This window comes from Melanostigma gelatinosum (assembly GCF_949748355.1).
Source record: "Melanostigma gelatinosum genome assembly, chromosome: 6".
In the NCBI taxonomy this organism is placed as follows: Eukaryota; Metazoa; Chordata; class Actinopteri; order Perciformes; family Zoarcidae; genus Melanostigma; species Melanostigma gelatinosum.
The window spans coordinates 29,372,185-29,444,273 of record NC_136639.1 but is presented as its reverse complement, the minus strand read 5'-3'; the positions used below and the strand labels follow the sequence as shown (position 1 = coordinate 29,444,273).

Sequence of the window (72,089 nt, the reverse complement as noted above, 5' to 3'; positions counted from 1 at the left end):
AAGGCAACAAAATCCACCTCCAAGCCCCTCTGAAGATCACAAATGAACACGTCACATCTTGTTTACAGGAACCCTCGGCATGAACAGCACATCTTCAGACTCACTATTTGAAGCAATCGTCCCACCTAATTGGAAAGAATGAAAAGTTTTGTACCAAACTATTTCCTTTCACAAATTTGGGAAAATATCATAAAAGCAGCAAAAGGTGAGTGCAGCAAATGAGCCAATAGCTCAGGGTTTATTTTCTGTTTGATGCACCTCCTGTGACCCCATCTGCAGACCGATGACCCCCAGAAGGGCCCGGACCCTCAAGGTGAGGATATCTGCTCCAGCCCCATGGTCCCATGGCGCGTGTGCGTGTGCGTGCGCGTGCGTGTTCGTGTTCCCAGCAGATTTCATCAGTTCCTGATTCGGAAATTTTGGAAGTTGTCTGGTCTTGCACCTCATCGTAGCTCCAAACATGGAGGTATTCCATGGCCTGTTGCGCTGCAGCACCTGATGGGCGGTAGCTTGGCTGCGGTTGGAAGTCTAGACGGTGTGTCACAACATCAGCAGTATGTCCAGAGGAATGCCGCATTGGTTCTCTTGTCTTAGGAAGCGTTTATTAGACGGTATAGAGTCTCCAGTGTAACGACAGCAGTGAGGGCTCATTACTTGGCAGATTTCCTTTCTAATCACATGTTGCAAAAGCATTAGGTCCAAAAAGCTCCATTATCACTGATGCAGGGTGAAACTCAGTGAAAGGTATCGAACATATATTCAGATGGAGACAAATCATTCATTATCTTGAAACGGATGGAAGCTACATGGTGCCTTTAAGTCCTCAGAACATGTTATTTATAAAACAATATATCATATGACATTAAATCATGTGTTTTACTTTATGCCTCAGGAGCAGACTCAAATGAAGAGGCTAGGACAGGCTTTAGTTATTAATCGGCCGCTGGGCCGAGTGGAGGTAACAGTATCCAGTGACTCACCTGAGGGCTTGAGCGAGGCATTGAGCACGAGGACCCACAACAGGAGTGTTCCCGTCATTGTCTGGAGTGCAGACGGTCTCACTGTAACGGAGCAGGTCGGTGCTCTGATCAGGACTTTCTGCTGCGTCTACCTGCATGCTGTGAGGCCACACCTTCTCCTGAGCCTGTCACAGCGACTTCCTTATTGACGACAGATTCACAACCGGCCCGAACACGCCCCGGTGCTTCTCTGAAAGAATGCAGGAAGGATACCGGCCGAGAGTACCGCGTCAGCGCTGAGCTTGCAGGTCTCCCACGTTTGGTTGCATGACAGAGTTTCACATGCAGTCTCACGCATGAATACAAACTGGTTTTTAAACACTCCTACCTTTTTGCTGGATCTAAATTTCAGCCGCTTCTTCTTTTTCCAGCAGTGCGTGTCATCCTGTGCTGTGGCTGCTGAGTCACATGGTGATTTCCACAGGCACGTCAGTTGTCACTCTGCCGTCACCACATTGTAAAGTTTCACAACCTTTTTCATTTTGGACAAATAAAGGCATGAAGATTGAGCTCCGCCTGCGTCTCATCTCCTGCTCCTCTGCTGTGACCCACCGGACGCAGGCCCGGCGGTCACAGCAGAGACAAAGTGTCAGAAGACAATAAGGCCAATGTGCTCCCTCAGCGGCAGGCTGGGGACATTTGAGGACACAGAGAAGTGCGTCGGTGTTAAAGTAACATACACGTGCAGCGTTATATCTTCAGTGGAACTACAGAGATTCAGTGTCAGGCGCTTGCTGTGTGGAAGCAGGTTTCATGTTGGCAGTGTGACGGAATGATCAGAATAATATTCACACTACAAACAAAGAAACCCACATGGGTCAATTACAAAGACCACAGCAACACACAGAGTTCTGAGGGGAAACTCGAGGCTCACTGCAATAACAGATGATCTCGTTACAGAAGGACTGCCTGGTGAGGGTGGATCTGGGGCGCATGGGGTGAACATATGGTTGTTCGTGTGACCCCGGTCGTACTCTTGTTCATGCGGATGCTCATTCCTCTCGTGGTGCACGCCTCGTTGAGGACATGAGCTAAACACCGAGCATCTGAACCTCAACATCTGAACAGTTGCCTCACTGTGAGTCCACACTGCACTCAACCCAGGAGTCACAATCCCTCTTTGGTTTCCACAGCACAGATATACAGTGCAAATCATCATCGACGCGACGCTGCTCTGAAAGCTTCTTGGAGCAACAGTGACATGCGTCTGTGTGACCTGACGGAGGTATTGGCTGCTGTACTCCGTTCTGCTCTCCACACTGGCTGTAAACATCTACCGTCCTCCTCCTGTGCAATTATGCCTTCCAAAGTTGTTTTTATGTCATACTATATATGACATTTCTTTACATTTCTATGGCCTACTGTCCTTTTGATATGTTATATTACAATACCAGTGTTTCCCTACCTTGTTTTCTTGGGATCAACTTTTTGGAAATGACAAACAATATCTATCGATCGATCTATAAATTGCGTGAAGAGAGAATTTGTGAACATTTTTACTGCTGTTCCTCATATTATCTTGAATAGGTAAAACCAGCCACTATAAAGGAAGTTCATTGTCATATACATGAAATTTGGCCCATCCCTGTATAGGGAGCAGTGGCTGCCAATGATCGGCGCCCGGGGAGGCGGGGCTTCAGTGTAGTGCTCAGGTACACTTCGACACGTGACACGTCCCAGTCGGGGATCGAACTGTTGACCTTCCGGTTCCCAGACGACCTCTTAACCCAGTGAGCCACGGTCACCCCAAACACATTTTATGCATTTGTATATATATAAATACTTTATGAATCCGAATGTTCGCCACCCTTTCACATTGGATTCAATGTTATAAGTAGAACAGGACACACGTCCAGGCTCCTCGTGTGGCTCAAAGGGGAACTGCAGATATACATGTTCAGGGGAGACACTGCAGGTGAAAACCTTTTAACCAAATAATCACCATGAATCTTCTCCAGTTGATTACTTACATTAAGACAATTCGTTTTTGAAATATGGTTAAATATGCAACAACTGAAAACAAAAAACTGAAAATCTGAAAAAATAAAAAAAGTCACCACTCGAAAGACTCATAGCACTCATTTTTAACTTAGCATTCACACGTGCATACGGTGGTGCTTTCACAACTTGAAACAGTAAACGCTGTGAATTTAATTAAGAACTTTAATTTTTCTGAAATATGTTTCAATATGCAGGTGAGGCATACTCACAGAAATCTGAACACTGGATCATTCTTGTTTCATTCTATTGACATGTTCGAGGCAAAAGGTTTTTACAAAGGGAATCTCTTTGTAAATCAAAGATATTATGTCAAATCAGAAAAATCTTGATTACTTTTTTTTGTTAGAGACTGCAGGCAAAACTACAGCATTACCAATCCCAAGGACATCAAACAGCTGAAAACATCTGTAATAACTCCAGACACTGGGTCGGGAGCACATGCTCACTACGCTGAATAGGAGCGAGGTTGGTTTTAAGAATGACATTTCTCTGAAGGGTGGAGCTCAGCAGGTATTGGTTGAAGACGATCAGCCAGTTTATCAACTGTACGAAACAGAAAGTTCAACTTCTGTTGATATAAAAAAGCTCATTAACACTTCACATTGATGTGAATCATAGAACGAGGTCCACCAGCACACATCTCATGAGAACCTGAGAGACCTCTGGGACACACCAACACTCTGAGGTCTTCTTTATCCGTGGCTTCATTTCATGTTAGATCATTAGATGATATAAGTGATTTAATTACCTCTCATACAGTGGATTGCTTCTTACTAAGGGAAACTTGGCTCGATCTAACTGGGTTTAAGGAAATGATTGAGGCCTCACCCCCTAACTACAGCTTCCTAGGTCCACTGGAACATGTCAAAAAATAGGATATTATGTCAAAAAAGTTATAGAATACTAAGTTGCAAAAGTCATAAAAAAAGTCATACTACAGTGTCGAGAAAAGCAATATAGTCCTGAAGGTCATAAATGCAGTTGTCAATTATAACTTGTTAAAAAAAGGCATAGAATAGAATGAATATATATATATATATATATATATATATATATATATATATAATCTCAAGACGGTCATGAGAAAGTCACAGTACAGTATAGATCAGGGGTCACCAACCTTTTTGAACCTGAGAGCTACTTCAAGGGCCCCGAGTGGTACGAAGGGTGACTTGTTTGATACAAACTTCATGAACAACAAGGTTGCACAGATCACCTTTTAATAATAATAATTATAATAATAATAAATGTGAAGACACTGTCTGATCACATGTTCATGTTAATTATTCCTCACAATAATTATTAACAATGATGGCAGGAAACACAGACATATATAAACATGCAACGTTTATTTCTGTAAATCTTTTTCAACATTTGAAAGTCAGAGGACTGTAACAAGTCTGAACGAATCCTATCACATTAGTACTAATCACGCAACAAATCATAACATCTTTGAACAAATTATTTTTCACATTTTTGTGCAATATTTGAGTTGTCACGGTGTTTTCAATGAAAACATTGTGTTATCTCTTTCTTTGTCTGTAAATGTCTGTTCGTGCATACTGTTCACCAACGCACTGTAATCTGGTGTATAAGTTGACACTGCAACTCTGAGTGAGTCTTGTAGATCATCAGTAAGTTCTGTGTTTGTTCTTGATGAAGTTCATGTCAGAAAAGGCTGATTCACAGAGATTGAACCAAAAAGGCAGGCGACTTGAGTCATTTTACAATTAGTTGCTTGTATCACTTTGTAACTTTTTTGTGTACCACGGCTCAGAAATGGTTAAAAAACACTGGCCTAAACTACAGTGTTGTTGCCTAAACCACCTGTTTGTGACTGTTTTCCTAAACCTAATTACGTGTTCTTGTTGCCTTAATCTAACTTTACGTAGCTATTTTAAGCCCAACCATTATGTGTAACCAAAAAATGTCATAATATAGTAAATCATAAGTCAGATATGTAGTAGTAGTATGTCAAAATAAAATGAAGAAAAATAAGTCATACATTTTATTTTTAAAAAGGTCATTAAAAGTCATCGTAATGTATGTAAAAGAAATACATGGTACGGTTAGTCTTTAAAAATTAATAAAATAAAAAAATGAGTGCTGGGCAACGATTAACATTTTTAATCGCAATTAATCGCATTGTTATGCGCAAAGTTCAATAATGAATTCAAAAGTAGTGTATTGAGCACTTTTATTTTGAAAGTACTGCTATATGAACAAAAGGGCAATTCAATTTGGTTTGTAAACACTTTAAACACATCAGGTTCTTGTTAACAGCAGTATTCCCTTTACACAGCAGCAGTTATAATACGACTTAGGGCGACTTTTTTAAGCCCGACTTCGTTAAGCTAAGACCCCTCGAACGCGTTTTTATTTGTCAAACCATGTGTTTGCATCCGATTTCGGGCCGCTCCTCGGCTCGGTGGTCACGTAGACGTTGGGCCCCTCCCAGGTGCCGTGACCCAAACAACCTCATTTATCCCACTCTCTCAGCTCATGGTGAGCGAGTGGTGGCGGGGGGGCTCTGGAATTGCCAGTCGGCAGTGCCGAAAGCTGAGTTCATCTCAGGCTACGCTTCCTTGCTCTCTCTCAGCTTTCTTGCTCTAACTGAGACCTGGATCACACCAGGAAACACCATCACACCCACAGCTCTGTCAGAAGTGTACTCTGTCTCTCACACTGCAGAGCTGTGAGGCGGGTGGTGGTGCTGGCCTTCTACTCTCCCCAAAATGGAAATAGACTCTTGTCTCGGTTCCTCAGTTCTCCTCGTCCTCTTTCATGCGGTTACTGTCACTCATCCGGTCAAGCTCACCATTGCTGTTGTGTATCGCCCACCGGGGCCTCTTGGTGAGTTCTTGGAAGAGCTCGACACATTAGTCTCGCACTTCCATGACGATGGCTCCGCACTCATCCTGCTCGGAGACTTCAACATCCAGACTGATAAATTAGAACCTCTTCTTTCCTCCCTCTCCTCCTTTGACCTTTTCCACTCCTCTTCTCCTCCGACCCACAAGGCAACCAGCTGGATATTGTCTTCACTAGACTCTGTTCTACTGCTAACCTCTCCGTCACTCCCCTCCAGCTCTCTGACCACTATTTCATGTCCTACTCCCTCTCCTCTCCCCCCGTACTTCCTCCACCTACCCACATGGTTTCTACTCGTCGTCATCTCCGCTCCCTCTCCCGGCTGATCTTTCCTCTGCTGTTACCTCTGCTCTCCCTGACCCTGAATTCTTCTCCCTCCTATCCCCTGATACTGCTACTGATCTTCTCCTCTCCACCCTTTCCTCTTCTCTGGACAACCTCTGTCCCGTCACCTCCAGGCCTACACGACCAACCCCACCTGCCCCATGGCTGTCGGACTCAGTGCGTACTGACAGACGAAGCCTAAGAGAGGCTGAGCGTAAATGAAGGAAAGGCAAACTCCCGGGAGACCTTAACTTCCAATCTCTTCTTTCCACTTTTTCCTCCTCTCTATCTACTGCTAAAGCTGCGTTCTTCCGCTCCAAAATCCTAACCTCTGCTTCCAATCCTAAAAAAACTCTTCGAAACTTTCTCTTCACTCCTCCAACCTCCCCCCCCCTCCTCCTACTTCTTCCCTTCTCCCTGACGATTTCGCCAACTTCTTTGACAAGAAGGTAAACGATATCAGATCCTCCTTCTCTCAGCCCCCCGGCCCCTGTCCACCCTCTCCAGCTCTTCCCCCACAGCTCTCCCTCCCCTCTCCATGCCCCATCTGACTGTCAGAGTCACCCCCCTTCTGAAAAAAACATCACTTGACCCCTCTGATGTCAAGAACTTCAGACCGGTTTCTCTTCTACCCTTTCTTTCCAAAACACTTGAACGTGCTGTCTTTAACCAACTGTCTTCCTATCTCCACCAGAACAGCCTCTTGGACCCCCACCAGTCCGGGTTCAAAGTGGGTCACTGGACAGAGACAGCCCTCCTTGCGTTGACAGAGTCCCTCTCTCCTCTGTCCTGATTCTCCTGGACCTGTCTGCGGCGTTTGACACGGTGAACCACCAGATCCTCCTCTCCACCCTCGAGGGGATGGCATCTCAGGCTCTGCACTCTCCCTGTTTGCATCCTACCTGACAGGTCGATCCTACCAGGTGACATGGAGGGGGGCCGTGTCGGAACCACGCATGCTGACTACGGGGGTTCCACAAGGCTCAGTCCTGGGCCCCCTTCTCTTCTCGCTCTACACAACATCTCTGGGTTCTGTTATTCGCTCGCATGGCTTCTCTTACCATTGTGATGCCGATGACACCCAGCTGGTCTTGTCATTTCCTCCGGGGACACTCAAGTGGAGGCATCGCTGCATGCTTGGCTGACATCTCGAAGTGGATGATGACTCACCACCTCAAGCTCAACCTGGACAAAACCGAGCTACTGCTCCTCCCGGGGAAGGGTTGCCCCCACCGAGACCGGTCCGTCACCATTGATGATACCGTGGTGACGCCAACTCGGACTGCAAGGAACCTGGGTGTGACCCTGGAAGACCAACTGTTGTTCTCAGCAAACATTGCATCGGTTACACGCTGCTGCAGGTTCCTGCTCTACAACATCAGGAGGATTCACTTCCTCACTGAGGAGACGGTGCAGGTGCTCGTCCAGGCTCTTGTCATCTCCCGCCTGTACTACTGCAACTCACTACTTGCCGGAGCCCCGGCGTCGGCCATCAGACCTCTGGAGCTTGTCCAGAAAGCTGCAGCTCGTCTGGTGTTCAATCGCCCCAACTTCTCCCACAACTTGCCTTCTCCGTTCTCTCCACTGGCTCCTGTAAGAGCATCCAGTGTGAGACTCTGGTGCTAGCCTACAGGGCAGTGAAAGGAACAGCTCCTTCCTATCTCCAGGCCGTGGTCAAGCCCTACACCCACGCCCGACCTCTTCGCTCTGCTGCCTCGGGGCGACTGGCCGCCCCGTCGCTCAGAGGTCCCTGCGGCCGATCGACCCGGTCGAGGCTGTTTCCTGTCCTGACCCCTCAGTGGTGGAATGAACTCCCCACTGACCTCAGGACAGCAGAGTCGCTGCCCATCTTTCATCAGGCTGAAGACTCACCTCTTCAAGAAGTACTACCCTGAGCCTTCCACTTAGCACTTACTTAGCATCTATTGTATTCATACTATCTTATTGCACTTATTGTATTCATATTAGTTTGTGGCACTTATTGCATTCATTTGTTTCTGCACTGTACGTTGGCTCTGGTTTATGCTCTTAGATGCTTGTATGAAGAAAGGAGATGCACTTATGACTTCTGGTGACTAGTTGTTCTCTCGAAAACCGATGTTGAATACACTTAATGTAAGTTGCTTTGGATAAAAGCGTCTGCTAAATGACTGTAATGTAATGTAATACAGTTATAATGATTCTGATCATAGATATTCAGCCGGTGTTCACAACTTTATCTTCATGTGTAAGAGATAATATTTAAATATACTTCTTGAAAACTGCAAACCTATCTACGTCATGTTGTTATGTTTGTTAAATTATCAGTGGTGATTACTAAATGATGCTTAGTATACATATTACAAACAAAACACTTTAAAAACTCAAACAATAATTTCAGTTAATCATTTCTTTTTTGGTATTGTGGTCAGACATAATAACGCTGATTACCGTAATATGTGTGGTATTTGTTATAAATGTACGTTGGTACATAGAGGGTGATAAGAAGCTGTACATGGAGGGACTTAGGACCCAGGGGAATGTAGGTGAAGGAAACAGGAAGAGACGCCATACAAACAGCTGTTCACCGCTCGCTGCCCGGTTCTTGTGTTAAAAATATCCGCTTAATAATAATTAAAAAAACTGCGTTAATGCACGATAAAATAATTGTCGGCATTATTTAATTAATACGTGAACGCGATAATAACTCGTTAACTTGCCCAGCACTAAAAAATATATATTATCACAAAAAGTCACAGTACAGTATGTCATAAAAAAGGCAAAAAAGACATGTAAAATCAAAGTATATACTGTAATCCAATAGAAAGTTACTTGTATTCATAGTGTAGTATGCTATACAAATGTCATTAAGAAAGTCATAGTCTTCACCGATTTACTGACCACAATTGTCTTCTTTAGTGCTGAAAAAGAAAACAGAATTTGAAAGAAATGTTTTTGTAGCTTTGAAACATGAGAATTCCCTTCAATGTACAGCCATACCATCCCCATCGGCCGACTACTGTTGAGCTAAACCACTTCATCAGAGTGCTGTGTGATGTCAGAGCTCAATGGAAGGGCATAATCTACACGAATATAACTCAAAAACAGCATAAAAATCCCCATGAACGAGTTCATGCAGGGCTCAATGAGAATCAGTGGTCCAAGCCAAAGTCCTTCTGCAAGTCGTTTATTGTTGTAAATACTGTTACAAACATTCTGGTTCTGGCACAGGAATGTAGCTCCAATAGCTAGAACATCACTGAAAAAAAAGCTAGCAAATAAATAAACATTGCTGCTGCTTTACAGAAAAGGTATTTTCATGTTTTTTCTTTTAATCTTTAGACACAATAAGAGTTAACATTTCAGTTACATTCAAAATGAGTGCACTTATAAATACTTGTTAGCCAACCGCGCTGCTGCCGCCAGCTTCAAGTGCTTGTTTCCTTGGTTCGCTTCATTGTGTCGCACTAGCCTACAATCCCTGACACACTATGGAGGGCAAATATTACACACACACACACACACACTTTAAATGATCTTGTGCTCTAGCTGTATATATATATATATATATATCATGTATATACATATACATATATATGTATATACATGAATGCCATTTCACACAACCAGCTTCCTACGTTCCACATTAAAAGAGCCTTCAGGTTGCTTTCTATCGACTGCCTATAGGCTGAACAAACACACGAAACCATTAGAAGCATATACCTTCACATAGTTTTCTATATATTTCATCTATATGTGTATTTTATATATCCAGCTGGTTTTCGTTTGAACACGGAGTACATTGGTTGTAATTGCACACCACGCACACACCACACTAGCAGTAAGAACAGCAGAGCGTAAAGCACGTGACTTCAGAGAAAGCCACGTTGAAAGTCCCCAAAAAATGGCTGCCGTTGCCCCTATTCCTCTTCAGTATCAGTTTAAACATCACAACAAGTTTCATTAATGAGGTCAGACGTATGGAATAAGCTGTGGCTTTTTCAATCTGGGTATACAGTGGGATACATGTTACTGTTTAACACAAGTCCTGTTCACACGGTCCAACAGAGACAGCAGAACTTGTCGGGGTTGGTGTAAGTAGATACATTCACAGAGATGCAGAGGATTTGGTGTTGGGTTCAAACCATTGAGTAAATTGGAGAAGAGGCTCCAGAAACAAAGTCCAAATGAAGTGGCCTTTAAAACGTGTTTAACTCCATTGAATTGTTTTGCACGACATCAGGTTTAACCTTAATCGTGAATGACTTGTTTTATATTGCAAGGGAAACCAGTAACCAGACGTCATGTCAAGTTAATACCTGATGATATTGGGTTTGATTTACTCAGGACATGCAGTCACCATCTGTAACAGCCCCGTGAATAAACAGGAGAACGTGAAACGACCTGCTGTTGACGGTGCTAACTACATGCAAACAGCCCTGTTGATGCGCTGCATTGTGAAGGACGCTGTACTACAGCCTGTGGGATTAGTTCTGTTGAAATGATCAATCTGAGCCTTCTATTCAATAGGATTCAGAAGTTTGATTTGCATGTTACATATAAAACAACTAGTTTTCCAACATATATTTTGAGTCAACATTAATTGTTCAGATATTTCTTATATCCTACAAGTTCACATTGAATTTTTAATTCAACCAATCAACTCTCCTACATTTTACAGGGAGCACTATGTGGATGCAATAGCATACGGGCCACGTATTTAAATTAAAGGTAAAGAAACTACATTTTTAATCTTATTTTTAAATTATTTTAAATATCTTCAGCTAATCAATTCATCCCTAAATGTGCTGTGATTATAATACATATGCAGAGCCTGAACCACATGAACACTCTTAGCCGAGGACAATCAACCTGTAGTGGCACGAAAGACAATATTTTACAACTTTTAATCAAATATTTGTATTATCTACTTCGTGTGTGGCATTTTACCCATTAGGGACAACTGGGCTCCACACTGACCTAAGGAGGCTGCATGTTTAAGGTTTATAATTGACCTTCAGTCATAGCTTATCTATTTAGTTTGAATTGAAACTTACTGTACATCTTCAAGAGTGCACAATAAAAACACATTCACTTCAATTCACATCCACTCTTGTCCAAAGAGGACGGACTTTTCCCTTTTTGAGTTCTGTTGATTTGTCTGATACGGAAGCCCTGAGAGGCCCGTGGGAAGAGAATCATTGTTGTGATCCACCTTAGTCTGATCGAAATGTTTTTTTGGAAATAATCTTTCTAAATTCACCTCCTAGACTTTTTAATCTGCGATTTTTTTTGTCTTTGTCAGAAAACGTTTTCGAAGTTGGTGTATTACTCAAAACTCCTTTTCACCCGGCATATTATGAAAAAATACAATGGAATACATTTTTTTCCAACTTGCCTTTCTCTGTGGTCTAATGCAGAGGTCCCCAACCTTTTTTGCACCACGGACCGGTTTCATGTAAGACAATATTTTCACGGACCGGCCTTCAAGGTGTGGCGGAAAAACACGACGAAATAAAATGATACGATCGGCATGAAAACAAATATAAACTGCATGAATAAATACAACTCACAATAACGCTGAATCAGTGGAGCCCTGAGCTTGTTTCTCTGCAACGAGACCCATCTGGGGGTAACGGGAGACAATGACACCCGAAGTCTGTTCCTGATGTCCCGTCTACTCCGTGATTTTGTTTTGATTGCCGTCACTGCAGAACATCCCGCTTCACAAAGAGGAAGTGTGAAATGGAAGCAGGGTTTTCAGTGCTTTAGTGGCGATCTCAGGATATTCAGCCTTGATAACACCAGCAGAGTTGTTGTCTCAAACATACTTTTAAGGCCGGCGTCATTTACAATCTCCAGCAGCTGATCTTCCTGTCGCCACATATTCTGCAGAGCGGCCTTGGCACATCAGAATTACTCCTGATATTTAATTAGACTCCTGATATTGTCTGTAAAATTAAGCTTCCATTTTCATGGAAGTTGTCGGCTCTTCTTCTGTCTCCTCAGTGGCCTTTTCCCTTTGCAAAGAAGCTCTCCAAAAGTTATTTACTCATTTTCGCTAGTTTGCGGGTTTAATTTTTGAGGTAACGTATCACCGTATCACCGAGACAAGCGTTTTGACATGTGTCAGGAGCCACAGGCGGATGAAATTGTGAGAGAATCCGGTCATTTTTCAAAATAAAACTTTCAGACTCTGATAATCAATAAAACGGAAATAATGTAATATTTATTCTTTCTGTGCGGCCCGGTACCAAATGATCCACGGCCCGGTACCGGTCCGCGGCCCGGTGGTTGGGGACCACTGGTCTAATGTGATCGCAGCACTTTTACTATTAAATGTACCTTCCATTCAAAACAGTATATCAAGAATATCCACAACATTTTGAAGAGTCCATGCCAGTGTTTCCACATGTTTTAGCCCATCGCCTTCTGTTCACATGCACGTCGACCATTTTCTACAGTCGAACCTTGATCTTTAGATCTTAGTTTTTAGAGGCAGCCACTGATTTCTACTTGTAGAAACTGGATACCGTGAGAACGATAAAGCTCACTGTGATGGATGCTCCAACCCAAATTTCAAGTTTTTGCCAGCTGATTTTGCAGAAGATGGGAAGAAATGTACATTTTTGAAAAAGGCCAGCAACCATGCAAAGGATATGTATTTTGTGTTGTAGTAATGGGATAAATCATGCAACACCAGTACAGTCATTAGAGGACAGCCACAATGCCATTGTTTCTCCAGTGTTATTATAAGCTCCATTCAAATGTAATGTTGTGCATTATGTTATACACAATAAAAATATCAAATTACCCTAAAAGATTAAAATAAGAAAATAAATCTTCCTTTTGATGAAGTGTTGAACCCGTGAACAGAAAAGTGATCTAAAGACACGGTGACCTTCCATGAATCCGTCCCGCTCTTTCTTATTGATAATGACTGAATTATTATGATTCATCACATTTAATGGACCATCAAACATTCCAAAAATGTCACATTAAACTCACAATAAAACAACTGTCACGCATTCACAGATTTGGTTACCAAATGATGCTGCATGTAAAAAGGTGTGTGGAGGATGTCTTTGGTGATCACTGTACAGTAAACGTCTAGCTGGCGTTTGAACTCATTTAATTAAAGTAAAAGTGTTAACAACATCATTTGACTGTTTCCAAATGTTGTGCAAGGCTGCACCTGGGCTAAGTGTTGTTGGTTGGTTACCGGGTACGCTATGTTTGGGCAAGCTGGTTGAACACGGTGGTGTAAGTGACTGCTGCTGCTATGCACAGAAGATACGGAAACAACAGCCACCGCGGCGGTTGACCGCGGTCGCGTCGGAAAGCTTTCCTGTCGGAAACGTGAAGCGCAAAAAAGGAGCTGCGGCATCAACTTCTACAAAGCAGCGAAACGCGTGGAATGTGACATTTGTCAGCAAGACTCACACACACACACCCTCCTGTGGAGAGCGTGAGCTGTGCCAAGAGCACCGACGTACAGTCCTTGCAATGGGTTACAGGAGCAAGAAGTGAAACCGAGCTCGGCCCCATGAAATGTAGCTCCAACATGAAAACTGAAACACAAAAAATAAAGATTTTTCCTCACATAAATGATTTGGTGGAGGAAATCTAACAAGACACAGGCAGTGACCTGCCAGTGAGATAGCAGCATGGCCCAAAGCACAGTCAGGGTTCAGGGTCGGATGTGCAGATCAAGTCCACGATCGGGGTTCAGTTCCCGCTCATTAAGGTTTCTAGTGTGTGAGAAGTTCTCATTTTCCTAATTTAACAATGACCAAAATTGTCTCCAAACTGTCTTAGTGGCCGTAAAATGTAAGATACCCTAAAGAATTATGATAGTCCTCCCATGTCTGAAGGTTTTCTTTAGGACTCTGCACTGAAATGCATCAGGTGTGAACGCCCTTTCACCATCCCTACATGTAGCCAAAGTAAGAAGAACAAAGCTGGATAGTTTGGGTGTCTACGTTCTTGTCAGTTGAAGACGCGGCTGAGCAACCGTCCTACTAACAACTCACTACAGTCCATCGGCTGGGAACAGAAGGGGGGCGGGGGCTCTGTGGCGTGCTTGAGGTCGGGGCTTTGTCTTGTTAAATGTAAACGGGCTGCTCCTGGGCGGTCAGCAGGCGGTACATGGCTGCGGGCATCGTCTTCATGTGGATCTGAGGGAGTCGCACACAGAACAAAGCATTCAAGTCATGGAATTATTAAAAGTTAATGCCTTTGGAGATCAAATGCCAACCCAGACATCCCGTTGGACACTGGTAATTGTCACGATGGCAAGGACCAATATTGAGGATGACTGAGTTTGTGATATATGATGCTGGGACCAGCTCATCCACAACAGTACCTCCGGTCACAGAGGAGACGCAGACACAGAGGTCAGTTCACAATATCTAGGACTGATGGATGGCAGCAATACAGATCAATCCTCACCGCATGCATGAATAATGAATGTCCATGGAATGATGAACATAACGGTCAATGTTTGTTTTTTTTCTATTGTATTCTTCCGTTCTATTATTTAATGAAACTCTGGCACAAGAATTTCTTTTTGGATTTTACTAATGGAAAACCCCAAAAAAGAACAGTTCCAAGCAGGTCGAGTTGAGTCGGACCATGCAGTGGAAACGAGGCGAGTGTTGGACAGAACACACGAGCTGTGATGTAATGTTGCTGGACGGAGGCTCAGGAACGTTTTGAGTCTGGGCACATTCATGTAAAGCAGTGGTTCTCAACTGGTCTGGCTGCGGGACCCACCATCACCCCTTAATGACAAGCCGGGACCCATGACCCAAATATATATATATATATATATATATATATATATATATATATATATAATTTGTGTATATCTATATTCAAGATGTCTAGTAGTAGTAACGTCTCTGTGTAGTAAACAACTGTCAAATCAAATAAAGAAAGTACACATAAATTATATTTTAACAATTATTATTCTCATTTTTCAAATTTAACTGGATGGATTAGAAATAATACATAGCAACACATAACTAAATGTTCTTCTCATTTCAAGTAAAATAACGGCTGGATTAAAAAATAAATTGCGTAATGAAATTCAATTTACAAAAAATATTTTCACTGAATTGTCCTGCAGCTTTAAATTCAGTTCATTCAGGGTGAAGTGAAAAATCCACAATATTATATTTTTCTCATCTTCTGAAAAGAGAAATTAGTGTTTGAAGAATTCACCTCTATGAGTCTGTCCAGTCAGAGTCGAATGACTCTGGTCTCTCTGGACATTTCTCTCTTTTGGAGATCGTCCTATGATTTGACTTCCACAGCTCAACAGTCCTGCTCTGCCTCTGTGTCCTCGTCTCGCCCCGTGTGTCACGGTGTGTGTACGTCTCACTGAGTCAGGAAACTTGTCAGAATACTCATATTTGATTGGCTGAGCTGCGTCACGTGATGTGATTCACAACGCATTGGTCGGTGTTTTTCCTGCACCGCTGAACAAGTGCCGTAAATGCTGGAATAATTCCTCTGCATAAAAAATGCCCTTCAAAATAAAAATAAAAACACAATTTATATTTTTTTGTCAGGTAAAGGCAGTTTACGCGACCCACTGAAAACGGGTGGATTCTCAACCCACCGGTTGAGAATCACTGATGTAAAGGATGTAGTGTTACTTATTTCTTATTGTCACTAAATCCCACGAAAAGACAAATAAACAAATATATTTACATGGGATGTTTAGATGCACTAAGAAAAAAAAGGAATGAACCCTGATATTTGACATTTGATATATAGTTAACAAATATGATGAAAAGACCGAAACCAACATGTGTTAGTCTTTCAATACCTTCTGGCTATCCTACCCTGTCTGTCTCTCAGTTCACTGGTTTCTACTGAAGACGTGTTTAAAAACAGCTCGCAAATATATTGTTTCATTATTTTAAAGAAGGTCCACTCCTTTCCTCAAACAGTTGGGCACCGTGTTGATCGAATGGACACGAAGATATATTTGATGACTATTAACCTGCACTTCGGTTTCTATACATTTAGCTTGGCAGTGAATGACTCACCTCTCCCACGGCATTGGACAGGATGTGGACAATTTTTTCATGGGGCGTGGCCACCACGCTCTGGCTGTTGATCTCGATGATGCGGTGACCCACTCGGACTCCGCCCCGCTCAGCGATGCCCCCGCGCATAAGGCTACAGATCTGATAGGGACGGATGAATTCTTTAATGACAAACCAAATTGTGTGTGAGAATCGTTTCGCATAAAAACAGCGCAGGATCATAATGCTACCCACAATGCCATTCTGGACGCTGAAGCCCAGCTGGTAGCGGAGGTCTGGCCTTCTGATGAGTACAGTGGTCACTGGGGGACATCTGACGATGTTTAGCTTGATCCCAGACTGGTTTTTCAGACCCTACATAAAGGAAAGCATATGGTATCAGCTTAGTGTTGGGCCATGTTGGAATTCACCTACTGACGATATTGCTTTAAGAAAAGCAACGATATGCAAAATGATTGTCCCAAAAGAAAAGTTGAGTAGATTAATGTATGCAAGATACTGTATCAGCATCTTCATTCATGACGTCCGTTATTAAAAACAATAGTGTGCACATACCTTGATGATGCTCTGGCAGGTGGACAGTGGCAGTCCCACCAGACTGGTCCCATTGATGGACATGATCTGGTCTCCTATGGTCAGTCTGCCGGACCTCTCAGCCGGCCCAGCGTGCATCATGTTGGCGATGATGACAGTGGGCAGGATGGAACCCCACCCACTCTCCACAATGACCACACCCAGAATCTCCCCCTTAGCTTTTTCTATGGACACCTGAGTTCGCAGCAGGCAGAAGCATCGCAAAACAACGTTTTAAAGTCAGTAAAATCACATATATAACAAATCACCGTTGGAGGCACCGGGTACAAACGTGTTGAGCGACTGATTCACAGCCCTACTTACGTCTTTGCAGTTCTCCGACTTGGAGAAGTGGATGAGGTCATCATTGTACATGTCCTGAGTGTTGAGCAAGTCGCTGTACTCCTTCTGGCTCAGGTCCTCGGGGTTAATGCCATTGGCCCGTAAGAATTCTTGGTAAGCCACACTGAAGGCCTGCCCGATGGACTGGGCAATCAACTGGGCCTAGAGGACAGGATGGGTGAACTTGTAATTATTATTTATATCATCGTATGGGTAACTCAAGCTCTTTTTAACTAACTGTGGTCGATTTAACAGCTGCTTAAACTGTCAAAAATGACACTAAAAAACATTGCACGTTGTCCCTTTTGACGAGCAAAGGCACCATCTAACTTTGCTGTTGGACTCACATCCTCAGACTCAAACACGTGGCATATCATCTTGTACTGGCGCTTGCTCTCTTGACCTGGGTCTGAGGCCTCCACGTTCTCCTGAGAGTCGGGTTGAGGCATTCTGCGCCTGGCCATCAGGACCACGATATTGCCAATGTCGGCAATGTAGGAGATGGTCCGCAAAGGGTGGTCCATCATGGTCTCCTGGAAGTGAGAGAGCCATAACAGTCTTTATATCATCCAAATGTGGGGTGAGTCACTAACGAACTGACGAACTAAGCAACCGAGGTGGATAAAGTAACACCTTAGACCACATAGGTCCATATAGGAAGTTACATTGTTCCCCTGAATATATCTTGACTGAGCACTCCAAAGTCTTTTTCCCTGTTCAGCTAATAAGCTGTTTATTATGTAGCAATCCATTCACAGTTTTGTGAATCAATGTTTTTACACCACAGATACCTTCTTCTGCCCTGTTCACTGAAGTAAACGTAAGACTTCTCGAGACCTTTTTAAAACCACATAGAATATAATTGAATACCTGTTTCATGGCTTAAGTGCAGTTCATTAGCATTTTATTATTATTAGGGTTTTTTGTCACTCCTTTCCAGCTGACAATAACAATAACATACTATCATTTAACATGACCTGGATAAGCAGCAGCACATTGTCAGATGAATGAATGGGTGGAAAGGTAACCTATATATTTAAGGTTCACATTTGAATTGTACCATCAGAGGTCATTCCAGACAGCTTTTGCTAAAATCACAAACAAAAACAATGTAGACCTTTAAAAATGAGGTGCAATACATTGTAATACCTTCACAGCTTTAATATGCAACGATTTCCTAAAAAGAAAACAATGTGAAGACTCTCAATCGTCTCACGTCCCACGAGAAGTGTGTGGCCGTCTGTCTGTATTTCCTCTGGTCTTCTTATGTGTTCGGGGCTCTTCTGGGCGTGCAGGTGTGACTCCAGCTCATAAGCCCCGTCCTCACGCTGCTCGTCTGCTCGTATGTGTAGATAACAAACTTCAGATTCAGAGTCTTTGCTCCATCGAGCAGTGGTTCCCAAACCTTTTCTGTCAAGCCCCCCTTTGATGATACAGGAACATTGTAAGCCCCCCACCACCCGACCCCACTCACCACAACTGGGTCGTACCTTCTTTGTTTTGAATGAATTGCATTATAACATCTAAACTCTATGAAATATATATTTTTCTTTCTAAAATAAGTTCATCTCACTTCACTTTTCCACTTCAGTTTATTTTACTGAAAAGAAATAGCAATAATAAAATCTATTTCCAAATCTTTCACACATGAATGCACACACTTGCGTTACATTCTTGAATATATTTTAAAGTAAAATGAACTTCAAATGTTAAAATTGAAGTTAACAAAGCAACAACTTACATTTCCTCATTTAACAGGTTCTTCAAACTGAATTAGTGTGAAAGGAAATAAAAACTCCTCCATGTAGAATAATGATCAAAGCCCAGATGTGCAAGTTACTCAGTGCTCTCTCTGCAAAGATCACATTCTTATTCCTTCATGCAAATTGCTTTCTGACATATTCATTTGTAAATAAAATGAACTTCATTTATTTTCAGTGCAAACAACGTATATCTCCCCACATTGAACAGCAGCTTCTCTCAAACAAGAAAATAACACATCCAGCAACGATTAATGTGGATTCACTTTGTTCTGATTGCTTTCAATAAATGCTTTTTGTGACATACAACTTGTGCCATAATTTAGTTTACCAACTCTTAGGTTCTTTAAAACTGAATTATAAACAACATGTGCAAGCTACTCAAGCTGTTTCTGCATCAGCGTCGGAAATACACGAGGGCAAAACTGCCCCGAAGAAATATCATTTTGCCCCTGATATCACTAGGAGAGGGGCAAAAAATGCCCCCGGAAAAAATGGAGCGCTTCTTAATCAGACCTGTGACTGTGGTCAACTCACAGACACTCACATGTTAGTGCAGCTACATGCTGACATCCACCGTAAACACATTCAAACGCACAGATCGGGAGCGAAGGACTTTGAAAGTTAGCGGAAACATTAACGTGAGACAACATCCGGTTTCTTCAGACCAACATCCGGTTTTCAGAATAAGATGCCAACAAAGTATGAATTATATTCACATTAAGTATAAAACATGCTGCCTGCATCTCGTGAGTTAAATGGAAAATACACCTAAAGTGTCTTTATTCTTTGATATGAGGGTTGCTGGAAATGAATAATACCTGACTGACAGTCAATTAAGATGTTTTACTGAGTAAAAACTCTGAACTGGATTTGTACCTTCAAATGGCACATTTTTTTTAATTTTTAAGGTGCTATAAAAATGTTTTTCTCAAAAATTCCACACAATGACTAATGCATAAGTTCAGCACAGAAATGTGTAATATCACAATATTTGAGGTGCTACAAAAATGTTTTTCTCAATAATTCCATACAATGACTGATATATATGTAATCAAGGCATCATTGACTTAATAATTGTTAATAGTTGTTTAAAACATTTAATAATAACAATAAATAGCCACAAAGAAATAAGAATGAAATTGAATGATTGTCTGATTTGTTTGTTTTTTGTTAAATAAATCTAAGAAAACACTTTGAATCTGTAGACTACTGCCTAGTCTTATTATTGCCATTTGATGACAATTGCTCATATACTGTAAGCCTAAATAAGTATATGTATTATTTTGAACAAATGTTAAATGTTATTTCACAAGTTTCAAAAAATGCCCCAAATGTTTTGAAAATGCCCTGGATCTCAGTCAGTGGGGGCAAAAATTGCCCCCAAAAAAAGATGTGAATTTCCTACCCTGTTGCATGGATGATATTCTTTCTTTAATCATACTCGTACTCACAGGTACATTCCTGTTCCTACATATCAATCAGTGACTGGTGTGTTTTACAAATGTTGTCAAAGCGGGGTTGCTGGTTGGAGATGCTCTCTCAGTTCATCTTCAAGGTTCAGCGCTGATCTGTATCTGCTCTTTATTTCGTGGCTTCATACAGTCTGCCGCCAGTATGTTCAGACACACAACACACTGGGTCTCTCTTCTTGGCCGACCAGCGTGCTCGTAAAGCCCAGGGACAGATCCTGATATGTTCGTGGTTGGAACACAGTGCACGTCACGTCGCTTCCGCTTGATTTATTCTTATTTTATTTCTTAGGTGCAACCATATGATATACTGCCCTATCTTTACAACTTGTTTGCAATTGTATTTGTTATAATTGTATTTGATATTGTTTTACCGGTGTGTGTGTGGGTTGGTGATGAAGCCCCCCCCGTAGTTCCCCCGGTTTGGGAAGCACTGGCCTAATGGAACCACACAGAGACTGCAGATACCCATCCGACCTAAACCCCGATCAAACTGTGGAGTTTACCGGTCGGCAGCCCAACTGTGTAGCATCAAACGTCTACGGTGCACTTGGCGCCACTTGAACCTCGTTATCTTTGAATTGCTGGTGATGTGAGGATCCGTTCTATGCGAGGTGACAGGAAAAGACCCTAAAGCTGTGTGTCGGTCAGAGTCAGTACCTGGGAGTCTGCATTGAGCACTTTGATCCTCTGGGTGGAGATGAAGAGATCCACCTCCGTCATGGGCTGAGGCTCTCCATCAGGGGCCTACACACACACACACACACACACACACACACACACACACACACACACACACGGCAATATTAGACACACATCCATAAAACCTACCGACAGACATAAAAGGTCCAAAACGTCCACGAGCAGATGTTGCTGATGAACAGACATTAGAGGGTGGAGCAGTGAAACAGCTGAGAGATGAATTTGTTTCTGATCTATGAACCTGCGTTTACTGAGCTGCAAATAGTGAATTCAGAATACTGCTGATGATTTCCAAAGAATGCCACCGTGTAGCTTTTTGACACTGAAAACACATATTTCCCAAAATGTTGAACGATCCTTGAAGCCAGTTTGATATTGACAGCACACTAATGAGAATGGAAAGCAATAGCTCCCAGGGGCCCATGTCTCCATTCGGTTAAACCTCTTTTCTGTCCTCACAAACCTGATACCAGGACAGTATGCTGATTTGAGGGACAACTACCATCATTTGATGGAATATCTTTGCGTGAGCTCCAATGGCAATTTGAAAGTAATCTGAGCAACATTTCACTCCCATCTGGTGGAATACAGACGCTTGGTCAGCGGTCCTACGCTTGAAACGATGACCCTCTGGGTCCTGGCGTCGGTTATTCAACGAGGCAGGGACGGCGTGTCAGTCTCTGCTCGTTACATGCAAAGCAAACTTCCACCGTAGGTTTGGTAGCTTATAGGTCTATTTGGTGATGTTCAGGCAACAAAAGACTTGGTTAGGGTTAGAATAACTATGTTTTAACACATAACCTGCAAAGCAAGTTACGCAACAAAACTAAAGTAAAATAAGTCCACATTGAAGTGGTTTCACATGGGGCACAAACAGCATGTCCTCCATTCACCCTGGAGAGAGATGTGATAATTCCAGTGAAAGTTGAGATATGTTACCGAAATGACTTAAAGTTCCGACAGGTGGATTTCCAGACTGTGCTGAAAGCAGCAAAAACACTGGAATGAGACTTTGAGGTGTTCAAAGGACTTATTTCCAAAGCAAAACCTTCCATCTGTTTTATTCATCAATTCAATTTCAGCCCAGTCGACAGAAAACAAAGTTGGTATTGTACGAGGTATGATAATGAAAGACCTGCTCAGCAGTCACCATAGGACAGTATGTGCATGTGCTAACTGCAAAGGAAGAGTAGTGCGTGAATAGTGTGTCAGCAGGTAATAAACGCCACTTGTGTTTCACAACTGACCATTTCAGAGTACAGAATACTACAGGATGCCATCTTAACAGGAACAGGTCAACATCATCATCAGGTCAAACTGTTGCTCACTCTTTGGTTCATGGTCAGCTGCATCCCCATCAGCCTCAGCTGTACTTAGCATGTTAGCATGCTAACATGCTAACATGTTATACCAAGATGGCTAGCGTGGTACAACGCACCTCAACATGATCAAGTTGTTATCGTTGTCATCGTAAGCATGCTGACATTAGCATTTAGCTTCAAGCCTAATTACAGCCACTAGCATGGCCGGAGGCTCTTATTTTGACATCCCAGACTTCTGTTTGTCATCTGACTGGGTAGCTTAGCAAACAAGGGAATGGATGGTGTTATGATGGCATAGCGCTGGCATCCAGCAGCACCGTCAAGAATCTTGGAGTTACCTTTGATCAGGATTTGTTTTTCAACTCTCAGATAAAACTTATTTCTAGGACTGCCTTTTTTCACAGACGTAATATTTCAAAAATCAGGCACATCCTATCTCAAAGCGATGCAGAGAAATGAGTTCATGCATTTGTTACCTCTAGACTAGATTATTGCAATTCCTTATTTTCAGGCTGCTCTAATAAATCCCTTAAATCTCTCCAGCTGATCCAGAATGCTGCAGCTCGTGTACTAACAAGAACTAAGAGGAGAGATCATAATACTCCTGTATTAGCTTCTCTGCACTGGCTCCCTGTAAAATCTAGAATATAATTTAAAATCCTTTTACTGACCTACAAAGCCCGAACTGGTCAGGCTCCATCATATGTTAAAGAGCTTATAGTACCATACTGCCCTACTAGAGAGCTGCGATCCAGTGATTCAGGGTTACTTGTGGTTCCTAGAGTCTTAAAAAGTAGGACGGGAGCCAGAGCCTTCAGTTATCAAGCTCCTCTTCTGTGGAACCAGCTTCCCGTTTCAGTCCGGGGGGCAGACACACTCACCACATGTAAGAGTAGGCTTAAGACTTTCCTCTTTGATAGTGCTTATAGTTAGGGCTGGCTCTGGCTTGCCTTGGACCGGCCCATGGACAAACTGGTACAAGCAAAAACTACAGGGGGACTTCCTACACTGAGCACCTCTCTCCTCCTCTTCTTCACCTCCGTCTGTATGCATTGATGTCCCATTAATGCTCATTACTAACTTTACTTCTTCCCCGGAGTATTTGTGCTTTCTCGCCTCACAGGATGACCGCAGTTTTATCTGGACACTGGTTCTTCAACCAGCCACGGCCCTGCTGACACCTACTACGATCTTCATTGTTAACATTATTAATCCTATTACCGACACCATTAATGCACAGTACTGATTTTGTCTCTTCCCCGGAGTCCTTGTCTCTCCTCACAGGTTTCCATGGAGCATGGTTTCATCTGGACCCTGGTCCTTCCTCCTACCATGGCCCTGCTGACTCCAACTGCTGATATCACTTTTATTATTACTCACATTACTATTTCATACTACCGATACCATTAATGCACATTATTGACCTGCTTCTTCACCAGAGTCTCTGTGCTTTCTCGCCTCACAGGTTCCTGTGTATCCGGGTTAAACCTGGACCAGGTCTTGCCTCCTGTCGTGGTTGTGTCATACATTGAATGTGCTGTAATTACATTGAATGTGTTGTAATTCACTATCCTGTTCTACACATGACATCATTGCACGTCTGTCCATCCTGGGAGAGGGATCCCTCCTCTATTGCTCTCCCACAGGTTTCTTCCTCTTTCCTCCCCGTTAAAGGGGTTTTTGGGGAGACTTTCTTGTTCTGATGTGAGGGTCCCGGGACAAGAAGATGTCACACGTGTACATATTGTAAAGCCCTCTGAGGCAAATTTGTAATTTGTGATTTTGGGCTATACAAAAATAAATTGAATTGAATTGAATCATACATACTATCACAAACACAGAAGAGACAGCAGCGAGAGAAAGCACACTGAATACAGACACAAACCCGGCAAAACCTCACAGTGTCACAGAGAGATTACAGCAGTTTCCTGCATCCAGCAAACTGCAACCCATCCACGACAAGCAGTTACTGGCTCAAAACACAAACGACGGTGTTCCACATGATGTGGGGTCACAACATGTCTGATATGGAATGAAAACAACGGTGAAGGGACTGGAGACCAAAGGGAGGGGTCGTAACAAATGAATATCACCCCCGACAACACAATAACGCTGGACTCAGGAAAATGGCAGCACGCTGAAGAGGACACAGAGGACAGGACAGTGAGACACACAGACAGAGACAAAGAGCCAAGCAGAGGACAGAGGACAGAGAGACACTGTGCTCTGCGGCGTGGAACACAGACGGACACGGAGCTACTGCACCTTCTTCCTGTTCTGGGCTGATTTCTGGGCCGTCTGGCAGGCATGGAAGGAAGCAGACAGGAGAGATGGTTAGAGCAGCGCACAGGAGACACCGGCACGGCAGACAGTGTTTCTGTCACATTGAAGAGGCATTTGTGTGGTTGTTGTGTATTTGTGTGATGGACATCACAGCTGGCTACACCCCAGCAGCACATCTATGTAGTATTCAAAGTCAGAAGACTTTGCGAGCCCCGCATCCCAAACTGAACCCGAGGCTGCGGAACTACGTTGTGCTGCCCTCTTCATTGGCCTCTGAAAAGTACAGCGTGTGTAGGGGCAGATAGGTAGAAAAACTAATTGCGGTGCCGTAGGAGGGGGGTAATAATCAGAGAACTAAGATTAAAGTTGTGAATTTACAGGAAAAAAATCAATAAATGTGTAATTCGTTTGCCACAAAAAGAGACAAAACACAACAGCGTTAAAACTGAATTTGATTGATAGAATTGTTACAGTAGTATTCTATTCAAATGTTTTCTAGATATACTGTATATATATATATATATACATATATACATATATACATATATGTATATATGTGTATATATATATATATACACATATATATATATATATATATATATATGTGTATTCCTTAAAGAAAGAAGGAAATGTAATATAAGTAGTGTAATGTTATTACTATTTTGTACTGTGTGTATATACATATATATATATATATATATATATATATATACGTATATACATATATATGTATATATGTATATATATATATATACATATATATGTATATATGTATATATATATATATATATACATATATACATGTATATATATGTATATATATGTATATATATATATATATATATATGTGTATGTATGTATGTATGTATGTATGTATGTATATGTGTATATATATACACATATATACACACATATATATATATATGTGTATATATATATGTGTATATATATATACGTATATACATATATATACATATATATACATATATACATATATATACATATATATACACATATATATATATATATATATATATATGTGTATATATATATGTGTATATATATACACATATACATACATACATACATACATACATACATACATACATACATACATACATACATACATACATACACATATATATATATATATACACATATATATACATATATATACATGTATATATATATATATATATACATATATACATATATATGTATATACATATATATATATATATATACATATATACATATATATGTATATACGTATATATATATATATATATATATATATATGTATATACACACAGTACAAAATAGTAATAACATTACACTACTTATATTACATTTCCTTCTTTCTTTAAGGCGCTGACTTCTGTGGTGATTATCACTCTGAGATTTGAGCTATTTATCAGTTTTGGCATCATATTAATAATATAGTCGATATACTAGAACAGGTTACCAAGTTACCTGTATGATATCAAGTCTATCAACATGAATCCTATTCTAATGGTTCAATCAGAAACAGCCACATCCCCCTCTGTCCAGAGAGAGTGATTGGCTGCAGGGCCTCTGCCCGTCCCACAGGTGAGACCAGACCAGTGCATGTGTCCTGACCACCATCTGGCTGCAGAATACTTCCTGCCAACACGCAGCTCCGCCTCAGCCGGCACACTGCTGTCAGTGTTCACTCTCTGTTCACACTAAAACGCTCTCACGGTACAGCGGGAGCCTCTGGATATGTCACCATTGGAGGCGGGATGAAGACATTCTCTACCAGCAGGCGTCTCTGTTGCATTTGGCTCCAGGACAGACGGAGAAGCTGACTCTCAGCACATGTCTGTACAGAACCACATCAGCTCCACCAGCTCTTCTGTTCCCCGAGTGTGAAACGCTTCAGACTCGTGGGACTGGCTGCACAGAGACGTCTCTCAGCCGATCAGACTCCACACGGGTGTTGAAGCTCATACGTTGCAAAGGAGCGGTCTAGTTGCTGGACGTCTCAGGGAGGAATCCTTCACTGCGTGTGCTGTGTATATTAATATTCTCTTTGAGCACACTCCAAGCTGCTCAACTCTGCTCACTCAAGCAGAACACCTGTGCCTTTGGGAAGAATTTCAGAATGTATTTGAGTTATCAGTGTTCAAAGATCATTTGAAAGAAAGCAGTGTTTTAGTTTGATAGATGAAGACGTGTGAAGGACGTGTTTCATGGTCTTGGACTGTTTAACTACTTAGAAATGTGCTTCCCACCTTCTAGCTATAAAACAAAACCTGGGCCCTTATCATCAAGCAAGACCTGATGGTGATCAAATTGTGGTTTTCTGACAGTTGCAGTTTCAGGAATTAGGCAGTGACAGAATCCAAACTGCAGAAAGCAGCAACATTTGGTGGTCTTCATGTTTCTAGCAACATTATATAGGTTACCAAGTTCTCACAGCTATAGATGAAAAGATATGAAGCCAGAATCAATAAAAATCTAAAATACAATATTTGCACCGACTCATTTGCATAATAGACGAGTCTAAGTGTGACATAACTATTACAAATAAATAGACTCACACAATACAGAATACCATAACATAGAACTGACCACGCCTGTCTTCAATCTCGACTTGTTTGCTTTGATGTAACTACATGTCTGGTTCTTGACTGCATCTTGCACGGTTGCGATGCTCTCGCAGTCACGAAAATCTGTCCAAAGACACACACTCCTTTGGCGGGAGTAGAGCGTGAGGCACCTCCAGGAGACCGACCTTCAGTTAGCGGCTAGCTGTAGCAACTCGAAATTCAGACAGGACAAACCCCAGCGCTGGGGGTCTGATCCTGGGTGACTGGCCCGACTCCATGCCGGACCTTTGGCTGGACTAGACACAGAGACAGCCCACTGGGACGATTGGCTTTACGCTGGCTGAAGGTGAGTTACTACAGCTAGCCGCTACTGGCCGCTACTGGCCGTGGCTAGCTGGGTTAGGGAGAGTAGCTTCTTCCCTCACAAAATACCTCGAACGAGCACAAACTCACCTTTCTGCTTGCAAGCAGAAAAACTACCAAAGTACCACTAAAGTACTACTAAACTACCCAAGTACTACTAAACTACCCAAGTTCTACTAAACTACCCAAGTACTACTAAACTACCCAAGTACTAATAAACTACCAAAGTACTACTAAAGTACTACTAAACTACTAAAGTTCTACTAAACTACCCAAGTACTACTAAACTACTAAAGTTCTACTAAACTACTAAAGTACTACTAAACTACCCAAGTACTACTAAACTACCCAAGTTCTACTAAACTACCCAAGTACTACTAAACTACCCAAGTACTAATAAACTACCAAAGTACTACTAAAGTACTACTAAACTACTAAAGTTCTACTAAACTACCCAAGTACTACTAAACTACTAAAGTTCTACTAAACTACTAAAGTACTACTAAACTACCCAAGTACTACTAAACTACCCAAGTACTACTAAACTACCCAAGTTCTACTAAACTACCCAAGTACTACTAAACTACCCAAGTACTACTAAACTACCAAAGTACTACTAAAGTACTACTAAACTACTAAAGTTCTACTAAACTACCCAAGTGCTACTAAACTACTAAAGTACTACTAAACTACTAAAGTTCTGCTGAACTACCCAAGTACTACTAAACTACTAAAGTACTACTAAACTACTAAAGTTCTACTAAACTACTACTAAACTACTAACGTTATACTAAACTACCCAAGTACTACTAAACTACTAAAGTACTACTAAACTACTAAAGTTCTACTAAACTACCCAAGTGCTACTAAACTACTAAAGTACTACTAAACTACCCAAGTACTACTAAACTACTAAAGTACTACTAAACTACTAAAGTTCTACTAAACTACCCAAGTACTACTAAACTACTAACGTTATACTAAACTACTAAAGTTATACTAAACTACCCAAGTGCTACTAAACTACTAAAGTACTACTAAACTACTAAAGTTCTACTAAACTACCCAAGTACTACTAAACTACTAAAGTACTACTAAACTACCCAAGTACTACTAAACTACCCAAGTACTACTAAACTACTAAAGTACTACTAAACTACTAAAGTTCTACTAAACTACCCAAGTACTACTAAACTACCAAAGTACTACTAAACTATCCAAGTACTACTAAACTACCAAAGTACTACTAAAGTACTACTAAACTACTAAAGTTCTACTAAACTACCCAAGTACTACTAAACTACTAAAGTACTACTAAACTACCCAAGTACTACTAAACTACTACTAAACTACCCAAGTACTACTAAACTACCAAAGTACTACTAAAGTACTACTAAACTACCAAAGTTCAATATCGGACAAGTGTTGCTGCAGTTTGACGTCTGCTGAGATCAAGTTATGAACAAACAGTAAAATATCTGCTGATCATCTCAAAGCTGAAAGACATGAAATTGTTTGCCAGAATGAGCCTGATCATCACAGATACTAGTGTACAGTAGGTGGAACAGTCACATAACAAGACTTCGGTCATCATTAAGTCAGATAGCAAATAAGAAAATAATGGAGGTCTGAGAAAACAAGGACTGTGGAAAACACTCGATACAGTACGATGTACTGTGCCTGCATAATGTATTGTTTCTATATTTGGTACCAAAACCAAAATGCAGCGGTCTGGCTGAGGTTGAATCATAAGAGAATGACTACGGCTTGTAACAATGCAAACCAGGGAGTGTTGACGGTGCTCTTTGTCTCCACCTTGATGCGGCTGACGGCCTCCTGCGCCTGCATCATGCGGATGTTCTTGGACGGCGTCTTATCCGACAGCAGCTGGGTGGAGCCCAGGTAGTTGGCTGCAAAGATGATCCCGTCGATCAGGTCCTCTGGGTCACATGGGCCTGGGACTGGAGGGGGAGAGCGCTTCAGTCTCACTAGATGACACAATGTTTACCCTCCCACTCTGAGATTAATATAGTAAGTAGAAGAAGAACTTCATTAATCCCTCAATTGACATTGTTGTTGCTGGTATTCATGACACACACATGCACACTGGGGACCAATAGACATGCATCAGTGGAGACGTCAGAGCTGCCACGTAGTACACGGACAGATATAGCACATACATGTTCAATCATCTCATTATATTGGAGAATTTTCTGGAAAATCCATCTACGTTTTGAAATAAAACAAAGCAAAACATTTTAATGAGGTTAATAATTTGGTTAAGATAGAAGATACAAATGAATAAATAATAAATGATCCAATAAAAGCAGAGCAATGCACACGGGTTTAGTCCTGATACGTGTTACAGTATCAGGCAGTTGCTAATAGCCTACAGTGGTGTCACTTCAGGTAAAGCCCACAGAGTCCTGCTTGAGCGTGTTATTGAGACGTTAAGACATTATTGCATGTCAGAACCTGAAAGACAGAATGTAGTATGTCCCGTCTTGGTACATTAGAGTTCTCTGGTAGTCATAATGTCTCCTTTCAAACACTGTTGTCACTTCGGCATGGAGATAGACAGCATTATGAATGCTGAACTCATCATACATCATGTCGTCCACCCCTTATAATATTTCATAAACCCTGTTCTAAGTTATCATACATGTTTATTATCAAAGAGTTTAATAAAGCCTAATAAATACATAATGTCTTATGAATGTGCTCATAATGCATTATAGACATGACCTTCATATAAAGTGTTGCCATGATTTGTTACAATATGGCTAATGTTCTTATTACTGGTTTATTACTGATCTATAAAGCATTGACAGATGATTTACTGACGCATTAGTTACATCTTTTAAACCCTAAAGGGGAGGCACGACCGGTTACTAGGGGAAAGGATGTAACAAGAAGATATATCTACAAACATACAAATGTATGTTATATTATTTACATATATGTTTAAACACAACATTTCAGTAAACGTGTGACACAATAAATCATGGTGTTGATGTGAGTGATGAAGTGGTGAAGTTTCATGGTGATATCTGTGAGTTCATGTGTGACTGTTCAGCTGTAGAGTCTCTAAATGTGAGTAATGTAACTAAACGTCTCTTTAAAGGACGTTTCCTCATCAACTCACTTCAGCAGCTCTTACATGCAGCAGACTTTACTCTCACTGCTCTCCATGTGCTGAAGGTTCACACATTTTATTTAAAGATAAACCCTCATTTTCACATTTCAACGTACCTTTTCAGGAAACTGGTAATACAAAAAACTATTGTCCTATATAGTGTAAGTAATCAACTGGGGAAGTTGGTGGCTTTGGAAGCACTCACCTTCTACATATGTGGGGAAGGACGCGAGGCTTCTCCTGGACTATTCATGAAAAAAAGAGAGCAGAGGGATTTCCTTTCAAACATGACTTCAACTTGATGTGCAAAAGTGAGAATGGGACTAGAATATGGACTGAAGAGTGAAGAACACACACCTCTTTACTGGAGGGGGGAGATTCAAAGCTGTCGTCCTGCAGCAGATGTCTGCTGCAGGACTCTGCTCCTGGAGGGGAGGGCGAGCCGGAGCTGGGCGACTGCAGGGAGAGAAGAAGCAGAACACAAAAATAAAAGTGAAAAAGCTATCGGCGGAAGCGACCGGATTTATAAACAGGTCGTCTTACACGTAGATATGGAATGAAGGACATTCGGCATGACTAGAAAGCTTAAGGTCTCGTGTTGCAATTCAAATTTTGCAAGTTTTTAGTGAGCACCCAGAAACACACGTTGGGTTCACGCATGTCAGAATGATCTGAACTCGGCACAAAGGTGCACCAAACTGTGTGGAGGTGTGAAGGACACCTTTTCTAAGCCAGAACACGTGTATCGTTGCAGACGCCTCGCACGGGAAACGGCGACAGCGCTAGCGACACATCTCATCCCGCTCAGAGTCAGACGGATCGCCGCTTAGAGGCAAAACATCCTGACGCATCACCTGTGTGTGGAACGGAGGGGTCATTGTCATCACACAGAAAGATACAGACCAGCAGGAAGCGAGCCGCAGGAAGCGAGCCGCAGGCGACGGCTCAGATGAACGGGCTGCTGTCGTCGGTGGGGACAGGACTTCCTCTCGCCGGGTCGTTCCATGGAGACAGTCGTGCTTTTGTTCGTGCGGCTTTTGAGATATCCGTCTCTGAAATTTCTGCCTCAACCCCGAAACAACTAAGGTGAAGACATTTTATTTAAATCTGGATTCTTTTAGAATTTTATTTATAGTTTATTTATTTTTTAACAGTGTAGTTGTGATCGTTTTATATGATGAATAAAATGTTTAGTGATCTAAATATTATTTTCTTTTCTTATTTGATTGTCTTTTCAAAATAAACTTCCGTGATCACAGGAAACGTACAGGAAGTACTCTTAACACGTAGCATGTACACAGCGTTCTGTTTGCTTGACCCAACGATCCACCACGACATCCTCCCCCAGCCCATCGTCTTCCTCTTTACACGTCAGTTGCTCTGCCGTCTGTAATAATGAAGCAAATGCTTTTACATTGAAGTTATTTGAAAGCCGTGTGCGTCTCATGCACACGCTAAGGGAGCCTCTGTGCGTTGGGAGTGACAGCGGCCTGCATTTTAATATGCATGTATTTCAATTATTAAGTCAACTAAAAAATGCATTCACCTCAAAAAACATCACACATCAACAACCCAACAGTATATAAAGTGGTACTGTTGATACTAAATAGTGTTGATTTGTACTTTAACTGAGTTATTCCTTCATCGTGTGGTATTATTTGACTGAACTAAAGGATCTGAATCGTTCTTCCGCCGCTGTCATTATCGCAGGATGACGAATAGACATGACTTAATAATAATAAACTATCAGCTGTGAGAGAAAGAGCCATAAGAGAAGAATAGAGACAAATAATACCGAGTTGGAAGAGCAGTAAGCGTAGTATTTTGGTGACGATCGGCATATCTTACGTTGCCGTACGGAGATAAGCTTCTGAATGAATCCTCAAAAGAGCTTTCAAATGAGAAGTTCGGTCCTACAAACATGTCATCTTGTGTCATTAAGAACTCTCAACTAACTCACGAGACAATTGATTCCACCACTACTACAAGTACAAGCCATCACGTCACCGCGCTAATAGAAGACCCAAAGCCCTCGACCCGTCCACACCTCATCGCCACCACGCTGCTCGGGCTGCTGCTCGGCTTGTTCCTCCTCCAGCTTCTCTACTTGATAGATCCAGAAGTTTTCCATGGCTTTCGACCAATGCACAAAACCCAGCTGAAGCAAACAACAAGACGCCACAGACGGACTGGTGTCGAGGGCGGTTTAAAATGCAACACCGCTCGTCTACGCACGGGGAGTCAGCTGCTCGGGTGACACGCTCGGTAACAGCTTGATCGGGGAATCAACAGGCCGGGTCTGAGCCTCTGTCTGTGTATCGGCCTGGATTTGCTCTGACAGCATGACGTTGTGTCTTTATTCGTCAAATTCATTTACACTTTATGTTGAGGACGCATTCATCACAAGATGAAGTTTAAAGCAGAAGTGCTGGTACGTTCCGATCACGGTGATACAAACAGAAAAACAGCCGATGTGCTTCTGTTATTGGACACTCAGTGAATTATTGAACTGGTGTTGCCCTTTACCTTCTTCTCTCTCTCACCCTCACTGAATAAATCATTGGGAGGAGGGGGGAGACAACAGGAGGGGGTGAACACCAAATGGTTCTGTATTCAGGCTGAGAACAATGATGGATAAGAAAGAAGGCCATCCTAGTGACAGGGAGGTCGACAGAGTATGGAAAGCTTTCTGAGCAGAGGCGGATCTACGGATGGGCCTCCATGTGTGCAGGCCCGCCCAGATTGACAGCTTGCAGATATATGAAAAAAATGTCGAAAATAATAATATTGGCTTTAATGTTTGTTTTGTCTTTCTGATGAATAATGTGTCATTCATCAGCATGGATAATGCCATAATGATGAGGCCTGGCTCACGCATGCGCAGGCGAGCGACTCGTCGGTTCAAGTCCAGACGAGTCCGAAATGATAAACGCCGTCCCAATTTACTTCAATTCATAAAGACGTTTCTGCGTTTTTTGATTCTCCGTTCATTGTGGAGGTATGAGAGAAGTTTACTTCAAGAATTCAAGGTCACACGGGGTGAGTCATTGATATATAATGGTCATTTCTGGAGGGTGTAGTATTCCTTTAAATCCGTAAAAGGACGGTTTAGGTCGATGATTGAAAAACGCGGCGGAAACACTTCTTGCGTGGACAGTGGACACCGTCACTGACATTATTTGAGCTGTAGCTTGCCAGAATTGTACTTGTTATGACAATGTGCCGCCATCTGTTGCACACGGAGGTGATGTCTCGTGATGTTTTGCCTCTAAGCTGTCCGACACACTCAGTCTCTGAGCGAGATGAGTTGTGGGACCAACACTGCTGATGGTATACATCAGGGATTCCCAAAGTGTGGTGCGCGCACCCCAGGGGGTGCGCGAGAGGAAAAATGTAATGGCGGTGCAGTCCCGTCTCCTAAAAATTACGTTCCCCCAAAACTAAAATGCATTCTCAATTACGTTTTACCACGAACGTATTTTCTCCCTGATTACGTTTGTGTTTGACGCATTAAAAATACGTTTCTCATCAACATATCTTTGCTGTACTCTCGTCTTTATGATGTTTCTGTGATCTGCCTCGCCTCTACCCCGCCACCCACGAGTTGTTGACCCGCGGCCTGTTCCGAGGGCTGACAGACCTGACGATCGGGTGCCTCACGGCGGGGACGGCTGGAGACTGTCTGTAGACTGGCCAATCTTCTGATGAACGTCCGTTACCTTTCAGAAGGCACGGTGCCTTCTTTTTTTTTTAAGGAGTGTGTGGGGGGGGGGGGGGGGATTGGGGGTGCGTGAACCCGGTCGGGATGTAGAAGGGGGTGCGTGGCCTAAAAAGTTTGGGAACCGCTGGTATACATGAAGCGTTCCGGTCTTTCTGCCCATTCTCACCACTCTGATACCACTAGAGGTAAATGAGAAAACATTTTGTTTTTCATTTGGTTGACTTCACCCTTTAGAATAAGTGAAAAACAAAAAACACATTTTCTGCAAACAATAGTTGACCAACAGAACAGACACAATATCTAACACAATGTGATGAATAGTAGCCAGAGCTGCTCTACTTACATCAGCCCCCAGTGATGGCTGGAGGTCACACTCTGCAGTGGGGCTCAGGTCCTGCCTCATTACCCAAATGGGTTCCTTGGGCTCATCGGGTGTGTATGGAGATCTCACCGTTCTGGTCTTCACCTCCTCTATGGCCTCCTTAATGTCCTTGATGGCCAGGGATATGGCGTCCCTCTTCTCTCGACTGTTCCTCACTGCTACTAGCTCCTCTGAGGGACTCGCAGCCTGTTTCCCAGCTGGCTTCCCTGGGTTGGTAGACTTTTTGTCTGAGTCAGTTTCGGACTCATGTTGGGTTTTTTCTTCACCCTGCTGAAGCTCGTTCTCTTCATCTATGGCGTCTTCCAGAGCACGGTGAAGACTCTGAGAGCTCAGGCTTTCTTTGACCTCAGCCACGATACTGTCAATGTCCTCGTCCTGGTCGCAGCTGTCGGCGCGTGGGTACGGGGCAAACTCGGCCTCCTTCTCCGGGCTGTCTGACTCTCCATCCGAGCGTTCGTCGTAGTGGCGCAGACGGGAGCCCACCGCTTCCTGCTGATGGTAGTGCCCACCACCCGCCCGGACTTCCAACAGCTGAAAGCCGGCCCGCCTCTGTCGGAGTGACTCCGTGTCCTCGGCCCTGTCTGCAGCAGATGAACCTGATGCGGGAGCATCACAGATTTCCTCGTAAACGTGCTCAGAGAGGGAGTAAATGTCATACGGCTCGGAGTAGGCTTCGTCCGCAAGGACACCGTCTAAACTCTCCAAGCTCTGCCCAGCGGAGACATCGGCCCTTTCTCCGGAGTGGCTAAGGGGCTGGGTGTAGACGTAGTTGGAGTAGCCAGCGTTCAGCATCTCCTCTGCTTCATCCTGTCTCTGGGGGTTTTGAATATCAGGCAGGGGTTCACGTGGCAGTGGCGGGGGCTGAGGAGGATAGTTAGGATGTAGATGATGGTGTTGCTGTTCAGCCTCGGCTCTCTCAGTGTACCCCTCCGCCTCCGGCCGAAGCTGGACTCCGTAGTTCCCCGCCTCGTCCTCCGCCTCTGGCTGCCCCTCAGGCTCCAGGGACATCATCACCAGACCATCGTCCCCCTCGGCCCGGTCAGTATGGGTGTGGAAGCCGCTCTCGGTGCTCGCTGAGCGGGCGAGCACTGAATCGTCCCTCTCTCGTTCATCTTCCTGGGTCATCTCCGCGTGGTGCTGCTTCTCCTGTTGTTGTGACAAGTGTTGTGCTCTCTCTGCCTCCCTCTGCTGCCTCTGTCGGTGCCTCTGCTGCTGGGCTCTGATCCGGGCCTCGCTGTCATCCTGTCGGCGATAACGTGTCACCGCAGGTCGGGGGATGGGCTGGGGCTGCGGAGACTGAGCTCCGAGTTGAAGCTCCGCATCTTGCTCCTCCTGCGGTCTGCACTGCTGGGGCTCCCTCGCTCTGCTGCCAGCGCTTCCTCCGGCAGGGGCTTCAAAGCGTCTGTAGCGCTTTTCCTGGTTGCTGGGGTTACGGGACCGGCTGTTGTGGTTATTGTGGCGGTGGCGAGGAGGGGCATCGGCCTCCTCCATAACCTCCTGGCCGAGCTCTGTCTCCTGGGGGTTCATGGCTGTCTGGTCCTGGTCGATTGAACTGAGTCAGAGAAAGGTTTTAAGAGTCCGTCATCAGCAGGTGCCTCTACGAGGTCAGGGCAAGGGCTGCTGGGAAGAGACTGAAAGTGGCAGAGAGAACGGGGGACAATGTGAGTAAACAGAATGAGTATGATATGAGTGAAATGTATTGTTCAATTTATGGTCACACCAGAATCTGACACAGAAATTCGTGACTTCTTGCAAAATAGGGGGTCCTGAAGTTTTGTGACAACTTGACTACTACAGGCTGATTGCCAAAATATTGCAGCTGGTGTGCTTCCACTCATACTCTAGCCAGCCACATTTGTATACCATTGACTTTTGACTCATAACTGTCTGAAGACCCATGCCTCTTTTGTGGAGCGGTTTGCACTCTGCCATTGCCGGGGATCAAACGGCAAACCTTGTGGTTGGAGCCACAGCCGTGCAGTGGTACCTTTGGCTTCTCTCGTCCAATTGCCTCTGTAGGGCAGAGTCATTTCAAACAGGATCAATAGGGGGGCCATTGAGTGCTGCAGGGGTGATGTATTTTGGTTGGCCAACCAGGAAGTAAGCGTCGCACTGGTTCCCGCGACAAAAAACAAATGGGATTTTTCCATTGGATTTTAAATTAACACAGAAAATAAACGTTGGTGATACTAACAAGTTTTTTCAGCAAGACAATCTTCACAAATGAACATCACTTTTATGATCTTTGAAGCACGAACGCAATCGTCGCGTAAAAATCTAACTTTAGGCTATAAACAAACTACACCACAGCTGCACGACTTCACGTCGCCACCACTGAGCCAGAGGCAGACTGGTGTTGGTTGTAGTCGTATTCAGCCACTTGTTAGAAACCACCTATTTGAAGACAGGTAAGAGCTTCTACGTATTTAATGTCATAGAACAAAGTTTGCTGAAAAACTCTTGAGCTTGTGTTAACCACAGACCGTACTTCAGGCATCTAACCATTCAAACACATTGACCTTGAGATGAGGGAACCAGAAGTACGAAAATGCTGACTCAGTTCCGGGTTTTAGGACTCATTCCTGCAGCACACTACATACAACAAAAATATACCACAATGTATCAAACTGCAATACATCTGACTTCATCATGTCATCACGGTCGCAGCTGTCCAAACCTGCATATTAGGGGTGGAGGGGAAAATCGATACAGCATAGTATCGCAATATTTTGCGTGGCGATATTATATCGATACACGGACGCCAAGTATCGATCTTTTATGAGATAAACTATTTAAAAAAATAAAAAATAAATCAAAATCAAAATCAAATCAATTGCTTTTTCAGTCCACTAGATGGTGCTGAGTTGTTTTCTGGTGAGGTCAGCAGAGGTGCCGGGTCTGCCTGCGTGAGTGGTAGGAAGTTGGTCGAAACAAAGATGGAGACATCAGAGAAAGAACTCGGATAAAACATGTTGTTGACACAGTTTTCCTTTGGGGACATAATTTGAAGTTGAAAAAAGTAATAAATCGCAATATATGTTATCACAATACTCAGAATATCACAGTAGCGTGATAGTATCGTGATAATATCGCAGTATCGTCATAATATCGCAGTATCGCGATAATATCGTATCGCGAGATCTCTGGCGATTCCCACCACTACTGCATATGCCTCCCTTCCCATCAATCTTCTGGCTGCTCATCACTCATCAACGCAGCGTGAACTGCAGGCTCAGCCATCAGTCAGAGGCAGCATCAACATATCGACTGTAGCACAGTCACTTCAGCCGCGGTTCATCACTATGCTCATCATTTAAAAAGACAACAGATTCAGCTTTCACAGTAAGCGCCTAAAACAAAGGACCGTCTTTGCTTTCTCGTATTGTTCTCTTCCGTGACCCCAATGAATTACTTGGTTTAATATTCTCCAGCAAAAAAAACCAAAAGAGGCAGAAAGAAAACACATAGTGGGAGACTGTTTTCACTGATTGTGCCCGCAGAGGGTTGTAACAAAAATGAGGACGTACTCATGCAGAACCATGAGAAAGAGAGCATGCCTGTTGGTGCTGCTGCCGGGTGAACCATCATAGCACTCGGTTAGCCTGGTGCCGGCTAATTCAAACGGAGGGGAAAGGCAGGACACTGGCCGGAATACATAAGAGCCAAGCAGACAGAGATAGTGGTGACTTGAACCAGACTGGCAGTCTGAAGCCCTCTAGAGGCTACAATGCTCATTGCGCAAAAAACATTTTACAAAGAATGAATGTGCTGAATAAAGCAATGTTGACAAAAGTGTGCACAAAGCAACTAACTTATAATCCCATTATATCATAACAGTGATTATAATGCATTATAAAAAAGGTTATAAAGTATGACCCATGTAAAAAACAAATGAGTGACCAGCAATTAACAAATATTATGATACTTGACCTCAAAAAGTCATTATAACATGTTTTTGAATGTTTTCTGATTATTGTTGTAAAGCATTATTCATATTTATAAGGACTTATACAGTGCAAAAAGCAAATTATAATGCACTGTAAGGACATTTATAATGCATTACAACAGTGATTATAATGCATTACAACAGTGATTATAATGCATTACAACAGTGATTATAATGCATTACAACAGTGATTATAATGCATTACAAGAGTGATTATAATGCATTACAAGAGTGATTATAATGCATTATAACTGATTATAATGCATTGTAAGGACATTTATAATGCATGATAACAGTGATTATAATGCATTACAACAGTGATTATAATGCATTACAACAGTGATTATAATGCATTATAACAGTGATTATAATGCATTACAAGAGTGATTATAATGCATTATAACTGATTATAATGCATTGTAAGGACATTTATAATGCATGATAACAGTGATTATAATGCATTACAACAGTGATTATAATGCATTACAACAGTGATTATAATGCATTACCCCAGTGATTATAATGCATTACAACAGTGATTATAATGCATTACAACAGTGATTATAATGCATTATAACAGTGATTATAATGCATTATAACAGTGATTATAATGCATCATAAGGACATTTATAATGCATTATAACAGTGATTATAATGCATTACAACAGTGATTATAATGCATTATAACAGTGATGATAATGCATTACAACAGTGATTATAATGCATTATAACAGTGATGATAATGCATTACAACAGTGATTATAATGCATTATAACAGTGATTATAATGCATTATAACAGTGATTATAATGCATTATAACAGTGATTATAATGCATTATAACAGTGATTATAATGCATCGTAAGGACATTTATAATGCATTATAACAGTGATTATAACACATTACAACAGTGATTATAATGCATTATAACAGTGATTATAATGCATCGTAAGGATATTTATAATGCATTATAACAGATATAATGCATCGTAAGGACATTTACAATGCATTATAACAGTGATTATAATGCATTATAACAGTGATCATAATGCATTATAACAGTGATCATAATGCATTGTAAGGACATTTATAATGCATTATAACAGTGATTATAATGCATTATACATATATACATATATGTATGATCTTATCTATATAACACATCTTAAAGGAACACAGACAGCCGAGTGGTGATGAGCTCCTGGCGAACAGCGTTGTGGCGTATTACCGTAAGTACCGTAAGTGTGACAGGAACTCACTCACCTTTTGTTGTCAGCTGAACGTTGAGCGCAGTACTTTTAGATTCGGTGATGCTGTTTCTTCTGAAGTCCAACCTGTAACAGAGAAGAAGTCTCATTACAACATGAGTGCAGTCGACAATAAGAGCAGACAACCGTCTATCAAATCTAACTGTAACACGCCCGAGTCTATAACGTTGGCAAAACATATCTTGACAAAAATAGTTGAGTAGCTATTCCATATACATATCACAGCCTTTGACTAGGGCTGGGCAATATATCAAAATGATATTGACATGGTGATTATCATGAGATGATCTAGACATAGTCTTAGATTGTAGATATCGTTATACCACCAATACCAGTTGTAGTGACTTTAACAACATCCATTGTCCACAGCCAATCATCCGGTGGATGATTGGCTGTGATCGGTGATATTATGTACTGCTTCAGCAGGACGTGAACATTGTATCGATAAATGACAGCACCTCCTTCTCAGGTGCAGATGCTCTCCACGCTGTTTTTATGCCTTATTGCAGGAAAAACCCTGTTTTTAGAGAAACAAACTTGAACATCAACATACTGTCTGTCGAACAGGTCAGAGGTTCATATGAGACTGTATACACTTCTTTTTTTTCACTTTCCATTGTGCTTCAACAGGCCTACAAAAAAAACACTTCGGCTTCAGACGCTTCAGAGTCCCCCAGTGCAGCTCAACCGCTTTAAGAACTCTTTTGTCCCCTTGTCCATCAAAGCCCTAAATGGCAAGCTAGCCAGAGCTTAACCCTGGAACACCGATTTTTAATATCTTAACTATACACTACTGGTGCGTTATACAATGGGCAGTGGGAATGTCAGTTGTTTAACAAGCTGCAATAAGCAGAAGAAGACACTCAGCTAGCCGCTAGCCTGTAGCGAAAGTTATGGATAAGTTATTAAAAAGAAGAAATGAAGACGACAGTGGTGCCATACCCCCCAAAAGTCTAAATGTGTGCGCAAGTACAACCCTGACTTTCTTAAGTACGGCTTTGTGAACGGAGGCAACGAGGCAGAGCCGAGTGCTCAGTGTGTGGAATGTGAGCTAATGCTATCAAACGAAGCTCTGAAGCCTTCAGAAATAAAGCGACACGTAGCGACGAAACATCCAACGCTCGTGGGAAAGTCTGTTGGGCTTCTTGTTGTGTATGCAGGTTTACATACACATGATAATCAATGTCTTTGTGATCATCACATTCTATCATCTCATTTATTGAACAAGGGTTTTGCCTGTTCAACACCGGCATCCTCGATCCCCTCCCCTTCCGTTCCTACGGCTTGTTTGCGCAAATACGTCACAAAACATGTCCGTGTTTGGTATCCCAGCATGCCCAAAATCCTCATCTTTGCAAAGAAATCATCGATTTTCTTTCATTTCTTATGGTTTCTCCACAAAAGGAGCCCACACACACTGTCCAAAGTCGCCATAACCGCTGCAAGTCGTATCTTGCAGCATTTCGACGGAAAAAGACACATTACAGACCCGACAACGTGCTAGCGGATGTTACCATGGAGCTACTGCCTTCAGAAAACGCTAGTACTTATAGTACAAACCTTATCCTCCTCTTCCATAAGCCGTCAAACAACGTTTGCGTAACTGAGCTATTCTCATTCTCGTTCGTGCGCTCGGTCGCAGCCGTTAAGCACAGCAAGTCCGCTACTCACACACCATGTCTTCGACCATATATACATCGTTTTTGCAATTTGCAAAGGCTAAAAATAAAAGGAAAATAATATAATATCAAAATATAAAGGGAGAAACACCTTTAGTGTGTCAGAATATCATGTGGTTACCATGTGTCCATTTGGGTCTCCAAATGTCCTTTTAGAGCTCCGCCTGGATCTCTTCATGAAGAAACTCTGTAGAATGGTCATACTTTGTCCAATCTTCTTCAAATTTGAGGCAGTTGTTCACTGATAGTGTAGTTACAGCCCTATACTGTCCTTTACCTGTACAGATACAGCCACTGGCAGTTATTTATACTGAAAGATACTTTTTTATTTTATGCGGACAAAAATCTTAAATTTTTACTGACTCCAAAGGCCCACTGCTCTGTTTCTGTATGACCTACAGGTTGTCTGACACTTTTGATGCATATAGTCAGAGTGGGCCCCGGGACACTTTGTACTTGAAAAGTTGGGCCCCGAGGTCAAAAAGGTTAAGAACCCCTGCTTTAGCCCACACTGTCAGTAAGTGCATTTCCTGAATAAGTACTATTCCATTGAGAAACCAAAAAAAGTGATTTCAGAGAGAAGCAGACAGAAGGGTTTACAAAATGTGTTTGAAAGATATATTAAGGATGTCAAAGTGATTCAGCAGAGAAAACAGGTTCAAAAGATAAAGATAGAAGCTAAAGCTACAGATCACAGTGTAAAAGTGAAGCTCCACTTAACGAAAGAGGGCAGATCTTTATTCACTGTTACGATCATTAAAAAGCAAAAGCAGTAGCTGGTGTAACGTTAGCGCCACAGATTCTTACGTAAAAATGTAAAATTTTAGAAACGTGCATCTCCTTCCAACCTCTCCGGGTAACGAGTATCGCTACTACACAACGTTTAACCATGACTAGCTTCCAATCCACCGAATCAGCCTGAACATGAAGAACATCTGAAACAATACACCCTGTCATGGACCCTGGCCCTGACCGATACTACGCTAAGATTGGCCAGTTTACGTTCGAAGGCGGGACTTAACGAAAGAGTAAGTTGTTTGAGTCAGGTCCAACCCGACTCGTCCAACATACAGGGGTAGTATACATTACAATGCAGCTCTACTTAATCATGCTAAGCCATGCCAGTGTAACACGTAATGGCAATGTTGGGGATATTTAGCAGAAGAGAATGTTTCATTTGAAGGCTGGTGCATGGCTACGCTTCCTCTCCCTCTCAGCTCAGAGCACAGGCGGTGGCAGGACTGCTGGTTGTCATGGTAACCTCTGTGGGAGGGCAGATGAGGAGATGACCTCTCCAGGGGGCAGCATCGGTCTCCCACCTCCTCCAACCGCCGCCTGCCCTTTACCTCCCGCTATCAGAATGTTGATGGGAGAGTCGATGTGTAGGGGGATTGGCAGTTCATCTCCCGTTTGTGTTGATTGTATCCGTCCTCATGCTATGAAGTCACTACTGTGGTATTTTCTTATTTGTCTTTTATGCTCTGCACAGTGGTCATCGCTGTGTGGTGTTTTAATGCCTCAATATTTGGAGCTGTTTTCTCCCGACATGGGGTGTCATTCAACGCCTGCAGAGGGAAAGAACCGCTTATTCTTGGGAAAGAAGTAAAACATTCACGTAGCATGGTTGACCTATACTGTGTCAATGCCAGTTCATTTTCTAAATTCCATCATATGAAACCTCACCCTCACACAATGTCAAATAAATGCTGTTGATGCCACCAAATGTTTTGAAAGCTGTTTTTTTTCTTTCTCACTATCAATTTCTGCCTTGATGTTCAGGGACCAATTTAGCAAAACAGTACTGTTAGCTGCGAGTGAACCAGGACGATATAAGGGGCCAATCACACTGAGATGCGTCGCAAGAAATGTGTCGCCCGCAAAAACATGGTTTTCCTATGATACAGAATTTTTAAGCGGTTTTCAGGAGATTTTTAAGACGCGCATGGAGTTTAAATATTCCCATTTCTTCAGGACCAGGCGCAGACAATCTCACAATTGACCGAGGCAGCCAATCAAATTAAGCAAGAGGCGGGCTTTACTACTTTACCACTGACTTCGTGTTTTGATGTCAGTAGATGTGGTTGGAACGGACATTGATATTAACGATATTACGTTCATTATATTATATTATATTATATTAACGTTAATTACAATGAATTATATAATTTCCCCTTCCTCTTTAAACAGCAGTGCAACAGCAAGAGCTCGATGTCTGCATTGAATCATTTTTCCCTCGTTATTTACATTTGATTGCCTGGTTGCGACGCCCCCCGCTCCACCGGCTACTCATCTGTTTTGCCCGACTCAATTTGCCAAGAGGCATTTTCGAAGCATCCGCGCCTGTATGGATATTCAATAGTTGCAGCCGTTCAGATTGTGAGCGGGACGAAAATTGCAAGTGCTATGTGGAAAGTCCCGTCCCACTACACTGTATCCTCTACCTGCTTCTCTGCTTCCTGGATGGCCGGATCTTCAGGGTGAACAAAGGCAGCTAGCTCACCTGCAGCACACCCTTTAGAGGCCACTTGTCCAGGCATGAGCCTGGAAAGAGATTATGTGTTTAGTCGCGCGCGCATGTGCTTATACGCACAATGTCGGAAAAGATAAGGCTTGGCACGCAAAACAGTTCAGGTCGCGGTTACACCAGTGACACGCAGCCGAGACACGAGCCTGCACAGAGCTGGTGCAGACGCGTGCATAGAGCATATCTGTTGCGTGAAGCTAATGTCAATGTGACCTGTCTGCCGGACTTGTCCGCTTGGTCACTACGCCTCAAGTGGCAGCACAGTGACCTACTGCACGCATGTGGAATGCGTCCTCCAAGTTGACAGTATGGACAGAACTAGTACCCGTCCATGGTATCTGCAGCTGTCCACGTACACGTCCGTTTGGGAGTGTAACCGATGCTTAAATCTTGCGAGTGACAAAACGCATCGGATACACTTGCGGTCTAGTCAGATTCAATAGTGGGTCGTATTCATTCAATCAAACATTACAGCAGTAGTTGTTGCCAACACACCTGATGGAGATCTGCACTCTACTGGGTGCACTTTCCCAGTTCATCAGCATATATAATATGTAAAGTTCCTTTATTTAAATGCATTTATAGCAGCTTTAGTAGTTTATGATGTATTTGCCGTACTGATCACGTTTCAGAGGAGGTTAAGCGACGCCAGAAGGAGACATTTTAAACCCGTCCTCCCCGCCATGATCATGGGAAACGTATGGTCTCTCCCCAACAACATGGACGACTTATTAGCACACGGGTTATCAGAGGGGTTTACCCGGAGGGTAGCCTTGCGGTCTTTACGGAGACATGGCTAACGGAGCTAAATCCGGACACGCATGCTACACTGGACGGGTTCCGTATCATACGGGCGGACAGGACAACGGTAAGAGGAAGGGAGGAGGTCTGGCAGTGTTTGTCAATGATAGATGGTGTAACCCTGGGCACATCACTATTGAAGAGCAGACCTGTACTAAGGACATTGAGCTGTTCGCTGTTGGCATGAGGCCAAGCTACCTACTGAGGGAATTCTCGCATGTTATTGCGATAGCTGCATACGTTCCCCCCTCTGCTAACGCTGAGGTGGCCTGTGAGGTCATCCACTCTGTGACAAGCAGGCTGCTGACACAACACCCCAGTGCCTTCCTCCTCTCTGGTAACTTTAATCATGCCCTTCCGTCCTCCACTCTGCCCACATTCACCCAATATGTCACATGCCACACCAGAGACAATAAAACACTGGATCTCTTCTAGGCCAACACCAAGGAGGCATACACTTCATCACCTCTCCCTCCCCTGGGAAGATCTGACCACAACCTGGTGCACCTCCGGCCTGTGTACAAACCTCTTGTACAAAGGCAGCCAGCTGTGACTCGCACAGTAAAAAGATGGTCCGACGAAGCCGAGGAGGCTCTAAGGACTGTTTTGGCTCTACTGTGTGGGAAGTATTCAGTGATGACCATGGGGAGGACATTGACAATCTCACCCCTTATACGCTACACTCCACGACCAGCGCCCCACCCCACCTCCAACAACCTACAAGTCCCAGAAAGCTGCAGGTCTGCTGAGACCCTCAGCTCATTTAAATCAAGATTGAAGACTTTTCTGTTTGCTGCTGCCTTTAATTGAGCCACATTCAATTAATATATTAATCAATTTCCTGCATTTCTGCATTTTACTACTGTATTTTATTTCTTACACTGTTCTTAATTGCTGTTAAATCTCCTTTTCTTTTGCCTTATGTTTTGATGCTTTTAATGGTTTTAAAAGGACTGCACAATATATCGCCATTTCCTCCGGGACCGAGTTCGTGCAAGGCGTACACTATGAAACGCAGATCGGCAGAGATCTTTTCCAGACGTGGTTTGTGTGCGAGTAATTGCAGAATTGCGGCAGTGTATGGTTGATTGCGTGCAGCATAATGTCTCAGGGAGACATCAATTATTGTTTCAATGTATGTTTTAAATCTCCTTTACTTTTTACGACTGAAAAGACCTCGACCGGGTCGATCGGCCGCAGGGACCTCTGAGCGACGGGGCGGCCAGTCGCCCCGAGGCAGCAGAGCGAAGAGGTCGGGCGTGGGTGTAGGGCTTGACCACGGCCTGGAGATAGGAATGAGCTGTTCCTTTCACTGCCCTGTAGGCTAGCACCAGAGTCTCACACTGGATGCTCTTACAGGAGCCAGTGGAGAGAACGGAGAAGGCAAGTTGTGGGAGAAGTTGGGGCGATTCAACACCAGGCGAGCTGCAGCTTTCTGGACAAGCTCCAGAGGTCTGATGGCCGACGCCGGAGCTCCGGCAAGTAGTGAGCTGCAGTAGTCCAGGCGGGAGATGACCAGAGCCTGGATGAGCACCTGCACCGTCTCATCAGTGAGGAAGTGAATCCTCCTGATGCTGTAGAGCAGAAATCTGCAGGAGCGTGTAACCGATGCAATGTTTGCTGAGAACGACAGTTGGCCACCGCCCCGAAATTCATTTCAACCACTCTGAAGTCAGTTTAAACCATCAAACATTCTAAATGTTATCGTTATAGTCGTCTACAGTGGGGTTTTTTCTTAATAAAATTACATAATTCAAATGATAAGGAAATAAAAGATTGTAATTTATGGATTAAAACAAGTCTTTTCGTTAGTAGGTTTATTGATGTATTATAATCTGTTGATAGTTCATGTAAACAGGTTATACTTCATCTCTAATATCTATTTATGTTGCTGTGAAAACATCTCCTTCAAACGATTTATTCAAGTTTCTCAACAACACTACATTTTACAGATTACATGTGAACACATCATGATTACGTTATAATTTACCTTCAGCCAGTACTCATGTTCACTGAAGGCATCATCATGTAACTGAACTGATCTGTCAGTTTATACAATAATTGGTTGTTTACAGTGTAACATTATCAGAGATCAGCAATTAGAAAAGCATAAATGCAGATGTCCTGAATGCATATTGTCAGTAAACTTTTATTTCACACTGATGGCTGTTTTTCCTCCACCTACACCTCCTCTGATCATGAATGAGCAGCAGGGTTCTAACTGCTGGGCTACTGAGGGAAGACAGACCGATGGGGCCTTTACAGGAAAAACTGGAGATGTTAAGGAGGATATCAGAGCTGAAACAACCCTGTGATGTTTGTGCTGATTGTCGAGATGCTCTGAGAAAGGTCACTGATTGGAATGTTTGCAATCCTGTAAATAAATGATGGGAATGGGAGTGGCACTGGAGTGCAGGAGCACTGGCCCAGTCTTCAAGATGCAACAGGATTCAAGCCATAGAGGAAGAAAAACTCTCACAGCCCTCTATGTAGGAGCCATAATCAATCAATAGGAGTCACTAGTGCAGAAAGAAGGGCCCTCACTGGCTTCCCACCAGCAAACAAGTCCAATTGACTTCCTTAGAACGAACAATAAAGCCAAAGGAAAATTGAGCATCCCTGTGCTACGGATTATGAATTGTTCCTCTCTTGATTTGCACGCCTTGGCAAGACAATCTGACTCCAGTCCGTGAACATCGGAGCCCCCCGGGGATGGTTGCTCAGCCCCCTCCTGTTCACGCTGTACACCCACGACTGCAAACCTGAGACATGAGACACAGAAAACCTAAAATGGTCATCAAACATCTCCATTCTGACGAAAAAAGCTCAAAAACGGATGATATTCTTGAGGAAAGTTTTACAGAGGAGCAATTAAAATCATCCTGACTGGAACTATTACGAAGTGGCGTGGGATGGCCACGGCCCAGGACAGGAGGCTCTACAGAGGGTGATTACAACCGCCCAGAACATCACTGGTACCATCTACTGAGCATCAGTGATATTGGTGACAAGAGGAGCCTGCAAAGAGCACAGAGGATAATAAAAGACAAAACCCACCCAGACACAACCTGTTCACCTGCTGCCGTCTGGAAAGAGACACAGAAGAATCAGCTGCCGTACCAGCAGACTGCTGCATGTGGGAAATGCATGACTTTCAGTGTGCTGACTCTGCTTTCACCAGACTTTATTAAAATTGTCCACCTGACAAACACATCAATATTACTCAGGAGCAAAGTCTCCAACAATGAAAGTGCCTGTTTCTGTTCATACGATTCTCCTCAACACATAAATCGATTGATCAAAAGGCATTGTAGATCCCAGCTTTACATCACACTAAATAAACCGTGCTGTATATAGTTGCGGTGTATAAATGCCCTGACATCAACAATGCATTTCTCTGAGTTAATAAAACATGAGGCCATGAAACATTGAAAATGCTAAATAGGGCTGAGGCGTCTGAATGTCCCCACAGCATCTTTCAAGTCTCCCCTCCGTTCGTTGTCACAGGAGTTAGTTTAGAAGTGTGTGATTCACACACTAACTGCAGTCAGGAGCCGTGGGTGGCTGAACAGTGAATGTACCAACAATCATCCACAGTGCAGCTGACAGCAATGCAACAGACTCAGACCTGAGTTCCTACCCCCAATTTCAGCTCAGCCTCTGTTCCAATACAATTTAGTTCTCAGTATATTTTGGAACTGGTTCCACTTATCCATCACGGTATTGTCATCATGTTATTATGAATGGACAAAATAACCAGATAGGAGCGTCTGCTATTAGCCTATCCAGCAGTTCAATAATTGGCCAATCAAAGTACTTTATCACAATAATGCAAAATCAAATAATAATCCAATATTACCATAATTCAGAGACGATCATTTTATGGTAACATTGCCCATAGTCTGATACACTCAGAGGTAATAGAGGAATCATTTACAAAGTATAAATGGTACGGTAAAATCTGATAGACAGTTTACAAATCTATATTGTTTGACAGTCAACCGTATATTTTAAATAATTGCACACTGGGTGAACTTTCCCCAGTTTATTACTTACATGGAGATAAATAAATAATGTTGGCAACGTATGTTTCTGCAAACCACTGCATGTCGATGTTTCTAAACCAAAAGTATGATTCATGAAAAAACGTTTCATATAACAATTGCATAAACACACAATGCCATGTGGGTAACGTTGTGTAACGATTGGTTAGGTTTCAAAACTACTTAGCTAAGTTAAGAAAAAAATCAACGGTCTGTGTTAAAATGATGCAACAGCGTAATAAATAACCATCCTCCTTAGCTGACTTTCCTGCGTAAAATTACAGAACAAGAGGTCTTGCAGGAATGTAAAGAAAAAACAATTTCATATCACATCCATATTCCATATTATCGTAAGAAAAACATCCATATTCAACGTACTGTATCCTTTGACCAGCACAAAAAAAACGTCCTCTCAGTGGGTCTCAGCTTCTACGCTCCTTCATGACTGCACTTTTAAAACGGTGAACTCGTCGCCTCGGGCTGTCTCTAATGCTCAAGGAGGCAGAAATTGACATCATCAAATGGATCCAGCCTGTTACCATTTCGCCATGTATTGGCCAGAGTATCCCCACTGGGGGGGAAATCAATCAATCAATCAATCAATCAATCAATCAATCAATCAATCAATCAATCACTGACTCACTGACTGACTGACTGACTGACTGACTGACTGACTGTTCAGAGCAAATAGAGATGCCATTTGCCGGTGGCGAGGGGCTCCTTTTCCTAGGTCTACCAAAATGTCCACTTTATTTTATCCTCCTTTTGTCTCAGCGGGCGGCGGACTGCAGGCTGCCACAGTTGCTGTCCACTGACACAAAGGGCCTGAGACGGGCAGGCTGAAGATAAAGCTGGTGGGCAGCGGTGGAGCCGTCTGCTTATGAACGGACATCCGACAAAGCAGCAAACACTTATGATCACGGAAGGGAAAGGGATTTTTCTGCAACATCCCAATTCCACATGTTTTTAGAAATATAACTGACATTTATTATATATACATATATTCATGGCTCCAGACTGGTGCTCCCTGCTGAACATTTTTGAAGTTCATATTTTTTTCCATCTTAACTGCATTACTTATAAATGGTTTGTTAATAGACAATTTACAGAAATAACAATGTGCTGTTTTATTTAAAAGAAAAAGTCAAAAAGTGAAGCAGTGCTTTAAGAGAAAAAACACACATGAAATAATGCTTTTTTTTAAACAGACATAAAATGTTAATTTTATCTATATTTTTCCAGTAGCAAGAGATCGGGAGAACATTTAAAAGCAGACAGAGTGAAAGTGACGGCCAGGGCTCATTATTACCAACAAAGATGAGGAAACTGTTGGCGGAAAGGTCAAATGTCCGTTATGTGGAAGCAGTTTGCTGATGAGGTTCAGAGAAAGACAAACAATGAAGGGAAACTCTATCATCAGATCAGCTGGAAAGATACAGAACCAAAAAATGTGTAACAAAACTAACGCTGGCTTTAGGCAACAAAACTAACGCTGGCTTTAGGCAACAAAACTAACGTTGGCTTTAGGCAACAAAGCTAACGTTGGCTTTAGGCAACAAAACTAACGTTGGCTTTAGGCAACAAAACTAACGTTGGCTTTAGGCAACAAAGCTAACGTTGGCTTTAGGCAACAAAGCTAACGTTGGCTTTAGGCAACAAAATTAACGTTGGCTTTAGGCAACAAAGCTAACGTTGGCTTTAGGCAACAAAATTAACGTTGGCTTTAGGCAACAAAGCTAACGTTGGATTTAGGCAGCAAAACTAACGTTGGCTTTAGGCAACAAAACTAACGTTGGCTTTAGGCAACAAAGCTAACGTTGGCTTTAGGCAACAAAGCTAACGTTGGCTTTAGGCAACAAAGCTAACATTGGCTTTAGGCAACAAAGCTAACGTTGGCTTTAGGCAACAAAACTAACGTTGGCTTTAGGCAACAAAACTAACGTTGGCTTTAGGCAACAAAACTAACGTTGGCTTTAGGCAACAAAACTAACGTTGGCTTTAGGCAACAAAGCTAACGTTGGCTTTAGGCAACAAAGCTAACGTTGGCTTTAGGCAACAAAACTAACGTTGGCTTTAGGCAACAAAACTAACGTTGGCACCGGACTATGAATCGCCACTCCACCGTGAGCGGTCGCAGTCACGTAGCTCTCCGTTACCCTGGAGGTCCACCCGACTGGGGTGGTGGCGCTTCAAACTGTATTGCCGTTGTCGTGTGTCTTTCTCTTTAAACAACGCCTACATACCGTAACGCTTTTGTCCACTAGCCTTATCCCGTCAAAGTTACAGGGAAGACAAAATGCTCCTAAACTTGCGACTTAAATGACACCGGGGGCTTCTGGCGCTCCTCCGCTCGCCATGACTTTCACCGTTAAATGCTTCTAACCTTCTCTGTTCACTGAACACACTACTGCTTTATATCTGTTCACTGACACTCTGCATTGCTATTCGGGGACTTGTTACTTAAAAATGAACAGCAGCAGTAACACTTTATTACGATTTATTATGATGATTAAACTATAAAAAAAACTAAAATCTGCGGTTCACAAGTGTGCCGAACCATGAGGGGTGATCCGAACCGTGAGGGGTGATCCGAACCGTGAGGGGTGATCCGAACCGTGAGGGGTGATCCGAACCGTGAGGGGTGATCCGAACCGTGAGGGGTGATCCGAACCGATCACGAGCCGTGATCCATTACACAACTAATATTAATCATGTTATCCTATTTGTAATACAGTACTTTACAAGGATTTAGCACCGTGAACCCCGTCGGTACAGGTAGCTGATTTAAGTCACATTTAAACTTGCCAGAACTGGACATAATGACAATTGCCGGTTCAGCCGGGTTGCATAAAATCAACCCGGTGTAATCTCGGCAAAACAGGAAATCGACCCAACTCTACTCGGCGTGACTACCCTCCTTCTGCTGTAGGGTTTCACAAAGATAGATTCAGCTTGGATCTAGCTCTTGGAAAACAGTAAAAAGGGCATTTTACTGTAAAACTGTGTACAATACAAAACACTTCACAGTTCAGAGCTACAGCAGAGCTGAGATGCTTCTTCATGTGTCAGAGCTATGTTCTTCTGCTCAGTTATTATGCACTTAAATAGGGAATGAATACATTAAAATAGAGATTTTTGGGCCGTCAACATGCAAATTAAGGGCCATCGGGGAGGCTTGTGTGAGGAATACAAGTAATGTGCATGTTCTATAGAAGCGAAGAAGGGCAGACAAAGGTTCTCTGCATTATGACGGACATAGAGCCGCCTAAACTGTGATATGACGGGGGTAGCAGCTCCTGGAGCCTTGGGCATTCCTGGATTCACTGCTCTTCATCCATCCATCACCTCACATTTGTCAAGAGCCGAGGGCCGAGGTTGTGTCACCACTTTCATCACCTCGAAAAACAATGTGCCTGCCTGGTGGTATGCTGTTGCATGCACTAATGTACGGCAACTCTAATGCGCACTTTACAAAGATTATTTTCTTACACGTCAAACATTTATATGATAATTTGAACAGCTGGATGTCATTTTTATGGTTCTAAACATTCTCTGTCTTTTACTGTTGTGATATTTTTATCTTTCAGGGGTAATGAAGAGCATTATTTCCTCTCTAAAGGCAGAAGTTCTTTAGAAAAGTGGAGGAAGTGTCTTAAACCTGCATTCTATCTACCGGCCAGCAGGGGCAACTCCTCTGGTTTCAAAAGAAGTCAGATTGTATAGAAGTCTATGAGAAAATGACTACTTCTCACTTGATTTATTACCTCAGTAAACATTGTAAACATGAGTTTATGGTCTCAATCTCTAGTTTCAAGTCTTCTTCAATACAGCATGATGTCCATTTAGTAAATGATGGTCCATTTGGAGTCAAATAAAGGCCGAGGCTACGTTGTGATTGACAGGTTGTAACCACAGCGTTGTCTGGTAGGGAGTTCTATGTGTTTTTGTCTTTGAATTTGAACCCTGTCCCAGTGGATTTTCAGTTCATGAAAGTTAACTGCAACATTTTAGTCACCTAAAAATGTCTTATTAAGAGTTTGGTTGTACTTAGCTCCACCCTCTCGTGTCACTTCTGGTTGCAAAATACCAAGCTTGCGAATACTAAAAACCAGGCTGGTAGGTCAGGAGGTAGTGAACTGCTTCAGGGAGCCAGCCAGGGAGCCAGCCAGAGTGCTCCACTGGCAAAAACTCCTTCCAGTGCACTGGACGTTTATGTTGACTATGTTGACTCAAAGTATACGGGATGGAAGGAGCCATTAAAAAAAGTATTGTTTTTTTCATACCTTCATGACATTTCACAGCTGTATACGGTACATGAAGTTATACGGGGGTTGCAGAGTAAAACTTGCAGCGCACTGGCTTAAAAATAAGAATCGCTGATCCACCTCAAAGGCTAACCCCCTTTACTTCAGTCAGCAGGTGGCACCGCCATCCCCTTATAATAGTATCTAGAATAGGTAAAAACAGCCCCTTCGAAAGCGTTCACATTTCATCAATCATGAATCACAACTTCATTTTTTGCGCACGTCATTGAAAACGTATACACGTCGTGCTGGGTTTTAATTTCTCGTATGATATCAATTTTTCACACACCGTCATACCGGTGCACAGCCGAAACAACTGCTGTCGCTCTTCAACAGGCAGCAAAATATATTGTTCGCCGCTAAGGCCGCTATGGTCGGAGCTAGTTATGTTAAGTGTATTCAGAGAGACCCCTAGTCATGGTTATGACGCTCTGCAACAACAAAACACCACAACACAACAGTTTGTGACACATAAACAATTTGTAACACTAATAATTGTACATTTATAAAATGACACCGCCGAATGGCATGCTGGGTACAGCTCACTAGCTAGCTAGCCCGCTAGCACAACAGTCTGCTAACAGTTAGAAGAAGCTCCGTCGCCACATTAAAGAACAGAAAAGAGCGATGTAGGAGGACCAAAGAGAGACCGGAGATGCACCAATACAATTTGTGCCCAAGAGAGGAGCTGCGTCTGCTGTTTGGAGTTTTTTTTTTGGCTTTAAAAAATCCGACGTAGATCCGAAAGACGATATATTGTAAAGTTTGTCGAGCCGCTGTTATTGCCTCTGGTGGCAACACTAGCAATTTACTCCATCACCTCAGCCGAAAACATGTGTTGGAATATGAAGAGTATATGCGATTACGGTCCTCGGATGCTTTTTTTGGTATTTTGGTCAGACACATATGCAACGCTGATTACCGTAATATGTGTGGTATTTATTATAAATGTAAGTTGGTACATAGAGGGTGATAAGCAGCTGTACATGGAGGGGCTTAGGACCCAGGGGAATGTAGGTGAAGGAAACAGGAAGTGACGGAAGACACGCCACACAAACAGCTGTTCACCGCACACTGGCCACCCCGGCCGGCCAGTTCCTGTGTTAGTTTTCGCCGTTAATTAATTAATGCGTTAACGCAAGGACAAAAAATACCGTGATATACCGTGAAACCGCCAGAATCTTACAAAATACCGTGATTCACATTTTTGGTCATACCACCCAGCACTATATACACGTGTTAAAAACTTTATAAATGAGACCAAATGAATGCATTAAGCTTATCACAACCTTTTAAATAATTTTTCCTCTCACAAAAACAGACAGAATGCACACTAGCCTTTCATATTCATGAGCCTATTGCAAGGGCTCATATCATTGGACAACCGGCGATGGTGAATGCCACCAAGAGTGCTGTCAGCCCACTGAATGAATGGCCCATTCAGTGAGGAGCCACAGCTGTATGACAGGCAGAGAGTGCCACGAGGGGGTAAAATAACGGGCGTGGCTTCAAATTAGAGTGTAATTACTTGACCAATGAACTGCTGTAAGGGTTGCTTTGATTCAGTTTATCGCATTCTTATTTACCACCAGATTTCTACTCATAATTACCTCTTCCATGTTGATGAACAAATGTTAAGGGCACATGTATAAACTTCATTTCATATCATCGATAAGTGGGCATGTTTGTCCGCCTTTCATATTCATGAGCCTATTGCAAGGGCTCATATCATTGGACAACCGGCGATGGTGAATGCCACCAAGAGTGCTGTCAGCCCACTGAATGAATGGCCCATTCAGTGAGGAGCCACAGCTGTATGACAGGCAGAGAGTGCCACGAGGGGGTAAAATAACGGGCGTGGCTTCAAATTAGAGTGTAATTACTTGACCAATGAACTGCTGTAAGGGTTGCTTTGATTCAGTTTATCGCATTCTTATTTACCACCAGATTTCTACTCATAATTACCTCTTCCATGTTGATGAACAAATGTTAAGGGCACATGTATAAACTTCATTTCATATCATCGATAAGTGGGCATGTTTGTCCGCATCTTTTAATTGGAGCTGTTATTTTCCTGTCAGTAATCGTGGAGCATTTTTGTAAAGTTTGTTTCAATATGAGCTCTATAGGTTATTGCTCATCATCCCTCTGAGGTCCGTGATTGCCATAATGGTCTACAGCAGCGGTTCCCAAACTTTTTAGGCCGCGCACCCCCTTCTACATCCCGACCGGGTTCGCGCACCCCCCCCCCCCCCCCCCCCTTAATAAAAAATAAAAAAAAAGAAGCAGCAGAGCCTTTTAAGCCTTCATAGCCGCATAAGAATCGGACCAATGAGAGAACAGTTTGCTCGCGCGTGGCATTTGTTTACAAGATGTAGTCCGCTGTTAAATGTTGCAGTGTGAACACAAACCGAACAAAGGAGCAACTGCAACAAAGCAAACGAACTGAAGGTGTGAAAACGCCCTGAAACACTGCAACAAAGTTTCAATAACTTTCAGTGACACAAGGCGTCACTTTTAAAGAGCAATACGGATGCGAGGACACACGCACAGGCTCAGAGGCAGATTATCACATTTAATTTACAATTAATGAGCGACTAATGTAGCCAGGATGTCTTCGGACAAAGCATCGATGCGGCGCGACACAGTGTTGTTGGACACCGGGATCATGCACAACTTTTTTGCTTCTTTCTCCCCAATCATACATTCCACCATCTCTCTGGCAGCTGGCAAGCTCACGTCTTCGGTGATTGTGTGCGGTAGCCCCTTTCTCGCTATTCTGTAACCAGATATGAAGCCCGTAGTGCGTCATTTATAGACCAACACATGAATGAGACTCCAGTTGTTTTTGGCTGTTTTGTAACTCCTCCAATTTCGATATTAAAATATGTAAGGGGCTTTTGACTTGCACTGGCATGCTTGGTGTTCAGGTGGCGACGTAAATAAGAGCTTCAGACTGTTAGCCAGAACCTCGCTGCACACCACGCACTGTGGCTTTGGGGAATCTGCGTTGCCAATCCAAGTGAAGCCCAGACACAGATACTTTTCATCATATTTCCTCTTGTTTTCCCAGTCTGCGCCGTCTCATCTTCCTCTGACTCTGGCTCGATTTCTTCTCCCGGTCTCTCCCCAATAACGCACCTCTCCGTTCCCCTCGCCTCCGATTCCTCTCTCTCTCTCTCTGTCCCTCTCCTCTTTTACGACTGATAGCTTCAGATGTCCCACCTGACAGTTTTTAAATTAAAATTAATTTTTTTTTAAATATTTAATATTATTACACCATCAGACCGCCATTACACTTTTCCTCTCGCGCACCCCCTAGAGGCAGCTCGCGCGCCCCCAGGGGTGCGCGCACCCCACTTTGGGAATCCCTGGTCTACAGGTACATGTGATTAATTGGTGGTACGGCCGCTATAAACAACCGCCGCCGCTCGTAATGACAGCTTCCCCCTGTGTGCTGTTGGAGAACCTCGCCGATGCAATGCAAGCTGTGAAATTGGAGCTCTTCTTTGCCGTTCCTCTCACCGACAGGTCGATACGAGTGTCGATATGCAATCAGTTGTCTGACGACGTATCTACGTCCACTCATGCAACAGCTGCAGTAGGAACTGAGGCTTGAGCACACGGGCACCACTTCCACAATGATTTGGATTTAAAATAAAAGCCGAATCATGCATTAGTGCAGCTTTATGAATCTGACAAATGTGTATTTGTTTTTTGTTTCATGCATCTGGCCCCAGGTCTCAACTCTATGGTAGAGACCGGTGAACACAGACTATTGTTTCTGTCGTGAGCCTTGGCATGAATCCACACACACACAGTATTTGTCAACACTTTGGTTGTTAAGTGATGTCGTATCGATTTGATAATTGCCATTGACTTCCATGCAGTAACAACAATTTATATTGAAATCAAAGTAAGCTAAATTGCTTTATGTCAACGGTCTCCAATTTGTATTGCTAGAAGGACTCAAAAGGACAAGATCTAAGATCTGACATATACTTGATGACACGGCATATTCAGCCTCCACAAATCGGCTGCTTTTACCACACTGATTGATTCAGCTTCCCCGTCTGATCGCCGGTAATGGAAGACGAGAGCGGCTGTACAATTTATCTTTCACATTACCAGCGTCGGGCTTTTCTTTTTCCCATCAGTATGCAGATCATTCAGTTTGTTACACTTTTATATGAACAGTGTGTAGTCGACGTGCAGTCGATGTGCAGTTGATGTGTAGGCTAGTTCATGAGCTAGAGTGGCAGGTCACAGCCTCTGTTATCCAGCGTTCACTTCATTTAAAGAAATTCCTTATCACAGCAGTGACAGTGAGCCAGCATGCACAATACCAGGACCCTGAACCTGAAGCAGCCAGCCTACATTTGATTAGCTTCTTCCTGCTATGACAGATCAAAATGTGTTAGACCCGTCGGTGCTGAGATAGAGCGACCAGTCTGAGACACGTCCTGACCGTCCCTTGACATATAAGTGCAATTGTCCAGCCAATAGAAGGTAAAGCTACTCCAGGACCAGGACTCAGAGTCCCTAACCTCCAGGACCAGGACTCAGAACCCCAAACCTCCAGGACCAGGACTCAGAGTCCCTAACCTCCAGGACCAGGACTCAGAACCCCAAACCTCCAGGACCAGGACTCAGAGTCCCAAACCTCCAGGACCAGGACTCAGAGTCCCTAACCTCCAGGACCAGGACTCAGAGTCCCTAACCTCCAGGACCAGGACTCAGAACCCCAAACCTCCAGGACCAGGACTCAGAGTCCCAAACCTCCAGGACCAGGACTCAGAGTCCCTAACCTCCAGGACCAGGACTCAGAGTCCCTAACCTCCAGGACCAGGACTCAGAGTCCCTAACCTCCAGGACCAGGACTCAGAGTCCCTAACCTCCAGGACCAGGACTCAGAGTCCCTAACTTCCAGGACCAGGACTCAGAGTCCCTAACCTCCAGGACCAGGACTCAGAACCCCAAACCTCCAGGACCAGGACTCAGAGTCCCTAACCTCCAGGACCAGGACTCTGAGTCCCTAACCTCCAGGACCAGGACTCTGAGTCCCTAACCTCCAGGACCAGGACTCAGAGTCCCTAACCTCCAGGACCAGGACTCAGAGTCCCTAACCTCCAGGACCAGGACTCAGAGTCCCTAACCTCCAGGACCAGGACTCAGAGTCCCTAACCTCCAGGACCAGGACTCAGAACCCCAAACTGAAAACTGCCTTAAAAGCCAGACAGCAACCTGCTACACAACACAGGAGCCACAGACTGCTCAAGTCTCCTTCTCATCTAAGCTTCTTGAACCAGCGACCAAATAAACGTTCACCGGAGAAAAGTGCAGTCAACGTCAGTCTGCAGGCTCGATGGCTGGCGAGCTGCTCAGCTGCAGCACATCCAACATCAAGTTTTCCCAAACCTAAGGGTTACCATCTTGACCCTTCTTTACTTTGTTTATTTTTTCCCTACTGGTGCTCAGCCTGCTAGCTGCTGTCAATCAAACGCAGACACTGCCCCGCCCCTCGAGCAGCTGAGAGGATGAAAGGAGCATTTCTGATAATTCCACTAACAACACATTCTCACTTCCAACATCTTCACATACCGTGTTTGACCCGTCTAGCTCCACCCACAGTCTGGTGTGTCCCTTGGAGACCTGAAGGAGGCCTGTGCATCAGACTCCAGAGGGGAACTGACCAGCTGACAGGTGCCCCCCCACCCGAACCTTTTATTCTGCCTTTAAAAAACTCTCAACCATTCTTCTTTTTTTTTAATGACACAGTTTTGACTGCAAAAACAAGGGGGGCTGACTAAATGTGATTTCCGTGTGACTTGAAGGCAGCATGTGGACGTTCCAGTGCGGATTCAGGACGTGATAAACCTGGTCGCCCTGTTGCACGAGGGGCTGCAGCAGCACAGACCGACTGCACGAACATGAACCTGCAGCTTCTCTGGCAACAGCAACAGCATGAGCCTGGTTAAGGCTTCTGCATCACACAAGGGGATGGAAGCCGAGCTGGAGTCCCAGGGAAGAAGAAGAAGACTCCACCAGGCCAGGAGTGTTGACTGGGTGGTGGTTCGCCCTGCTGGGATTCCGCACCTGCCAACAACAGGGCCTCCTATGGACCGTCTCACTCGTATCAACCCGGTGCGCGGTCGCGCCTCGACCCGGCACAAAGCCCTCTATACAACCGGTGCTGCGTTCACTTCCATCTGAAATCCCGGTACCACATTTGCTCCGACAGACACGTCGTTATCTTTTCTCTTTTCCCGTAGCCACTCCTCAAACAGTCAACAAACCGAGCGGCAACACAATACGCCCCCCCTCCTCCTCACTGCTCACAACGCAGCCGCTACGGAGCCGTTTTCGCCCGCTCCTCGTCACCGTGTCGCGGTGAGAGATGTCGGCAAACAGCGAGCGGGTATTCGAGTCCGAACGAGAGGCGAACTCACCTGCTTTCAGCAGCGATGTTGCTGCGGGCTGGAGGTCCGTTCCTCCGCTGCCACACCATCCTCCATCTTCGCTGTAGCGGCTGCTGTCTGTCCGTGTGTGTGTGTGTGTGTGTGCGCGCGTGCGTTCGCCAGCCTCCCCCCCAGCCCCTCCTTCCTCCCACCGCCACCGTCACATCTCCGTTGGCCGGTTCAAGGCTCGAGCAGTTTGCAGCACTTTTTAAAAATTCGTTTCAGGGCTGAAAAGCTTCAAAATGTATATGATAAAAAAATACATTCATCAGAATATGAAATAATCCCGTAAAACCAGATATATAATAAAATAATCTCATTGAAATATTTATTTTATTTTTCTTTTCTTTTAATTTTGCATTCATTTACTTTGATTTTACAAAAAGAAAAACGTTTGAAAAACATAGTTTATTCTTTTAACTGTTCAATCGCATTTTCTTCAAACTATCTTCTTCCTTTTATGGTGTAAATGTTGTTTCAAATCCCGACCTTGTCAGCTATGTAATTCTGGTGAAAAAAACATGTATTTTTTATTTATTTATTATTTAATTTCCCAGAAATAGTTTGAGGACATGATCTCCGTGCCCTCCCAGTCACTGAAATTGAGGGTGATTCAATAATATTATATATATTATGATAATAATGAAATTAATCAATACATTCTAGAAGTATATTTACAGATATTTATTTGGTTTTTATTTGACCGTTTGCTGGAAAAAAAGAAGTTCTGGAGAAAGCCGAATGTTATCGAAAGACATGTTGCTGAGTGGAGTTCTGCAGGTCGCTGCCGGTGACAGCGGGGAATAATAAAGAGTTATTGCCGTCTTGGCTATCGCTGGTTGGAGCCTTTTTTATTTGATTGCCTGCATAGGCGCAACTTGGCTACACTATGTTTTGGCTAGGTGCAATGCATCCTGGTACATGTAGGCACAGCCATAATAAACCTGAAGAGGCGTCAATAGAGTGGTCTCGTGTGACGTCACAGTTTAGCTGTCGGCCATGTTGGAGTACACACAAAGCCACTGGCATGCACGGCTGAGTCGCATAACCTATCGATCATGGTGAACTTTTGTGCTGTCTTTGGTTGTGGCAGCAGAGCTGATAGAGACAAGAAATCATTCTTTCGTTTGCCAGCGGTCATTACACATCAAGGAAATGACACGAAGGAGCTATCCAAGCGACGTCGCGAGAAATATCTCTCGAGATATAAAGGAATGGAATTTGGCGTACACTAGAGTATGTGCGGATCACTTTATAAGTGGTCAGTGATTTTATTTACAAATTCGTTTGTGAACAGTATTTAATAAAGGAAATATAAATTAAACTTGGACATGAGAAGGTTACCGAAGCTTCATCGGCCCGTGACAGCAGTCGGTACCAGAGACGTGTGGAGCGTGTACAACAGGCGAAACACATAGATGCAGCCTCAGCATTGCTTGATATGAGTTTAACGTCAGATCATATATATATATATATATATATATATATGTGTATATATATATATATATATATATACATATATATGTATATATATATATATATACATACATATGTATATACATATATATACATACATATGTATATACATATATATATATATATATATATATATGTATATACATATATATACATACATATGTATATACATATATATATATATATATATATATATATATATATATATATATATATATATATGTGTGTGTGTGGGGGGGGATGAAGTTAGGGGTTAGTTGAAAGTTAATTCCTACACACACGCACACAATGACATGCACGTACAATGTACACAAACACACGTGTCTGTTTGCACTGAGTAAAAATTGAATATTGCTAAATATCTGACCAGATCTGGATATATTTACCCTTCCAATGACGAGATGAGAATTCTCGACGACCGTTGCTTTGACGTCTCGGGCCCATCCACTGACAAACTGATTATAAGCGTCGAGCCCTTTGTAGCACTCCAGCTCGTCTTTTGTGTAAGGACTGGGGGTGTTCACGAGATACGTGTAGATGTTGGCGTAGTTTACCGATGGAAGATAAGTAGGATCGGCACTGAAACGATCTGCACTCATCGTATAGGGATCCAAGTTACCAATAACCTTCAATTTGGCCAGGTAGCGAACCTTTGATGCACTATCCAGTGATTCAAAGTATGGTATTTTCGCCGCACTTCCTTGTTTACTCGCCGCCATGTAGGATCTGTATGTACTCCAACATGGCGGACAGACCTCGTAACTAAGGAGATCGTGACGTCGGTGAGACCACTCTATACTGATGCCTGGCTGATTTGCGACCATGACTTCCTGATTGCGAGAAAGTGACCATTGTACAAGAACAAATTGTTAAAGTGATGTTCCAGATACTCTACGTAGACGCCCGTGTGAAACGCAATTCATGTGTTATCCTGTGTGACGTATCTTACCCTGTGCCAGCCCATTGCATGTGTTTACTCAGTATATATACACCAGAGGCTCGGAGACAGATCTTCAAGCAGCCTTGATGCATATTCTGTACGTGAATCAACTCGGTCTCCTTCTTGCAAGAATAAATGTCCTGAGATTAAGGATTTTTACATCGGCTCGAGTGAATTTTTCGAACATAATGGTCCTTCGAGCCGGATCTCAATAGCTCCACTTCTCTTCAGCTTTGAACCTGAGACTGTGCACAGGGGAGCCTAGGTCTCTCGGAGAAAGCCCTCTGCCCTATCCTCATACCAGGATAGTTTGGCAAATTGAGAGGCCAGGATTCTGCTGAGGAGGCGAATTTAATAATTTTGATGGTATAATACAGGTAAAACATGTGAGAGACTTATTCAGATGTGTAAATATTGTGTATATGTTACTGGTTAATAGTGAATGAAGATGCACACAGCTCAAATTGAAAAGTTTCAGGTTCGCCTGAAAGAAAAGCACTTTTATTGAAAATATTTATTTGAAATAATGCAGATTGAAGCCTAAAAATACTCCACAGTCAAAGCACAACATGTTTGTGGTCTCTACAAGCACATTTTACTTAGATTGAGTGAAGCAGTCCAGCATAAATGAGGTCTGAGTACAGTTTCAAGCCGAATTCTCATTTTTGGAACCAGCTTTTGCGCTGCTCTATTCTAATTTGATGTACAATATAACTACATATTAACTATATATTCACTTGCTTTATCACTAAGAGTGTTCAATGCATCGTAGTAAAGCAGTTTGGCATCATTTTCAGCTCTCATGTCTCTCCTCCAAAAAAAATCTCTCAGTCAGCGTCTATGTAAGCTTTGTAAGGCATGTGATTGGCAGATTATATCATGTGACACCTTGTTGAACGCGGATGAGAGTAGCGAAAGCACTACGCAGGTTATTTCGAAGATTGACAACCTTTTAGCTACTCAAAATCAAGATATGCTTGGCACAGCCCCTATGCGTAAAATCCATTGGTCCAGCAGAAAAATGCTGGCCATTTCTTCATAGAAGGTGCCAGCACGTTCATTTCACTGCAGACAGAGAAAGGAGAAAGGGACTATTTTCGCTGCATCGGATTTCAATGGATTACCTGCGTTTTTCGGCACGAAAATCACCAAAGGGTATGCTGACTTTCAATTTTTTTTCTGGGGAGCAGTATGTTTGTTGGCTTTGGTCATGCAACTTTTGAATGGTTTGACGGAGGTGAATTCGGAGAACGTGATTCGACTCGGTATGGAGCCCTAGTGCGAAATCATATATCCATCCGCCATGATCGCTGCCGGCTTTGTGATGAAAGATGAAAATCGGGTGCACAGTTTGCGATTTTTTGGAGAAAAATACGTGATTTTCTGATAAATCTTCCAGTTTATTGAATTAGTTTATGTATAACGGTGTATAATTGTGTAAAATGGCTGGTATGATGATTTTGCCCAGACTTTCTTTGTTAATTCGGTATTTAATATGTCTGGAGCATTTTTGATATTTCTTGTTCATTCGGAACCACGGTACCACAGTAGCCTAAAACTCGAACCCCAAATGGGGCTCGGTCGGGCTAAACACTTTAGTAAACTAAGAAAGAGATACTTTTCTTAACGAAGAAACAGATTATTATTTTTTGAATGCTTTAGTGGAGCGAGACAGAGATGCTTCTTGCGAGATAAAAAAGATACATTCTGGTGTGAATCTTTAGTTCTGAGAGCTAGAAGGAGGTAACCTGAGATTCGAGGAATCTAAATAGCTATTAGTCGGAGGACTATTAAACTTAGGTTCACATCGTAACTTTGGGTTCGAGGAACACTAAAATTGTATTTGGTAGAAAAATAGTTTCGACCTAAAAATAACACTTTAGTGAAACAAGGAAAGATTTTATTTTTAGTACTAAACTAAAAGAGAGATTCTTTCTTTCACGATAACATTTGAAATAATAACCAACTATAATAACGAAACAATGGGGGCTAATGCTGGCAAAGAGAGTAGACACGTAGACACGTCCTGGACACGCCCAGCCCGAACGCCAACAATCCCAGCCCAGACAATTCAGCTGAAATTGTGCCTGCGCTGAAAAGACTCATGATAAAAAAAAGAGGACTCTCGCACTGCTAAAGTTTCTCTGTGAACAAGATCATAAAGTAAGCAAAGAACAAAGTGGAAAGAAAAAGTTACATATTTGGGTTATATTTTATCTGAAAATGTCCGACATAAAAGAAAAGAAGCCTTTCTCTGTTAGAAAAATTCACTCGAGACTGGTGTAAAAATCATGAATCAATGGACATTTATTCTTTGCAAAGAAGGAGACGGGGTTGATTCACATACAGAATGTACATCAAGACCACTCGAAGATCTGTCTCCGTATTTATACTCTGTAAACAACATGCAGTGGGCTGCACAGGGTAACACACACACACACACACACACACACAGGCGTCTACGTATCTGGACACTTTAACAATTCGTTCTAGTACAAAGGTCACTTTCTCGTAAGTCATGATCGCAAATCAGCCCTGCGTAAGTATTGACGCTTTCTACACGTTTGTTATCATTCTTATTCAGGACAAACAGCTGACGTGTTCTTTCGGCAATTAACTGCTTCTTAACAGACTAAACATTTGCTGAAGACCGAGTGTCAGTGAAGGTTCGCACAAGGACACAGGCCTGAAACACTACAGAGGAGATGAGCTTCTGTTAAATGTATCACATTCTTCAATCATTTAAACGCATACTGATTAGTCATTTAGATTTTTCCCAACATTCCCACCTGTTTATACTATTAGTATTAATTCTAATAAAAATCAAAGAATAAATCAATAAGTCAATAAATTCATCCGACATCATTGTTCAAAGGTGAACCAATTGTCCGCAGCAAAATGAGTCTGACCAGTGAAGATACCAACACGCTCAGAGGGGTTAGTGGTGACTGTCAGTCACAAAGGGCTCAGTGGTACAAGCAACATGGAGGAAATAGATACATTTAGACAGCCAGGGCTGTGTGGGATAAGGGAACTATGTTTAGCTTTAATAATAATTAGTCCAATAGTATGGGGGCAGATGTTAGGCAGATGAAATAATACAAATAATAATACAACCAAACGAACATTACATGCTGGGAACAATTCTGTTCTGCCTGACACCAGAAAATGATCCAACAGGTTTCAGATGTGCCTTAGTTGTTTTCTCCTCCTCAAACTGTCGAGGAGCAACGATTGTGTCACTCTGCACTATCTGTTGCCTCCTGTTCAAACAAAATGACACCCTGTTTCTCACCCGATGCAGCAAACTATGTAGAACATCACACAGACAGCTGATGTAGATGGACGATGCCCAGGGCTGGCACCTGGTGGTTCTGTGGAGGTAAGCGAAGCAGTGGAGCGGAACGAATCAGACTCTAGTGTACGTACAGATTTCTAACCAACAGCATGTAAAGGAGTTAAAAACATGCAGCATACACATTAATGCAGCAATATATATTCTAAAACATCAGTATAATAGTAAAACACTGACAGGGTACTCTTACTTCCTGCTGATAACATTCTCGACTAAGGTTTTGAATGCAGGTATTTTACTGGTAGTGGATCGTTTCATCAGCATTGGTGTTAGTACTTTTACTGCGGTGAAGGATCTGAATACTTTTTCATCCACTAATTACTTGTCAGAGATTTAAGTTTGTCAAACAGTTAATATACAAACAGTGTTTCCTAACCTTGGCTCCAGATCCTTGACGGGTCCAAATTGTTGCTCATATTATATACAACTACATTATATCAGTGATTATATACCTCTGTAAACACGATGGTATGATGACATATTATCATGTTTTAATCAATTAAGATCTTTAAGAGTTTAAGTTTCTTTGATCTGTTTGACTATCAAACACACATTGTCTGTCATAGAATGATGGAGTGAATTGAAACCAATCTGAGCAATTTGACTCCAATTTATTCACAAGAGAAACACACAGAGTAACACACTCAGTATTTCATCAGCCTCTACAGTCTGAACAGTGTTTAGTTCGAACATAGACCTAGCGTCTGTGTCAGAGTGATATCCGGCCAATCCAAAGACGACGATTGTAACAAATTAAATTCAGATATACAATGGCGACTGGGTCCGCCCACTTAATGTCAAAAAGAAAATCGTCTCGCGAGCGAGCAGGTGAAAGCTTCGCGAGCAGAAGAGCAGTGATCGTGGACTTCCGGTGGAGAAGGACATGGAGTAGACGCACGCGTCGCACTCTCCCATAACTTTTTCAACCATCACTCTTTTTAGACCCAAAAAGTAAATGAACAGCTTGCGCAGAAGCAGGTACTGTCCTTCAACTGCACCATGACCAGCGAAACTAAACAGAACAAGAGGGAAGATGCTAAAAAAGACGAGCTGGCGCCCCAAGCTAGTCAGGTTAGCATGTTTGACCTGACTAGCCTGCTGGAGGAACATATCATCGGCACTCTCTACCGAACTCAAAACTGCGTTCGGTCTCTCGAAACCAAACGAGATGTGATACAAGCCACAGTGACTGAAAATGGCGAGCGAATCGCAAGTCTTGAGACCAACGCCAACTTAAACGAGGATCGCTTTCAGGCCCTCGGAACATCGTGCTCTACGCTAACCGAGCTATGTGCTAAGCTCAAAGCTAAAAATACCGACTTGGAGGGACGAAGCCGACGAAACAACCTCAGAATTATCGGGCTGCCGGAATCCATTGAGGGTCTCAGACCCACAAACTTCTTTTCTGATGCCCTGGTGGAAATATTCGGCGACAAAGTGATTGTGACCAGTGATTGTGTGCTTTCATCGACATCAAACCAAGGACCTGGTGATCCGAGAAGCCCGAAAGCGAAGGAACGACCTCAAATACAAGGACACTCCGGTACGTATCTATGAGGACTACTGCCCCGACGTCCTGGAACAGCGAGCGGCCGACCGCGACATCATGGCGGAGCTATACAACTTGGGTCTGCGACCAGCTCTGCTGTACCCGGCAAGACTTCAAATTACTGGCAAAGAGGGAAACAAGAGACGTTTCTCATCAGTCGAAGAAGCCACCACCTTCGTCAGAACACGACTGGACTCATAATGACGGTAAAAACCCACCAGAATGAGGCTCAGACCTCGGTTCGCTGGAGCAGCTAGTTAGCCGGTGAAAGTTAGCGTTGCTACACTCAATCAAGCCCGGTTATGGCGGTAAGAGTTTTGTTATTATAACTGTGTTCGGGAATTAGAGGAAAGTTGTCCTCCAAACCTAAGCTCTGATTTTTGCTGTTATTACTCTACACTGATGTTATTAAATCGTTAATCACTGTAGCGCCTCATGACACTTTGAAACGTTCATTTTTTTTATACCAATACTTTGCCTACAATCTATGCCTGCACCTGGTAAGGGTAACGCTGTGAACTATGGGAATTGCGACCAAAGAGACAGGTAGTATTCTAAAAACAGGAAGCTTTAGAGGATCTGGGAACTGTTACTGTTCCCTTATGTTATGGGTGTGTTTTATTTTATTTATTTATTGATTTTTTGTGTCCCTGGGAGGTGACTTTAATCTTACTCAGGATCCCAATCTTGACAGATCTTCCTCCAGACCATACACCATCTCAAATACTGCAACAGCACTGAAGACATTTACAGAACAACTTGGCCTCAGTGATCCATGACGATCCACTAATCCATCGGCACCGGCCTTTTCTCCCACGTTCATCACACGTATTCAAGAATTGACTTCTTCCTCATTGACAATAGACTTTTACACTGGACCAACTCCAGTACATACCATCGTATTGTGATCTCAGACCATGCCCCTACTTCAATTGACATGTTTTCCTAATCATAGCTTTTTATCAAGACAGTGGAGGCTATCTAACACACAATTTAAAAAACTCTTCTCAGAAGAAATTTCTTACAGATCAATGACATCCCCGACATCTCTAGAGGAGTTCTCTGGGAGGCATGTAAAGCGCACCTACGGGGCCAAGCTATCTCCGACACCTCATACCTGAGAAGATCACAATCGGCTAAGCTGGTAGAGATATCAGACCGACTTCAGGAGGTTGATGTGGAATATGCTAACACTCCTACCCTGCACTTCACAATCAACACCTCAACACCTCAACAGCTCCAGGCTGAGTATGACCTCCTGTCAACAGCTAAGATCGAAAAGCAATTGCTACACTCAAAGCAACATGACTTTGAAATGGGAGATAAGGCAGGTACACCTTTGCCTCACCAGACCAGGGCTAGGGCGCTGTCGAGACTGATCCCTCGGATTAAGTCCCCCTCAGGAAATGTGGTTACTGATCCTAAGATGGTAAATGATGTTTTTTTGAGTTATTATTCAGATCTTTACTCAGACTGTCCACCTGAAGTGTGGAGGGGGCATAACCCTTTGGAATCAATCCCGTTCCCCAAAATCAGTGAGGACATACCCAATAATCTTGGAGCTCCGATCTCGACTACAGAAGTGCAAGAGACAATTAAACTACTACAGAATGGCAAATCACCAGGCCCGGATGGGTTCATAGTAGAATTTTACAAAACATACGCCAAACTAGTCTCCCCACTGCTGACAAAAGTATATCATGAATCCTTTACAAAAGGACGGCTACCCCCAACACTATCTGAAGCCACCATTTGTCTCCTACTGAAAGAAGACAAAGACTCTATTATGCAACAACTACAGGCCCATATCCCTTCTGAATGTTGACCAGAAGATCTCAGCCAAGGTTCTATCTACACGTCTGAAGAAAGCTCTACCATCTCTGATCTCTGCAGACCAAACAGGCTTCATGGCAGGACGGAGTTCCTCATTTAACACTAGGCGGCTGCTTAGATTAGATTAGAAAACTTTATTAATCCCCAGTGGGGAAACTCTGTTGCCACCCAAAAACTCATACAGACGACACAGTCCAGAGTACACAACAACACAGTACGCAAAAACATACTACAAAGGATCAATAACACCAGACAATGCCATATTAAACATGATCGACATCAGAAAGATAAAAACCTTGAAAGGTGTGCATTAAAGAATCGGACTGCTGCTGGAACCAAAGACCTTCTTAGTGGTTCAGTAGAACACTGAGGCGTCCTGAGTGTCTCACTCGATGAGCTTCGGAGTCCATTGAAGACACAGTGTATTGGACGGCCTTCATACAAGACAATTGTTTTTAACTTGGCCCTTGTTCTCTTTTCTACAGTGATTTCTAGTGAGTCTGGGGTTAGACCAATCACTGAGCCAGCCTTTCTGATCATCGTATTGATCCTGTTTTTAACCCGGCTCCTAGGCCATGACAAATACGGCAGACACAACAAATGATGGTGACGTAAAATGTTTATTTAACGAAATAAAGGAATAGTTAAAGTTATGAAGAGTGTCAGTCAATAACATCAGCAGTGTCAACGTGGATGCGTGTGGGATGAAGTGTGAGTGTCAGCGAAACCAAAACCAAAATAACCGGCAGCAACTGGTTGGGAACCCTCCACGTATGTCGGAGAGTAAACCCGCCCCGAGCAACGCCAGAGCAGGGTTTATGACCTCCCTGTTCCTGGACCAGGTGCGTCGCATCAGGTCATCTGCTCTCTAGGGACAGAGGGACAAAAGCATACTTGCAGTGCTTAGAGACAGGGGCCGTCACATCATCCACAGTGATGCCGTCCCCCCAGCGGAGCACAGCATCAAAAAGAACATGAGCCAAGATCCCCTGATAGAAAACATGAAGAAGCTTCCTGCTGATGTCAAAGGATCTGAGCTTCCTCAGGAAGAAGAGTCTTGACTGAGCCTTTTTAAAAACATCAGTGTTCTTCTTCCACTTTAATTTACTGTCCAGATAGACCCCGAGATATTCATACGACTGGACTATCTCTATCTGCTGACCTGCAATAGTCACTGGGGAGACCTCCTCCTTCCTTCTAAAATCAATGACCAGCTCTTTGGTCTTTCCAATATTTAGTTTTTAAAAGTTTTCATCACACCAGCTAACAAATGATTCAACAATCATTTCTGTGGGTTAATAAACCGCCTCTCATTTAGAAAGCAATCTTACAACTTCCTAAAAAGTCAGGCGGCTTAGTTCTACCCAATTTAATCCAATATCACTGGGCATGTAACATCGAAAAGCTACGTCACTGGATGGATGATGGGCTAAGAAATGGCCCTGTGGGCCCAAATGAAACTATCCTCCAAGTTCTCCTTTCAATCCCTCATCACAGCACGACTGCCCAATAGTTACCAACTCTCTCAACATCTGGATACAATTCCGTAAACATCTTGGACTGGAAAAACCTTCTACTTTGGCCCCAGTCTTTAGAAACCACTTATCCTCACCTTCTGTGTCTGACCCTACCTTTTGTATGTGGCGTGACAAAGGCTTGCGTAAAATTAAAGACTTTTATAAAGATGGAGACTTTATTGATTTTGCAGGACTGTCTTCTAGATTCGACCTGCCTAAATCTCATTTTTTTCGCTTTCTACAGATTAGGCACTTCATTAAATCCGAATATCCTCAATTTCCTAATCATCCTCCTGGATCTCTGATTGACTCCTTGCTTACTCTAGGTGCTGCGCAAAAACGCTCCATCTAAACGATCTCTGGTCTCATTGACTCCCTTAACCCAGACCAGACATCTCACCTGAAACAGACCTGGGAAAGAGAAGTTGGTAAACCAATATCCGATAACCGTTGGGTGCTCATTCTGGCCTTATCCCACTCCATTTGTGCTAGACACGGGCTGCTGCAATGCAAGGTTTTGTTTCGTGTGCACTACGCAAATGCCCGTCTGGCTAAAATCTACCCGAATCTGAATGACAGCTGCAATAGGTGCAAACAGTCACCTGCCAACCATACCCATACGATTTGGTCGTGTCCAGATCTAGAAGATTTCTGGGATCAAATATTCAATTCACTGTACTAGGTATAAAACTTGACCCCGAACCCCTTAAAGCAGTGATTCTTAACCATAGGGCCGCGGCCCATAATTGGGCCGCGAGCGCCACCTAGAGGGCCGCGAAAAACTTTCAGTTTTGCACCTGTGGGCCGCGAGGGCCGCGGGACCGCATAGGTTGCCAATTGAAGACACCAAAGATATTACTGTTATCCATGAGACGCTCAGTTACAATATAGCTTCCCACCACCTGGTGGTGGTAATGCGTAAGTCAGTTGTTTAACAAGCTGCAATAAGCAGAAGAAGACACTCAGCTAGCCGCTAGCCTGTAGCGAAAGTTATGGATAAGTTAGTAAAAAGAAAAAATGAAGACGACAGTGGTGCCATACCCCCCAAAAGTCTAAATGTGTGCGCAAGTACAACCCTGACTTTCTTAAGTACGGCTTTGTGAACGGAGGCAACGAGGCAGAGCCGAGTGCTCAGTGTGTGGAATGTGAGCTAATGCTATCAAACGAAGCTCTGAAGCCTTCAGAAATAAAGCGACACCAAGCGACGAAACATCCAACGCTCGTGGGAAAGTCTGTTGGGCTTCTTGTTGTGTATGCAGGTTTACATACACATGATAATCAATGTCTTTGTGATCATCACATTGTATCATCTCATTTATTTAACAAGGGTTTTGCCTGTTCAACACCGGCATCCTCGATCCCCTTCCGTTCCTACGGCTTGTTTGCGCAAATACGTCACAAAACATGTCCGTGTTTGGTATCCCAGCATGCCCAAAATCCTCATCTTTGCAAAGAAATCATCGATTTTCTTTCATTTCTTATGGTTTCTCCACAAAAGGAGCCCACACACACACTG

General features: G+C 43.0%; 2 protein-coding genes across 2 annotated transcripts in view; both read right to left on the bottom strand.

Annotated features, from left to right (window-relative positions):
- LOC306778532 (zinc metalloproteinase-disintegrin-like berythractivase) overlaps positions 1 to 1,119 on the bottom strand; it is an 18,981-nt gene extending 17,862 nt beyond the window's left edge. The window contains exon 1 of the mRNA XM_079270052.1: positions 981 to 1,119. Coding sequence (XP_079126178.1) covers positions 981 to 1,038 — 58 coding nt within the window. The 5' untranslated portion in view covers positions 1,039 to 1,119. The remainder of the gene's footprint in view (positions 1 to 980) is intronic.
- A 13,147-nt stretch (positions 1,120 to 14,266) lies between these two features.
- On the bottom strand, positions 14,267 to 36,408 carry apba1a (amyloid beta (A4) precursor protein-binding, family A, member 1a; the record flags this gene model as incomplete). Its single annotated transcript, XM_079269957.1, has 12 exons — positions 14,267 to 14,371; positions 16,253 to 16,393; positions 16,487 to 16,606; positions 16,808 to 17,020; positions 17,150 to 17,329; positions 17,515 to 17,700; positions 21,060 to 21,146; positions 24,689 to 24,721; positions 29,458 to 29,603; positions 30,984 to 31,023; positions 31,136 to 31,234; positions 34,843 to 36,408. 12 exons carry the CDS (start codon positions 36,406 to 36,408, stop codon positions 14,300 to 14,302), a joined length of 2,883 nt encoding a protein of 960 aa, XP_079126083.1. The 3' UTR covers positions 14,267 to 14,299.
- Between the last annotated feature and the right edge of the window lie 35,681 nt (positions 36,409 to 72,089).